Source organism: Mus musculus, chromosome 2, assembly GCF_000001635.26.
Source record: "Mus musculus strain C57BL/6J chromosome 2, GRCm38.p6 C57BL/6J".
Classification (NCBI taxonomy): domain Eukaryota; kingdom Metazoa; phylum Chordata; class Mammalia; order Rodentia; family Muridae; genus Mus; species Mus musculus.
In genome coordinates this window covers 172,548,506-172,619,446 of record NC_000068.7, presented here as the reverse complement: position 1 = coordinate 172,619,446, position 70,941 = coordinate 172,548,506, and the positions used below count along the sequence as shown (strand labels likewise).

Sequence of the window (70,941 nt, the reverse complement as noted above, 5' to 3'; positions counted from 1 at the left end):
TGCCAAGACCGTCAGCACTGCCCAGTGGCACCCAGAATGCTTTGCATCAAAGAATGGCAAGCAGGACAGGGTTCTGAGCAGAACAGTTCTTCACCCTCCAGCCCCCTGTGCTGTCTCCCGGTTCACAATGGGAGCCTACCGCATTTGGGTGGGGGGTGGTCTTGTGCACTGTGTATTCAGATGCTAGTTACTGCACCCCGAGATCTGGGTGCAGTCTGACTTTGAGTCTGACTTTGCTATTGTGATTTGCTATTATTATGAAGCACTTTCTGAATGGGTAGTTTTGTAAAACATTGGTCTCCATTATCTTCTGATTGGGGTGGGGTGTGTGTATGTGTATGTGTGTGTGTGAGAGAGAGAGAGAGAGAGAGAGAGAGAGAGAGGGGGGGGGGAAGAGAGGAAGAGAGAGAGAGGGAGAGACAGAGAGAGACAGAGACAGAGATATTTGCCATGAGAGATTTACCATGAGCCATTCTCCATGAGCAGGTGGCCAGGAAGGTTACCATGAGGACACTGATAGAGCAGGAGCAGCCAGGACAAGACTAAGAAGGCAAGTAATGGGCACATGGCTGGGAAATCGGCCAGGCCAGCATCTTCTCCTTAGAAAATAGCTCAGAATTTTCCCAGCTTAGCACCTGAGGCTTTTAGTAAACATACCAGGCCTCTGTGTTATTAATTGGGGAGACAAAGGGAACAATAGAACAGTTTTCCACATTTACTTTGTAACACTTCTTTTGAAAACTTCAGAAAAATTCTAGTAAAAAACCAACTATCATGGGAGGAAGCTCACTGCCCTCCCAGCCAGGAGGTTGGTAGCACACACCTTTAATCCCAGCACTCAGTAGGCCGAGAGACAGGTAGATCTCCGAGTTCAAGGCCAGCCTGGTCTACAGAGTGAGTTCCAGGACAGCCAGGACTACACAGAGAAATCTGACTCGAAATCATACAAACAAACAAACAAACAACTCAAGCAAGCAAACAACTACAACAACAAAATCACACTGCAGTATTTTTCCACAGGGCTACGATTTAGAGTTCTATTTGTCTAGGCCTGTGAGATGGTAAGGATACTTGGCTGCCAAAGCTGACAGCTCGAGTTTGATCCCTGGGACCCAATGGTTGAAGGAGAGAAGTGACTCCAGCAAGTCCACACACATGTGCCATGGATGCACCTATACATTGTCTGACTGGCTGTCTGTCTGTCTTGAGACAGGGTTTCTTTGTGTAACCCTGGCTGTCCAGGAACTAGCTTTGGAGACCAGGCTGGCCTCAAACTCAAAGGTCTGACTGCCTCCCAAGAGCTGGGATTAAAGGTATACACCACTATAGCCCATCTGTGATTGATGATGTTTGTTTTTGAAGACAGGGTTTCTCTGTGTAGCCTTGGTTGTCCTGGAACTCACTCTGTAGATCAGGCTGGCCTTGAACTCAGAGATCTACCTGTCTCTCGGCCTACTGAGTGCTGGGATTAAAGGTGTGTGCCACCACTGCCCAACTTCTGTGACTGATTTTTTAAAGTCAACTTATTATACTCTGTGTGTGCGTGCACATGTGTGCACGCAGAAAAATCTCTGCACCAGGCATGATGGCAATCCTTTAATCCCAGGATTTAGGAGGCAGAATAGGCTGATTTCTGGGTTCCAGGACTGCCAGTGAAAGAAAACCTGTCTCAAAAGCAAGCAAGCAAAACTGCCCACAGAAGGGAGCCATCTCTGCCACTACGTACATCTGAGCAAAGCGGTGGCACTCTTGCCGACTCTGCATGGTTCTCCCCCCTCTTACAGCTCTGTGCTGTCTGACACTTGCTGCCTTGCTGTTTTGGTGTTGTTTATGATAGTCACGGGTGTCAAGTTATACCTCAGCCCTTGTCGGTTGGAGGGGGTTTTTCATCCCCAGGGGGACTCCTGATGATTCCTGGGATATTTTTCTCAACCTCACCAGGTGGTATCACTAGTGAGACCAGGGGTACAATTTAGCATCCATAGCACCTAGAACCTCCTCCCCACAGCCTGACCATACACAGGCCAGTATAGGTAAGGATAGATGTCCAACCCCCTTACAGAAGAAACAAAAAACAGGACACCATTCCTGTTGCGCGGTCCCTGGCTGCTCTCTGTCCCATCAAACTCATTTCCCCGCCACAGCATCACCTGCTTACAGCTCTCAGGCTGGAGAGATGGCTCAGGAGTTAAGAGCACTTGCTGCTCCTCCGGAGGACCTGGGTTCAATTCCCACCCACACCTGTCTGGATCTCCAGTTCCAGGGAATCCAACAAGAGTACACACAGCACACACTACTAAAGCAAAAACTTGGCATTACTGGGACTATTGATGCTGGTTAGCTGGAGCTAAGAAATTAGCGGTGATTAAGAAGAGACTAGCATCATTGAGGTGACATCTTCTGGGAAGTGTTTTCTGAAAGCACAAAGAGGCTGTGTTCCAGAGATAGCCAAGGTTGTAGTCCTGCTGCAGCGGGACTTGGTAATATGTAAGGGTCACCCAGGTGGTACTGGTTTTGAAGGCATGAAGGGGTCACAAAGAGCAGCTGAAGCTCCACACTGTGAGAGGCCATGGAAGGCCATTGGTGAAGGTGCAGCCGCAGTTGCAATTGAAGGCCCAGGACTGAAGGGGTCATGCAGTGTTTTGGAGATGCCAGTACCATGAGATGACCACCAAGAGCAGCAGCAGCAGTGAAGTACAGGCATCTGGAGCCTAGAGGACGACAAGTGTGCTACAAAGGGCATGGCTGGAGAAGTGACCCAAGCCCTTGGAGGAGCTCATAAGATTGTGAGTTGGATCCCAGACATTGGAAGGTTGGACATTGATTTTTGCTTTTGATTGTGACTGTGCCCTGATATTTTCCCTCTTGAAGGAAGAAACTATTTTAGTGGAGCCCACAGTTAAGAGACTTTTCATTGTAAAAAGACTTTGGATTTTAAAAGAGATGGATATTTTAAAGAGATTGAAATTTTAAGAATATGTAAAGACTGTGGGATGTTTAAAGTTATTTAGACCATGAAGGCAGAACATCCATGCACATCAAAATAAAAGTAATAAATAAATAAAAATACTTAAGTCTAACGACTGGGGATATATATAGCTCAGTTAGTAAAGCGTTTGGCTCACGACTACGAGGCCCTTGGCTTGATCCTCATAGTAGCACACACACCTGCGATCCCAGCATGCTGGCGACAGAGGCAGGACAATCAAAGTTTGAAGTCCCTCTCAGCTACACAGTGAGTCTGAAGCCAACCTGGGCTTCATAAGACCTTGTCTCCAATAAACAACAAAATTAAACTCAGCAATCTCTCAAGAAATATATTCCTGAGCCAGGCGTGGTGGTGCATGCCTTTAATCCCAGCACTCAGGAGACAGAGGCAGAGGCAGGCGGATTTCTAAGTTCAAGGCCAGCCTGGTCTACAAATAAAAAAAGAAAAAAGAAAAAAGAAAGAAAGAGAGAGAGAGAGAGAGAGAGAGAGAGAGAGAGAGAGAGAGAGAAAGAGAAATATATTCCATGGCATCAAGTCCATACTGCATGGCTTTCAATGCCAGCTCCCCCTGTAGATCCATTCACAAAACACAGTGTGGTTTTAGCTAGGAATCCCCACGTGGGGTTTCCTCTCAGAGAGCCCCTGCCAGCTGCCCCTGCCTGGGTGGACCACAGGGTCTTGCACAAGCCCACCTGATTGGCAGGCATGAACAACCCCGCCTGGGGAGCTTTCGGGGATAATAAAAGGAGGGGAAACAGGATGCGACTTCAGTGTCTCTGGGCTCAATGTGGAAATAATCATTTCTAAGAAAAACAACAAATTAAAAAAAATTAAGGAGCTTCCTGCTGCATGATTTAAGATCTGGTTTGGCTGGAATTACATCAAAAGGCATAAAATACAAACATTTCACAGTGTCTCTCCCATCTTTGTCTCTCTCTCTCTCTCTCTCTCTCACACACACACACACACAGTGGGGGAGGGAATCATATCAAAGCTGAAAAAGAATTTCAAAGTCAACAATCCACCCTGGCTCAAGGTGGGACGCTGCAGGTGAGTGAGGGACTCCCCTGTCATCATAGCAGAGGTTGCTGCCTTGAAGGCTGGGTTGGGGCTCTTGCAGGGTGGTCCCTCACGCAGAGGCCCTGAGGCAGTGGGCTGCCCTTGGAAGGGATCCACTCCTCTGCCCCCTCCTTCTGCCCCACAGAGCAGATGTGCATCCTATCCAACCCCATACCATAATCCAAATAAAGAAACTGAGGCACAGACAGGCTAAGTGGCCAGGCTAAACCATTCACCAGGCTAGAGCTAAGACCCCTGCTCTTTCCTAGTCACACAGAGGAAGACAGAATGTGACCCCTCCCCCCAAGATTCCTTTATTTTATTCCCGAAACTTGCTTCACTGGGCCAAAGGGACTTTTCCAAGGGTCTTCAAGTGGGAGGTGACCTTGGGGACCCCAGGAAGCCTAATGTTGTCATAAAGAAGCAAGCTGGGCATGTGGCTTAGTGGTAAAGTACTTGCATATAGCATATGCAAAATCCTGGGTATGATCCACTTGCCTCTCCTCCCTGGGGAGGGCCAGTAAGAGGGGAGATTCTATTACTATGGAAGTTTGAAGGTGACAGAGGGGGCCATAAGCCAAGAGGTCTGGCAGCTTCTAGAAACTAAAAAGACAGAAGTAATATAGCCTTGAAAGGAACGCAGCCCACCATGCCTTGAATTTAGCCCAGGAGGATACATCTCAGCGTCCTGGCCTTCAGAACTGAAAGATACTGTACTTGTATTGTGTGGTGACTTTTATAGCAGGCAGAGGATCCCGGAACACACAACCCAGGGCCCCACCCCAGAGAAAGCTCTTGGCTTCAGGGATGAGTTCGCTAGTTTGAGGCATACACTTAATTAACCCTCTATCCTGAAGAAAGCCCCATCACGTGCGGTGGTGGTGGTGGTGGTGGTGGTGGTGGTGGTGGTGGTGGTGGTGGTGGTGGTTTTAGATCTGTTGACCAAAGCCTACCAGAAAGTTTTAGTTCTTTAAGAAAACTGGTCTGAGCCAGAAAAATCCCAAACTAGACCAACTGGGAAGAACATAAAACCTGGAGCTCAGGATGTCCGGCTGGATCCATTCGTCTCTCCAGCAAGGTAAGAGGTTTACCCGAAAAGCCTTCCCAAGCGTCTCAACTCGGTGGAAAACAAGGGCTACAGTCGCTTGGCGCCACTGCTCAGTCACCCTGTCGCAATCTGAGGTGCTTTACTGTTTCCAAGGCAAAGAGAAAGCCGAGGCACACCGAAGTAAAAACAAACAGAAAAGAACTGACCCTGTCGGGGAGCTATCCCCCCATCCCCAACCTGGTCCCTGATATCCCGGAGGCTGTGCTTTTGGGATTGGCTCTGAAGCAGATACGGAGTTTCCCAAGGGCTGGGGACCATCTACAGCCAGGCTTTAAGCTCAGTTTACTACGTTAAAGAGAGGAACGAAACCTTTCCCCCCAGCCCAATTGGCAGCTCACATGCAGATGAGAGGCGGAGCCGAAGGGATAATGGAACCCCGGGAGGTGATTGTGGCCCTTGATGTCACGCTGACCTTCATTCAGAGAATGATTTAGGGGACCCCCTCTCTGGTGCCAGGCTAGGTAGGAGGGACAGACAGCGGTTTGAGCTTTCAGAGGCTGTGATGGGGGCTTCAGAGCTATCCTTCTTAGGGCAGAGTGAGAGAAGGTTGGGGGCGGACGTGGCACACGGGTGAAATAGGTGGCAGAGGAAATCGTGATAAGAGAACCTGAAATGTCTGGTCTGGGTGTTTAAAGGCACCCACCAACCCTATCGACCCCTGGTGCGTCATTTATTCCAACAAATAAATATACCCTTGAACCTGACATCACCAAGTCAGTACAGTGACCTGTAGCACACCACAGGGGGAAACTCAAAAGTACAGGATCCCGGGACCCCACCCAGACCTGATGAGCTGGGCCCTGATAATAAAAGGATTCCCCCCAGTGACTTATGGGTGGGTCATCAAGCCTTGGGAACAGCAGTAAGACACTGTTCATGACTACCTGAGTCTAGATTTACAAAGCAGTGGCTTGTACCAAGTGAGGAGACACGTGGGTGGGATAGGGGAGAAAGACAGACCTGAGAGCAGGAAACCATAGAGAGGAAGCAAAGAGACCCCGGGTGGCTAGAGAAGAAGGAGGAGTTGATGAACCTTGGAATTGAAAACCAACCCAGATGGGCTGGAGAGATGTCTCAGCGGCTAAGAGCACTGACTGCTCTTCCAGAAGTCCTGAGTTCAATTCCCAGCAGCCACATGGTGGCTTATAACTACCTGTAATGGGATCCGATGCCCTCTTCTGGTGTGTCTGAAGACAGGGACAGTGTACTCACATCCACTAAATAAATAATATTTAAAGAAAAGAAAGCCAACCTAGGCTAACATATTCCAGGTAGTACCTCCTGGCAGGTTGAGAGACAAGAAAAGACGAGGTCTCAGGCACTGATGCACAATGTGGGGAGGCCACAGACAGGGTGATCACCTCTCAGAAGCCCTTTGCTGAAGTCCTTACTGATTCAAATCTCCACAAAAGCCATGCTCTCGGCACCTTCCTCTGAGTTTTTGCCTACACTGTGCTGGAATTTGAGTAATGGCCAGTTTCCTTTAAATACAATACATGTATGTTGCATTTAATCCCTGGTGACCCTGGATGGATACTCAAAAGCCCCCCAATTGCACAAGCTAACTAAGGGCTCTTGTGTACCACCCACTAAGGGGGTGGGTCCCGGGGGTGGGAAGTGTCACCAGCTTCTCCAGCTGTTCACCTGCAAACCTAGCAGCCTGAGCAGCCTCCGACTCTGGACATATTAAATCCACAAAAGAAGGGCACCTTTATAGGCACGGTGGAGGGGGCTTCATAAACACAGTTATCTGAGCTGCCAGCCGCATGCATAATTCACTCCTTTATCTGGATTCTCCTTGCAACACCTCTGTGGCAAGACTCTTGTTCTGCCTATCCACATTCTCTCCCTCGAGTGGTTTACCCCAAACGTAGCAGTACATTTAGCCTTTCTATAAGAATGAGATAGGGAGAGGGAGAGAACAGAAGAATCAAAGTGACAGACCTGGGGAGATGGCTCAGCAGCTAAGAGTGTGTGCTGCTCTTACAAGGGACCTGGGTTCAGTATAAATCACCCATGTAGTGACTTACAGCCATCCACAACTCTAGCTTCAGGATGCAGTTGTACCTCCTTCTGGCACACATGTGGTACACATACAGTGTATACAGGCAAAAAAAAAAAAAAACAAAAAACAACACTCATGCATAAAATTAAATGACTACATCTAAAATCACTTTTAAAAACAAACAGGTGCTGTGTACAATTTCAGTCCATACACACGGCCCCCAGAGTTTTATATTATTGTTCCTATTTTAAAAAGTCAGTATTGCAGGCACAGCTCAGTTTGGCAGAGCAAGCAGACAATCAAAATGTAATACAGCCCAGGTAACAGGGGCTGGAGAGGTGGCTCAGAGGCTGAGAGCATTCACTGTTCTTGCAGAGGACTGAAGTTTGAATCCCAACACCTCTCTCAGGAGACTCACAACCCTGTAACTTCAGCTCCAGAGAATCTGGTGGCTCTAGCCTTCAAGGGCACCTGAACTCATGTGTCCACACAGACACACAGACACACACACAGACACACACACACACACCTAAGTAAACATGAAACAAACCTTTAAATAAACCTCTAAAAGTCAGGCACAGTGTAGCACAGGCCTTTAATTTTAGCACCAGGTAAGTAGAGGCACACTGATCGCTGTGAGTTCGAGCTCGGCCTGGTCTACAGAGAGAGTTCCGGGACATCCAGGACTATGTAATAAGGCCCTTTCTATTAATAAATAAATAGGATTGAGCTGAGCATGAACTAACTCGGCTCTACGTTTGCAACAACAAATAATTCCATTTTTAAGATCTTACGACAGCCGGGCGGTGGTAGCACACGCCTTTAATCCCAGCATTCAGGAGGCAGAGGCAGGTGGATTTCTGAGTTCGAGGCCAGTCTGGTCTACAAAGTGTGTTCCAGGACAGCCAGGGCTACACAGAGAAACCCTGTCTCGAAACAAACAAAACAAACAAATAAACAAAAGGATCTTACGACAAAGTTATTTTGTTTTGTTTTCTTACGACAAAGTCTATGGGCTATTTTTGCCCATACAGAAAGCTGATTTCAGGGCGGCAGATTTCCTACCTATTTTCACCCAAAAGCGATTAAGCTTCTAATTCTGCTGTCTGAAGGGCGGAGAATAAAACTGAACATCTTTTTCTAATGTGGTTCGTGTGTAAGACTTTGGCATGCGTGTGGAGGTCGGAGGGCAGCTTTTCAGATGTCAGTTCTAGCCTCTGTGGTGTCTGAAGTTGGATGTCCTGTCTCTGTGGTTACACCATCGTCCAGGCTAGCGGGCTGGGTGCTGTGGGTCAGTTTCCTGTCCCTGCCTCCCGTGGCCCTGTAGGAGTGTGAGGATTACAGAAATACACCCCACATCCTGCTTTTAATGTGGGTCTGGGGATCAGATCCACGTTGCCTTCAGCCTTGTGTGGTAAATGCTCTTACCGAGCCCCCACCCCCAGTCCCCACTCTTGCTTTGTGTTTTGAAACAATCTTACAGTATAGCTCGAACTGGTCTCAAACCAGTCATCCTCCTGCCTCTACTTGTGAGTGCTAGGATTATGAGTATGCACTGCTATGCCAAAATAACCCCCTGATATTTTAATTCATTTCCTTTTTTATTTTATTTCTTTTTGTGTTTTGAGACAGGATCTATGTAATCCTGGCAGTCCTGGATCTCACTGCTTAGACCAGGCTGGTTCCTAACACACAGAGATCCACCTGCCTCTGCCTCCCGAGTGCTGGCGTTATCAGCAGTACTTATTGTTTTCATATATAATTTATTTATTTTTATTTTATATGCATCGATGCTTTGCTTTCATGTATGTCTGTATGAGGGTGTTGGATCCAGTTATAGACAGATGTGAGCTGCCATGTGGGAACTGAACCCTGGGCCTCTTGGAAGGGCAGTCAGACCTCATAACCACTGAGCCATCTCTCATTTAAGCCCGAATACTTAAATTTTTTTTATTTTATTCTAATATATATATATATATATATATATATATATATTTTTTTTTTTTTTTTTTTTTTTGAGACAGGGTTTCTCTGTATAGCCCTGGCTGTCCTGGAACTCACTTTGTAGACCAGGCTGGCCTTGAATTCAGAAATCCACCTGCCTCTGCCTCCCAAGTGCTGGGACTAAAGGCATGTGCCACCACCGCCCGGCAAATTTTTAAAAACTTACTAAGGACTGGGATATAGTGGCTGTACCTTTAATCCCAGTACTATGAAGGCAGAGGCAGGCAGATCTCTGTGAGTTCAAGCCCAGCTTCATCCACAGGGAGAGTTCCGGGACACTCAGAGCTACATGGAGAGGCCCTGCATCAAAGCAAACAAACAAGGGCTCGCCAAGGGATACCTGTGGTAGTTGCTGACTACAGTCCTACCTAGCACTTGAAAGCCAGAAGCAGGAGAATTGCCGTGTAAGTTCAAAGCCAGCCTGGGCTTAAGAATGAAAACTTTCAGCCTGGTGGTAGTGGCACACCCCTTTAGTCCCAGCACTTGGGAGGCAGAGGCAGGTGGATTTCTGAGTTCGAGGCCAGCCTGGTCTACAAAGTGAGTTCCAGGACAGCCAGGGCTATACAGAGAAACCCTGTCTCAAAAAACAAAAAACAAAAAAAAAAAAAGAATGAAAACTTTCAGGGATATACAGAAAAGCCCTGTCTCGGGTGGGGGTGGGGTGGGGAGTGAAAACTTGTCTTAAAACAATACAAAACAAAAAATTAAATGGTCAAAGTATGATATTGATATTGCAAAAGTATGATATATGATATTGCAAATAATGCTCTTTCTTGACGGTTCCATATGAGTCAACATAACACATGTCTAGGATTTATGAATTATTCATTACTTACCAATAAATACTTTAATTATAAACAAAAATATGCATTGTTAAGTTATGCATGCATGTGAGTGAGATTGGTGAGACATGACTGTGGGTCAGAGGATGGTGAGCTCACACCCATCATACTGGCTTCAGGGATACCTGAGTTCGGTTCCCAGCACCCACATCAGGCAGCTCACACCACCTGTAAGCCCAGCCCCAGGGGATCTGGCACCCTCTTCAGGCCCCCACACTGGCAAACTCACACTCAGGCACACCACACTTAAATGTGATGATAATAATAATAATGATGATAATGATAGTTATCATTATCATCATTATTATTATTATTTTGTTTGTTTGTTTGTTTTTCAAGACAGGTTTTCTCTGTGTACCCCTGGCTGTTCTGGAACTCACTTTGTAGACCAGGTTGGATTTGAACTCAGATATCTGCCTGCCTCTGCCTCTGAAGCACTGGGATTAAAAGTGTGTGCCACCATGCGTGGCTAAAAATAAAATTTTTACATAAAAGATTAGCCAAATTAGTGAGTGAAGGGGGAAAAAAAGACAAAACCAAAAACAACCCTTTTTATTGGGTTCATTGCCAGTGCCGTTTGTCAGGGAGAATGTTCCAAATATACAGGCTTGCAGGCTAACTAAGAACTGAGAATTCATTTCAGCCCAATGCAAGGGAAGCCAGGTATGGTGGGCACTCCTTTAATTCCAGGACAAAGGAGGCAGAGGCAGGTGGGTGGATCTCTGAGTTTGAGACCAGCCTGTTCTACAGAGTGAGTTCCAGGACAGCCAGGGCTACACAGAGGAAACTCTGTGTGTGTGTGGGGGGGGGGGGGGAAGCGCCGGGCATGGTGGCACACGCCTTTAATCCCAGCACTTGGGAGGCAGAGGCAGGTGGATTTCTGAATTCGAGGCCAGCCTGGTCTACAAAGTGAGTTCCAGGATATCCAGGGCTATACAGAGAAACCCTGTCTCAAAAAAAAAAAAAAAGAAGAAGAAGAAGAAGAAGAAGAAGAAGAAGAAGAAGAAGAAGAAGAAGAAGAAGAAAAGAAAACTAAACCAAATACTAACAAAGCAAAAACAAAGGAGGGAGGGAGGGAGGGAGGGAGGAAGGGAGGGAGGGAGGGAGGGAGGGATGAAAGGGCAAAAAGAATATAATGAAAATTGCAACATATTAACATTAGTGACAGGTGAGACGGCAGGAAGACAGTTGGTAACCCGTTTAAACAAAGAAATGTGTTTGATTTTCCTGTCTAGAAAACAAACCAAGAAGAAACAAAACATGTAGCATCTGGGACCTTCTAATCATGTGCTCACAGTACATTAGTAAGCGGTCTTTCTACTGTTTTATGTCACAGGGCCATTTCCTCTCCTAAAGAATGAAGCATCCCTTCTTCGTGCCCCACTCCCTCTGTACCACGTGGCTCTCGTGGGGGAGGGACCCTTGGGTTTGAGATGGCCCAATCGCTTAGCCCAGAAGTGGTCACCTGATCGCAGCTGAGCCAATGGGAACCTCTCTTGAGTCCAGGCTTCCTTGAGCTGCCAGCAGGCCAGAGCTTGGGACTGTTCTAGCCCCAGTGCAGAAAGGTCAGCCTCCTGCAAGCTGTCACTGCTGTTCCTGGCAGGAGAACATCGCTGGCTGACCTCTGTCCCCAGAGGATTCCAGATGCCCCACAGCACTCGCGGCTCGTGGCTTGGCTATCTGGCCCACGTTGGTTTGGGACGCATGAGCAGATGATCACATTTGCCTTTAACGCTGAGTTGCAGTCACCGGGTCTTCTACAAGAACACCACTAAGTAGACAAAGTAGTAGACACCGTTGTGCAAGGACATGACTTGGTCCCCAAATCTTACCGGAGAGCTTCGTGGTACCCAGAGAGGAGAAGTAGATGGTCCACAGGGCTCTGGAACCCCTGACAAGCTTGCAAGGGTGGTTTCCGTTTACAAATCCATCCTTTAAATGGTGTTATCCTGCCTCAGTCTCTTCGCAGGCCTGTGATTCAATGTCACCTTTTTACACGTGTTTATTAAAGGGGACATGTGCCTTGGAGTGCCTGTGGAGGTCAGAGGACAACTTGAAAGAAGTGTTTTCCAAAACCCTTCCTTCCACCATGAGGGCTCTGGGGATCGCACTTAAGACTTGGCAGCAAACACTGACCCATCTCACCAGCCTATAAAGGACCCTTAAAAATCAAGGAATATTTGTCAAACTAAAGTTCCCTTCTAAATCCTCCTTCCCTCACATCTTTCCTCCCTCTCCTCCTCCCCTTCTCTTCTCCTCCTCTTCCCTCCCCCACCTCCAGGACCTCACTTTGCGGTCCTGGCTGACCTGGAACACACAAGTGCTGGAATTAATTGTGTTCTGTCATGCCCAACATCCTACGAGGGTGACAGCACTTGGAACAGGATATTCCCTCCCTTGAAGAAATCACATATTGTGAAAAGAAGATTAAAAATAAATAGGTCTGGAGAGACGGCTCAGAGGTTAGGAGTATTGGCTGCTCCTTCAGAGGATACAGGTTCAATTCCCAGCACCCACAGGGCATCTCCCAACTGTGTATAACTCCAATTCCTAGGGACCTGACACCCTCACACAGACGTTCAGGCAGCCAAAACACCAATGCACATAAAATAAATGAATAGATAAACCATTTTTAAGTCAGTAAACAAAGACACTTGGCTTCAGCTACACTTCAACTGCTAAGTTACATCTTTCTCCTTGCGCCAGACCCAGGCATAAGAGTCGGCTAAATGGCTCCACGGGTAAAGGAGATCACACCCACCAGCACACAAAGAAAACCTACCTTTGTGTAATTTAATTTTTATGTGCCTAAATGCATATCTGTATACCCTATGTGTACAGTACCCTCAGAACTGTGGGATCCCCTGGGGCTGGAGTTATAGACAGTTGTGATCCACTGTGTGGTGCTGGGAACTGAACCTGGATCCTCTGGAAGAACAGGCAGCGCTCTTAACCACTGAGCCATCGCTCCAATCCCTACATATATAATATTTAGATTGTATATTTTATATATTTAATATATTATATTTACATTATATAATATATTAAATGTGTAAACAAAATAGGTTTTTTTTTAGGTGTCAGCAAAGTTTTAGATTTTCAGAAAAATAACTGAGGTAGTCCAGATTTGCCACAAAACCCCAGTTAATCTGGTGATTAACATCTCATGAATATAACATTCCTGAACTAATATTGATTTTGGGGTGGGAGGAGATATCAGGGTCTTACTATATGAACCTGGCCAGCTTTGAACTCATAGAGATCTGCTTGCCTCAACCTCCTGAATGCTGGGATCAAAGGCGTGTGCCACCACATCCCCTGCATACATCATAGCTAAAGTCAACACTTGATGCAATCAGTTTTCCCTGGCTCAGCGTTTCATTTAGAATCCTGAGTTTCTTTTTCTGTGGCTGTGATAGAGTACCCGGGACAGAAGAAACCCAAGGGAGGAAAGGTTTATTAAGGCTCTTGGTCCAGGTGTACAGTCCGTCACTGCAGGAAGTCAGAGCAGTGTGGGTGTGGAGCAGCTGCTCAGAGTGTCGACAGCCAGAAGCAGAGAGTGATGGCTGCCCGCTGCTCAAACATAATCCAGGGTCCCAGCCAGGGAACCGTGCCACACGGTTTGTACGGGTCTTCCTGCAGCAGTGCAAAGCCCCAACCACACAGCTTGTAAGTCAGCTGTTCTGAGTTATCAGCTGGGGGCAGCAGGGGGTGGGGGGATGGGGGGTTTTACCTTGCCTGCCCTGGGGATTTTAAACTCTAATAAAATTGTCTGTGAGCTAAAGATGGGTCTTCTTATGTCAATTATCCCAATCAAGATGACCTCACAGGCATGCCCAGAGGCCCTCCTTCCAGGTGAGTCCAGACCCTGTCAAATTGGCAATTAGCTGTAATAGTGGCGATCCCCTGTGACATCTCCATTGGCTGTGACTGATTCTCAGATTTCCTTGGCTTTGGTGAACGTAAAGGACCTGGCGGGGTGTCTGGAGTCTGCTCTCAGCTCTGAGTTGGGATACTCTTCTCACTTAGAGATGGGGGTGGGGGTCTGGGAAGGCCAGGCTGGACTTTCTCACAGCACAGCTGGGGGACACTGTTTAACCTCCTCTGACTGGGCCAGGCTTCCCCACTGTGCACTTTCTTTTCTGACTCTTTGATTCCTTATAACTCTTCTTAGCTTGAGTCATTTAGCTGGGCGGTGGTGGCACAGCCTTTACTCCCAGCACTTGGGTGGCAGAGGCAGGTGGATCTTTGAATTGGAGGGCCAATCTGGTTCTTCAGAGTGAGTTCCAGGACAGCCAAAACCCAAACCCAGACAAGACAACACAAAACAAGCAAGCAAACAAACAAACCAAGACCACCACTAACAATAACAAACCCCTCCCCCATATATATATTATGTATGGTTCTTCAGGACAGGGTTTCTGTGTAGCTCTGTACACCAGGCTGGACTCAAAGTCACAGAGATGCACCTGTCTATGCCTTCCAGGTGCTGGGATCAAAGGCACGTACCATCACCTCCAGACAGATTTACTTTCATTTTATGTGTATGGATATTTTGCCTGTTGTATTTGCATCATATGTATGCAGTGCCCATGGAAACCAGAAGAGGGCATCAAATCCCCTGGAACTGGAGTTTGTAGCTTTAAGGGTGTGATGGGACTCAACTACAGGAGCTCGCCATTGCTGAGCCATCTCTCCAGCTCCCCAAATGCTATTTTAATGGTCGTGCACACCAGAGAAGTGGAGGCAGGAAGGCAAGGGGTTCAAGGTCCTCCTTGGGAACACACTGGACTGGGAGGAGATCTGGATTCCTTCTCTGGTCTTCAATACGTTGGACTTTGTTCCCTTCCCTCAACTTCCCCAACCAACCTTTAAACCAACCCATCTTCTGGAAGTGTTTTGTAGGCTAGGAGTCCAGCTCATGGGCAGAGCACTTGCCTAGCAAGTGTCAAGCCCTAGGTTCCATCCCTAGAACAAAAACAAACAAACAAAGCTAAAAAGGCTTTTCACACCTAAGCTAGCTGAAGCAGGTGAGTGTGGTTCATATCCTTGACTAAGATTGTGTCTAAAGTTGTAAAGTGGGCCCAGGTGGTGGTTACATGCCTTTGACTCCAGCACTTGGGAGGCAGAGGCAGGCAGATCCTGTGAGTTCGAGACCAGCCCGTTCTGAGTTGTATCTAAAGTTAACAACTGGGACACATAAAGAAAAGTTGAAAGCAGCAGATAATTGCAGGTCCATAGTGCAGGTGGACAGTGATGCCCTTTTCAGCCACATGAGACAGAGAATTATTTTCTTTACCCACGCCCCCGTGGTGCACAGTTTCTGTCGATTTACCATTGAACTTCACACAGCTCCTCTGGTTGGGCAGCTGAGAAATCCTAGCAGAAATCCTTTCAGTACCAAGGCAGGGCTGTGAGAGACTTGAGTTCTGAATGGCAGCTGCTGGCTCTGGCCTCTTTTTGGCTTGTGAGAGGGGGAAGAGCATCTCGAGTTTGCCTGCATTCTGGGGTAGGGAAGAATCTAGGAGGAGAGCTGACCAGGAACACAGGAGAGTCTCTGAAGAACATGCCACGGTTGGCACCAGAAATACCAGGTTACAAAGGGGGGAAATGCTAGCAGAGATTGATTCGCTCTGGGGTTCAGGGTGGCAAGCTGTGCGCGAGAGACTGATGAGGCCTGGGTTGAGAGGGAGCACAGACTTCAACCTGGCCAGCACCAAGCTGGCTCTCTTTGGGCCCTGGGTAGCTTCTGCTTCCAAAAGGAAATGTTTAGGGCAAGCCACTGCATGCTCAATGGACAGCCCTACTTTTGGCTCATCCAGGGAGGATGACTCAGACCCCAGTGGCTCTGATTTATTGCCTACAGAGCAGGGTTCCATGATGATGTGCGGGGCCTCATTGTGGAAAGCAGAATAACGAATTAACCATTCCAAGCGATCAGATCATTTAAACACACCCGGCTTCCCGCATGCAGGTGAAGCTGCCCAGCTTCCCGCATGCAGGCCAAGCTGGTGTCACCTCTGGAGCTCACCCCTGGGACGGTGCACTAGCCAAAGCCCACTCGTTCCCCCTGAGGTGTGGACTGGGGCTGCTCAGGCCATGTGGATCTGCAGGAGCCTCTTCCTCTCTCACTTCACAGCCACTGCCACAGTAACAGTGGACTCCATGTTGTATCTGCCTGTGTCTACAACCTGCACTTCCCAGAGGAAGATTACTGGGCACCCTGAGTACTCAGAGGCCACAGACCGCACATCTCAGAATGAATAGATGTTGACTAGAACACTGATACCCTCCCCTGCTATGGAGAATCAGAAACAGACTTAGCACAGGCTGTCACAATGAGCTAGTCATTAACAACATGGTTTGGGACCGCCACCTTCTCTTTGGGACCTGTATAAAAGGATCTATGCTTAGCCTTGTGGGTCTGAGCTCTTCAAAACCCTTGCTATGTTGCTATCTGTCTCTCTACGGTCTTAATAAATCCCTTACTCAAAAAGGCAGTCCGCCTTGCTGTTCCCTGTTGAACACTGAAATCTAAGGTCTTACATTCTGTCCTACTTAGCTTGAACTGTCAACTTGACTCAGCCTAAAGTCATCCCAGCAGGGAGTCTCAATTTAGGGATTTCCCAGATCAGATTGGCCTGTGGACATATCTGTAGAGTGCTGCCTAGATCTTTATTTTGACACAGGAGGCCCAGCCTACTGTGGGTGACACTATTCCCTAGGCATCTGATAGTAGGCTGTGTAAGAAAGCTAGCCAAGTAGCTAAAGAAATGGCTTAGCAGTTTAGAGCACTGGCCGCTCTGTCAGAGCGGTTCAATTCCTAGCATCCACACCATGGCTTACAACCTTTTGTCAGTCCAGTTTCAGGGAATCCACCGCTCTTTCTTGGCCTTATCAGAAACAAGGCACACTTAGCAGCACACAGACATACAGACACACATAAGGGCAAAGTGCTCACCGTACACACAAAATAAAATAAATACATTTTAAAATTTAATTGTACCTATTGTAATGCACTTGGGTGTTTTGACTGTATGCATGTCTGCACACCTGTGCACTCATGCCTGACACCTGTGGAGGACAGAGGAGGGCATGGGGCCCTCTGGTGCTGGAAATACAAATGGTGTGAACTGTCATGTGGGGTGCTAGGAACTGAGTCTGAGTCCTCCACAAGAGGAGCTAGGGCTCTTAACTGCTGAGCCATCTCTCCTGCCCCAGTAAATGATTTTGGGAAAAAGGAGGTTTCCAAAACTGAGTCAGTGAGCAAGCCAGGAAGCAGCCGTGGCTTCTGCTCTCAAGCTCCTGACTGACTTCCTGTCCTGACCTTCCTCAATGATGAACTATGGCCTAGAAGGGTTAGCCAAGTAAGCCCTTTTCTCCCAAGGCTACTCCCAGCCAGAGTGCTGTATAACAGCTGAGTGAACCTGAGCACACTGCACACCTGGCCTGGGACTCACACAGAGACCAGGCCAGTCTCAAACTTAAATCCCCCTGCCTCAGGTCTCTATTCTCAAAGCCCACACCGGGGGGTTGGAAATGTGACATTATCTCACCAAAGTCCTACTTTCTGCTTTCCCATTCAAGTTACCTCAGCCTCGTAACAAAAAGTCACACTCGCAGGGGTCAATTCACAGCCGAGTCTACTGACATCAGGTGGCTGCTGGCTGTGGTGGCCATTCAGTTGGTAGAGTGCTTGCTTAGCATGCTGGGAACCCTGGGCTTCTACACAGTGGTGTATAAACTGGGCATGGTGGCGCATTCCTGCAACCCTGGAACTCAGGAGGTGGAGGCAAGAGGATGAGGAACTTGAGGCCAACCTGGACCTAATAAGACCCTGTCTCAAAACAACAACAACAACAACAACAACAAAAACCTCCAAACTTACTTAAATCATGATATGATCCCACTTCAGTCTGGAGAAATAACTCATATGGAAGCCATCTGAATACCCCTCAGGGGCCAGCTCAGCCCAAGTCAGGAGAAGGTGTCTCCCATCCACAATGTCCTGTGAGTGGAACGTGACCAGGAGAACCCTGAGGGCAACACTCCTAGACCAGGTAGACCACGTCCATGTCTGTCTTAGAGTGAGCCCTGTGGTCCTCTGGGTCTCAACAGTGTCTAATTCTTGCACACATACACCAGCCGGGAGAGGGATGTTTAGAGTTGTCATAGCTGAGGGAGGAGGGGTGAGTGGTTCCTCATGAATAGTTAGGGATGCTCCACATCCTCACAGGATGGTCCCCACCAAGTTATCTAGACAAACTGATGGTTTATACATGCTCGGCCCAGGGAGTGGCATTATTTGAAAGTGTGGCCTGTTGGAGTAGGTGTGTCATTGTGGGTATGAGCTATAAGACCATCCTTCTAACTACCTAGAAGCCAGTCTTCCACTAGCCACATTCAGATGAAGATGTAGAACTCTCAGCTCCTCCTGTACCATGCCTGCCTAGACGCTGCCACATTCCTGACTTGATGATAATGGACTGAATCTCTGAACCTGTAAGCCAGCCCCAATTAAATGTTGTCATATAGTGGCCTTGGTCATGGTGTCTGTTCACAGCAGTAACACCCTAACAAAGACACAAAGGTCAACAGAACCCCGGGTTAGAAGACCTGCTTTGGTTGTGATAGGTCTCAGAAAGAAGATAATACAACCTGCTGAACAGCCAACTCTCCACAGAGCCAAATCTCAGAGAGCCGCAGCTGGCCACAGGGCAAAGAATTTCCACCCACTATGGCCTTGCCAGAGGACACTGTGAAGTGTTCATTAAGAATGCCTTAGCATGGTTTACGTGACAAGGGCTTTCTCTCTCCCATAAAGGAATCGCTAAGATAAGTGATAGTTTCATTCATTGTTCCTCAACAACAGAGGCTCTTTGCATCTTCCAACTTCTTCCTCCTGTCGCAGGCAGTGGCCTGGCCAGTCGGTGTCTCACTCAACAGTGTCTTAAAAACTGGGTCGGTGAGATGGCTCAGTAGTTAACAGTGTTTTCTCCAAGCCTGATAACCTGAGTCCAATCCCTGGGACCCCATGACCAAAGGAGAAAAATCTCCTGTAAATTGTCTTCTGATCTCCGCATACATACTATAACATATGTATGCCACACACATACATTCAGAGTAAATAAACAAATGCAAAATAAATCAAGAAAATCACAGTAACCCAAGTCAGACACGCTGGACCATGTCTGTAGTCCCGAGACAGGAGGGCTGGAGGCAGGAGGATTCTTATAGAAGACTAGTCTGAGTTACATAGTAAGCCTCAAAAACTCTGAAGCCAACCAGCCAATCTCTGCAGCAGAGGAGATGGGTGACCTTATGAGCCCCTTTCCCATTGCCAGAGAGGAAACTCTCCAGGCCCCACCCTTGGGTCTCTGACCTGTGCAGAGAGAAACTTCTTGGCCCCTGGAATTCTGGAGAAAGTGGATTTTGGCATGTGTCCTTTCTGCTAGAAGAGGAGGCTTTTTTTTTTTTTTGACATGAACTAAGAGGAAGAAGCTCTGGCAGCTTTTGTGAACCGGCCACCTGCTCTTTGTCACCCCTCCCACTGAGAGATGGTATCTCTGTGTCTCTCGTGGAATCCGGGCGCCATGTCGCCGCTCGCAAAGACAGAGGAAGACACAGGTGATGCGGTGATGCTGCACGGCTCAGAATCTAGCTGAAGTGTGTCAGGCCCCAGGCTAGTGCTCTCGAATGTCCATCCTTGGGAAAGGCACTGTCATATGAGGAGTCCCAGCACCCTGAGAGAAGACACCAACATGCAATGCCCACTGCAATCAGCCTTCCAGCCATGCCCACTGAGATTCTGTGTCAAGAGAGTCCCTGGTGCCCTCAGTCTAGCCCACCTGCATAATGATGCTACAAGAAGGGAAGAGTGGCTCAGTAGAGCGTTATTCAAAGTGTTGCCCCAAAGAGTCCATCTAGTGATAGAGCTTTGGTTTTTGGATCCTATATTTTTGGGTCCTACAATTGCTCCAGTAGATATCTGGACCACTGACCAGGAGATACACCTGTTAACGGTGGTCAGTGGGAGCTGACCTCATTCAACGCCAACATGGCAAGCCTAGCAACTCTGAGAGATGGAAGAGAGGTGAAGGGCATTTCAAGGACTTGGCTGATCCTAGTGGGATAGGGACACTCAGATTATGGCTGTCCCTTGTCCTGAGATCCACGAACAAGTTGCACACAGCAGGACAGCCTTGTACTATCAGGAAAATGAGTGAGAAACCATAGAGATGGCCCAGTGGTTAGAGGCTCTGGGGCTGTTCTTATAGAACACCCAGCTTTAGTTCCCAGTACCACACGATGACTCACCACTTTCTGTAACTACAGTTCCAGGGCATTCTATACTCTCTTTTGGCTTCCACAGAAACTGCACACACATGGTAAACAAACACGCATGAAGGCAAAACACCCCCACACATACAATCCTAAAAAACGAACACATTGGCTTTTAAAAGTGACAGAATGCTTTGAGTAGTTTGAGTGACAACTGGGATCGACGATTCATAGTACCTCAAGTTGGGACCCAATCAAGAACGTGCAAAGATAACAGTGGGTCCCTGGGCATCTCTCCACAGGTGAACGAGCTCTTCCGGGGCTCCTGCACTCCCCACATTTTACAGAGTTTTATGTAAGTGATTAAGAGTGAAGCCTTGGGATGAGAGCAGCCTGGATTCAAAGCCTCACCCCTCTGCACTGCCTGGCAGCGCTCGTGTGCAGAGCGACTGCTGCTCTGCTTGCTTGACACTTCTCCCCTTCTAGAAAGGCATCCTGAAAAAAAAAAAATCCAAATCTTCAAGCTTTCCTGGATACCCATCCCTTTGTAGTTTGACTTCACAGCCCACCGTTGAACTAACTTGCAATCCTCCTGCCTCAGTCTCCTGAGTATTAGAATTAGGAGTATGGCCCGCCATGCTCAGCCTACTTATACTTTAAAGAGCTGAGAGAGTATAAACAATTAAGGTGAACTTGCGTAGTAAATGTGAGGCCCTGGGCTTCATCTGAGGGAACAAGGAATAAAAGAAAGGTAGGGCAGGAGGGAGAGAGAAATGGAGGAAATAGGAAGGGAGGGGGTGGGGAGAGGGACACTGGAATGCACGTTTGGACTTGGATGCTCCTCACAGTGCAGACAAAGGTGTGAATCTGTAAATGAGTTTGCACTTTCCTTCCTTGGGCCTGAGAGCCTGTGAGATAGGTAGGCTGGGGACGGTAGCAGCTGTGTCTCCTGCCCACCTATAGGACATCCTTTCAGGTGTGGTGATAAAGGGGACTTTGTCTTCCAGTCAGCCGGGGAACCCACTAAGGTCTGACCCTGAACTTCAGCTTTCAAAGCCACGTTGTCTCATGTGACCCTGGCATGTTACGTAACACGCCGTGACATCGGTGGGAAGTCCACAGCTTCCCAGAGTGTCAGAGCAGGACACACTCTTGTAGAACACAGACAGTTCAAGTAGAAACCCTAATCTTGTGAGACTTCTCTTCCTAAGACCCTCGCCGTAGCTAGCAGAGCCTCCCCACATCTACCAGTTCTCATGGCTGTCCACTTAGAATCTTTGCAACCCGGCTGAGAGAACATAAGACCTGAGTCAGCTCAGCCACAGCTAGCACTCTCACCTCGACCTCAGTAGTTCATACCAGAGCAAGGGTGTCAGACTCCACAGGCTTGAAATTCATCTCCTATGGCCAGAAACTCCTGTCTGTCCCTGAAACAGGCCCACCTGCTCCTCATGGAGGTCCCTTTGTGTGCTGTCCCCAAAGCCTGGACACTGGGCTCCTCTATTCTCCTTGGCTCGCTCCCTTTCTGAGTCACACAGATCTGAGCTCAGGAGGGCACCTCTTTGGGACTTCTTCCTTGATGCCCCCCCCCCAGCACACACCCATTTCTTTTCTGTGAATCTGAGTTCTAACTCAGCTCTGAGAATTTTGATTCCATGAGAGCCAGCAGCTAGCAGCCTAGAGCAGTCAGTCTGGTCCCTGCAGTTTCATGAATGAATAAATGAATGAATTCATGAATGAACCATAGACAGGGACCTAATCCTGCCTTCTCCTAAATCCTAAACTGGAACGGGCTACATTCACAACGGGCGCCCCAACATTTCGCAAATCTGTGTGTGACCTTTGGGAAAATGCAGCGGAGATGAAATTTAATCTCTCTGAGGAGTTGAAAGTCTTGCCCTGGAATTTTTTTAAAATAAATTTGGGTGTTTTGGTTAAAAAAGCGTGACAAAGAATAAGAGCCCAACATCTGTTCCCAACAAGATCAGTTTACTCCCAGTCTCCTTAAAAAGTGACAAGTCAGTAACTAAGATGCCATGACTCATGGGGGAGGGGGGGCGGGGGGGGGAGTTAGTGAGAGACACAGAGATAGAGGGGGAGGGATAAAAGGAAAGGAGGAGGGAGGGAGGGAAGGCAAGAGAGAGGAGAGGGGGAGAGAGAGAGAGAGAAAGAGACAGAGACAAAGAGAAACAGAAACAGGGACACTGAGACCAGAGAGAGGGACAGAGAGACAGAGAGGACAGAGGGACAGATGGAAGAGGAGGAACGAGTGACAAAGCTGGAAAGAGTTAAGACTGAGGAAGGAGAGAGACAGAGAAGGATAGAGAGAAAAAGAACAAAAGTGTCAGAGAGAGAGAACCAGGAGAGACAAAGATATTGAGAGAAACAAAGAAATGAAAGACAGAGATGGGAAGAGGATGGGGCAAAGATGGAGAGAAAAAGAACCAAAGAGACAGACATGAGGTGAAGAGACAAAGGGACAAAGATGGAGAGAGAGAGAGAGAGAGAGAGAGAGAGAGAGAGAGAGAGAGAGAAGCAGGCTCAGACCCTCTGCCCAGCCAGCCGCTGGCCCTGCACCATGCCCCCTCCTAACCAATCTGAGGCGGCGTCTCCAGCCCAATTCTAATGTGCCTTACAGAAGCTGAGGCTTGCCGGGTCCCTGGTCTGGGATATCTATGCCCTACAAGAATGCCAGTCTCTGCCTGGAGATTTATGGGATGCCATTATGCCTAGGTGAAAGGGGATTGCCCATAGAGAAGCCAACCTCTGCCCCAACCGCTGCCGGGCTCTTATATTACAAACAAAAACAGCAAAACCTGTTGTGCTTTTTCAAACCAGCTGCCTTTATAGCACACAGACACCTGGCTGACACACTCCCCTGACCCATTCTGTAACCACACGGGAAAGCATTCAGTAGAACAGGGCTCTGTGCCCTGCATCCCTGGAGCCAGCGTCTGCTCAAGGCCTGCTCCTCTAGAAGGTTCCAGACTGTGCCACACCCAGGCCACTCGCCATTTCAATTATGCAGATGGTTGGAGAGTTATCTACAAGTCTTTGCTGCCATCTTCCTTGGTTAAGGAGGCCACAGCAGGTGACCAGTTGACTCTGATGTCAAATAGAGGTGGATTCTGCCAAGGAAGTTTTGTGTCACTACTGTGTATGGAGAGTGCCCGGGTCCGGTGACCCCAGCTGCTAACAGCTGGATGACCCTAAGCCTCACTATTCTTTTAGGTTTTTCTTCTTCTCCTCTTCATTCACTGGCATGTTTAAAGCTCAGCTTAGTCAGTTCTTTCCCTCTGCACGAGGGGCAGATAGGAGGGCAGACAGGCAAGGACTGCGTACATTCACACGTAATAAACTCCAGCAAGGCAGGCATGCTGGTGAGGAAGATCTCAGAGAGGTTTTAGGGGAGGCCCAAAGGAGCTCAGGGTTAGCTGCGGGCTTGGGAGAGGGGGCAGAGCAGGCTATGATCCTGTAGTCTGAAGGATACCCAGCTAGGATACCATTTCCTCCTGGTCATCAAGACAACAAAGTGTGTGTGTGTGTCTGTGTCTGTGTGTGTGCCTGTGTGTGTGTGTGTCTGTGTGTGTGTGTCTTTGTGTGTGTGTGCCTGTGTGTGTGTCTGTCTGACTGTGTATGTATGTCTGTGTGTCTGTGTGTGTGTGTCTGTGTCTGTGTGTGTGTCTGTGTATGTGTGTGTGTGTGTGTGTGCCTGTGTGCCTGTGTCTCTGTGTGTGTCTGTGTATGTGTGTCTGTGTGTGTGTGCCTGTGTGTGTGTGTGTGCCTGTGTGTGTCTGTGTCTGTGTGTGTGTGTCTGTGTCTGTGTGTCTGTGTGTGTGTCTGTGTGTGTGTGTCTGTGTCTGTGTGTGTGTCTGTCTGTGTATGTACGTCTGTGTGTCTGTGTGTGTGTCTGTGTGTGTGTCTGTGTGTGTGTCTGTGTGTGTGTCTGTGTGTGTGTGTGCCTGTGTATGTGTGTGTCTGTGTCTGTGTGTGTGTCTGTGTATGTGTGTCTGTGTGTGTGTGTCTGTGTGTGTGTGCCTGTGTGTGTGTCTGTGTATGTGTGTCTTTGTGTGTGTATGTCTGTGTCTGTGTGTGTGTGTCTGTCTGTGTATGTACGTCTGTGTGTCTGTGTGTGTGTGTGTGTGTCTGTGTATGTGTGTCTTTGTGTGTATGTGTGTCTGTGGCTATGCGTGAGCGTGCATGTGAGTGTGTGCACGGTGGGGGTGGGGTGTGTGTGTGTCACAAGAACACAGGCAAGTGAGTCAGGAACAAAGAGAGACTGTGTTCCTCCTTCTGTGTGTCGCCGTGTCTGTGACCTATCTGGCCACCCAGGTTCCTGTTGATGTAACTCCCTGTATCATGTTGACCTCTTTAAAGGTGGAAAAGTGGCCCAAAGGCTGCAGGGAGAACAGGGAGAGCAGAGAATGTTCCTTCTCCAGGTCCTCACTGTAGGACGGTCACATGATCCCTCATCCAGCCCAGGATGCCTGGTTCTCCAGGACCACTTCTGTGTCCCACCCCCAGCACCAGCACAGGCACCGGCCAGCACTGGCACCAGACAACCCCTGCTCTAGTTCACTCTAGTTCTCCTGGCAGCCTCCGGACCAAGGTGAGACAAAGGAGACAGGAACTAGGGACACAGAGGCTTCGTGAGTTCAAGGTCAGCCAAGGCTACAAGGTGATCTTAGAGGTGGAGAGAGGCGGGGGAGAGGAGCAGGCGAGCAAGGGTGCAGCTGGAAAGGTAGAAAGTCAGGACACTTGGTGTGATGCAGAACCAGGCACTGCGCCTTTAAGAAGCAAGATCACTGCAAGGAGTGAGCTTTAGAGAGTCAACTTTGGGTCCAGGTTATAATTTAGTGATAGAGAGATTGCCAAGGAGATAGGAAGCCCTACCGTCATCCCTAGTACAGAGGGAGAGAAATGAGTAACTTTCAGTCAGCTTCTAGGGTATTTTCACGACAAAATTCAAACAATAAAACTATTTTCTAAGCTTAATTTCGTGTGTGCGGGATACTTACTACAATAATCTAGAAATAAACTGGGCAGTAGTTGCACATGATTTTAATCCCAGCACTCTTGGTGGCAGAGGCAGGTGGATCTCTGAGTTCAAGGTCAGTCTGGTTTACAGAGTGAATTCCAGGACAGTCAGGGCTACACAGAGAAACCCTGTCTCGAAAAACCAAACCAAACCACAATCATCATCATCGTCATCCAGAAATAGCTATCTGAACCTTCAAAGTACATAGGATGCTTGTTTCTGAAATAATAAGTTTTAGCTTAAAGAAAAATGTTAATAGCACTCGAGGAAGATGAAGGCTGTATACATCTAAGTGTGCATGAGAAGGGTTTGAAGAAGAACACAGAAGTGCCAAGGTGGACAGTTGCCTCTGAGCAGCGATACTTAGCGATAACTTACCAGCCTGGATGCTGGGCAATGGGGGCACATGACACTATCACCTGAATTTATTGCTTGGGAGTTGGCTTGGTCGTGTGTGTGTGTGTGTGTGTGTGTGTGTGTGTGTGTGTGTCTGTCTGTCTGTCTTGTACTTTTCAGGGGAGGTTGTTTGTTGTATTGAGCTGGGTCTCATGTAGGCCAGGCTAGCCTCCAACTCACTAGATAGCCAAGGATGACCTTGAAGTTCGTGTCCCTCACCTCTGCAGCTAGACTACAGGAATTATGGGTGTGTACTACCACACCCGGCCTCTTTTTTTTGTTGTTGTTGTTGTTGTTGTTGTTTAATGCAGAAGAAAAACAAGGACCTAAATCTCTGACCAACCAGAGAAGCACCACTCTGCAGAGATTGAGCCTCACCTCACCTCCACACAAGCTGTCCCTTTCCATCTAACACTCCCAGCCTGGCCGCCATGTTCTGTCTCTACCCCAGCTACTCTTCCTGTCCCTGTGCAAACCTTTCCCCCACTGTGACTGGACCCGATGGCCTCACACCACATCCCTGACAGTCACTAATGAAAAGACAGACAGACCCCTGCAGCTCCTAAATGACTACAAGACAAAGTAGGCACAAACACACAAAGCTGTTGATTCCCAGCTGGCTCTGAGATAGGAACGGGTTCCACCCATGTGTGCCTGGGGCTCCTTAGCTGGACAGGAGAGTCATAGTGGTGACTCTCATGAAGCCCTCCCTGTAGGATGGTGACTTTGGTGTAATAATTGCTGTGGAGCTTGGAAACAAAGTATGTTAAGTGCCCAGCACAGCATCTTACTCAGTAATTGTCTGTTTTTATTCATAACAAAGAATCACTAAAGAAGCAAGCTGGAGGTATAGTGTGTGGGACACACCACTCAAATATCTCTGAGATGTTTGTCACAGTGCCATCCCAATAGGTCCCTTGCCAGGTCATCAAACTCCAAAAAAGAAAAAGGAAAAAGAAAAAAACCCATCATAAGGAGGAGACCGAAGGAGGAAGCCACAGCCATAAATCACACCCTCCAGACGCTGGGATCTCATTGGCTAGGAAACACACCTGTGGTCTGCAACCCCAAGGAAGCATGGAAAATACAGTCTTCAATAAAGACCCTGGATGGCTGGAGAAAGTTTGGCTCCCAGAACCCACATCAGGCAGTTCACACCCATCTGTGACTCCAGTTCCAGGAGATGCCACATACAGGAGCTCTGCCCCCACAGACACCTGCACCCATGCAGTGTGCACACAGAGACACACATAGAACATTTTAAATTAATTAAAAACACCTTTAAATTTTTTCTTTTAAAAGACCAGGGTAGCTAAGATGCCTCTGAGAGTATAGGTACTTGCTATGGTAGTTCATGCCTGTAACCCCGTATCAGAGACAGGAGGGTTACAAGTTCAAGGACACCTTGGTCTTCTGCATATTGACCCATGACCTGAGTTTGATCACCACAACTCTCATGGTAGGAGAGAACTGATTCCAGAAAGTTGTTCTCTGACCTTCACGTGCACTCACATGTGCACTCAAATGCACACACATGCGTGCACACACAAACAAATATATAAAAAAAGGTCTTTGTGCCATGCTTCATTAGAAGCAGAGATCAGAGATGGCAGTGCTCAGCTCTCATGCCAGTTCTGGGAGGTGGAGCCTGGAGGATCAGGAGTTCAAAGTCACCCTCAGCTATGCAGCAAGGACAAGAACAGCTAAAGCTACTTGAGACTCAAGACAGGTCAAAAAAAAGGTAAGGGAACCAAAACCTAGAGCCTGGGAGACGGTTCAGTTGGTAAAGGTGCTTGCTGCCAAGCCTAAAGGCCTGAATTTAATCCCCGAGATCCACGGGGGGAAAGAAAAGAACTGCCCAGGTTCTATACACACATACACATACACACATACACACACATATACACACACAGACACACAGACACATTTACACACACATACACACAGACACATATATACACACAGACACACAGACACATATATACACAGAGGACACACAGACACAGACATACACAGACATACATACACAGATACAGACACACAGACAGATATATACACATATACACACAGAGATACATACACACACATACATATACACACACATACACACAATTTTAAAAGACACTCTGGTGTTCACTTGTGAAGAACCTGAGTGGCAGTGTTGGTTACACCTCCTGTATACAGCCTCTGAGGGTTTTGCTTGGGCAGAATACAGGCCCCATAGACAAACCCGGTCCTACTCCCAAGAACCCAACATCATACTGAAAGGAAGTCAGTCTTCGTCACAGAGTATAAACCAAGAGGTGCAGGCTGCCTTGCACAGATGGGGCCTGCTCTCGAGTTCCCACACTACAATCAGCAACAGGGGCATCCTTAGTAAGACGGAGCTGGTCCTGATAGCACATGTCTGTCACTCCACCTAAGGAAGAATTGCTGCAAGTTCAAGGACAGCCTTGCCTACATCATGAGCTCCATGCTAACCAGTACAACACAGAAAACAAAAAAGATAACACAGACATGAAGGCAGGTATGGTGGTGCCTCCTGCCAACCCCCTGCTCCAGATGATCATGAGTCTGGGACCGGCTTGAGTTATTACGGAAGACTCTGTGCCCAACAGAAAGGAGGGGCGGGAAATGGGAAACTCCTGATTTTATCTGTGTGCCCTCAGTCACAGGTCTGAGCATGTATGATAAGGGGATGACTAAGCATTTTCTATGGTGGGAGTGAAGATGCTGCCTTTGAAGAAGTGGGAAGGGTCATGGAGAGAGATCTCCTAGGGAGAGTGGGGCCCTGTCGACACCCCATTTCAGCGCAGCCACACTGACTTCACATGCCTGGCTTCTGGAACCTTCAATGACTAAAGCTTCTGTTTAATCTCCCAAGGGCGCGTGGGAGTTTTTGGAAGCATGCAGCCCCAGGTTCCTGCTCCTCGTCTGGACAGCACAGGCAATCCAAAGGGCACCACCTCTGAGAGAAGCCGAGGTTCCCCTCCCCCTTAGCATTTCGGGATAGAGACCCCTGTCCTGGGCATCAACAGACCACTGGTGCCTACTAGGCAGCGCCCCAGACAGCAGCAGAGAGTAAGGGACCAGACTGGAGGGAGCAGAGGCCTAATTGAAGTGTGAGCTCACAGGGAGGGGTATTTACTCTAGGTCAGCCATCAGCAATTCTGAGGGGTGCCCACGCGCTGAGCCAGGAGGTTTGGAGTGTCCCTGGTGAGCTCCTGCTGCTGGGGCAAGGTCCTGGCTTGTGTGTACGTTTCAGCCTTCTGCTTTCTTCCCAGAGCCTCCACCTCCCCCACTTGTGTGCGTTCTTTCCATCACATCCTGAGCCTTACAGAACTGTGTCACTGAAGGCTGGGCTCAGAAGCCACCAGCCCCCTAGGGAAGGTTCTAGAATGCACCCCTTACTTAGCTGGAATCCTATTCATCTCCGCGTCCTTTTTGTTTCCCCACATGAACATCTTCAGCCTCCATCCCTGACCTCCCTGCCCCCACATCCTCACCCTCCCTGTTCTCCAGTCTCTCGTCACTTCTGGTGCCCACGTTGGCTCCTCAGCCCTTTCCTTGTGCTGACGTAACCCCTTCCATAGGTGAACAGCATGCCGTGCATGTCTCACCGCTGTCTTGTCTTGAGTTAAAGAACATCCATCCCATCGCCAGCCAGAATCGCTGTCCAGCTAGAGGGTGACCTTGTTTGGAAAGAGCCTTTCTGGATGAAACTAAAGTGAGGTCAGGCGGAACCAGAGCAAAGACCATATGAAATAACCGTTGTCCTTATAGGACAAGACTTCACATGCTGACAGGAGGGGGACAGAGACAGAGGGAGGGCTAAGGTGAGCCAAGGCACACTGAGGATCTCCCAAACCATCAAGAGTTGGAGGAAGCACTAAAGGACCTTCCCCTAGAACCATTAGGGGGTGTGGCTGAACACCCATCTTGGGATATTGTAAGAATGAGCACCTGTTGTTTTAGCGCTGTTTTGGTCAGACCAGCTCCTACCCTGCCAGTAGGGCCCTGGGACACCAGGGATTCAGGGTAAAATAGAGCCAGTCTCCTAGACTGCCACACTCTCTCAAGCTTGGTCACAGCTCCAACTCTAGCTTCATCTCCTGCCTCCTGCCCCCTGTTCAGCTCCATCTCATTGCTGGTCTCTAGTTCTAGCATGTTCGCTGCCTCCACAGACTGATCATTCGCCTCCTCTGTCTGGAACTCTCTGTTGAGAGGCATCTCGGTAGCAGTTAATATAGAGACCCAGTTATAAGTCTCTACATCTCTGTTTCCCTTAGCTCAAAACTAAATGGACCTAGCAGAAAAGAGGTGTGACCCAGCAGGGAATGGGCTCCCATGTTCACTGATCCTTCCAGAACCTTCCATGTGCGTTGTTTCCAAGTATCTAGTCAATGTTATATACTTGAGCACAGTATACCCAAAAGACTGGCCATATATGGGCTTTCTGCACAGCCTACCTGTTTTGGCTCCAACTCTGAACATGGCTTGTTGGGTGTCTCCCATCTGGCACCAACACAGCTGAATTCTGTGACTTCCAGGTTGTGGATCTTTGGCTTGCTTCACTTTCCCTGGTAAAAAGGCTCTTTGTTGTTCTCAGGAAGTGTCACAGGAACAATGGGCAGTTAACTTCATTCCTTTCTTTGGCTGGACTGGGGTGGGGGCCAGAGCGGGGCAAAGAGGGGAGGTTCCCCTCCAGATTTCTAGTGGGGTGGAGGAGAGAGTCATCAGTCAAAGTTCCCTGGGAATGCAAGCTCCTGAGAGCCTAAGGTGGCCTTAGTTGTGCCCTAGATCCCAGACCTGAGGTGCCAAGTGGATTCATTACAGCCGACTCTGGTTCTGAGTCTAGTGTCCACTCAACTCTCTCCCACTTTGCTGTTCCCCTTAATTTCTTGTCTGTTAATCTGCTCTGTGCCCAAGTGCTCTCACACAGTTCATGGAGAACAAGGAGTGCCTGAGCCTGTAAGATCCCTGGCTCCTGGATTCACAAGGAGGCACATGACCTACCTGAGCCAATGACTCACAGGTCAATAGCTCTGGGCCCTGACAGTCCCTTGTGCTGGTGTCAGGAGGCCAGGGTGGCCTCGTAGCTGCTGGCACATTGTCAACAGCTTGAAAAAGGTGAAGAGAGAGAAACCTGGCATCACCGTCATCCCAGCACCCCTAAAGCCAGACTCCAGCCCTCCTGCATCATTGCCTTCTCTCAATCATTCATTTCATTGATCTTTTATCTTTATATAAGCTCTATGGGGGCCTGAGAGGTGGCTCAGTTAAGTCACATAAGCCCACAATCTGAGGTTGAGCCCTGAAATCCACATAAAGTTTGAAGGAAAGAACCAGTTCCTCAAAGTTGTCTCTGATCTGTGACATGCATGTGCTCCCCAGCACAGGTACACACACGAGTGCACACACACACGAGTGCGCACACACACACACACACACTCATACATACATACATATATATATACATACACACACACATACACTCACACACACACTCACACACATACACACACACATACTCTCACACACACACTCATACATACATACATATATACATACACACACACACATACACTCACACACATACACACTCACACACATACTCTCTCTCACACACACACATACATACATACATACATACATATATACATACATACACACACACATACACTCTCATACACATACACTCACACACACACACACATACACTCTCACACACATACACTCACACACACACACACACACATACACTCTCACACACATACACTCACACACACACATACTCACACACATACACACACACACACACACACACACACACACACACAAACACCATACACTCACTCAATAATAATAAAATAACAATAATAGTTTGTCCTGAGACAGGATCTCATTACATAGTTCCTACTGGCTTCAAACTCATAGTCATGTCCTGCCTCTGCCTCCTGAGTGTTGGAACTAAAGGTGTGTACCTCCACGCCTGGCTAAAGCCCAACTTTTAAAATTGTTATTGTTGTTAGTTTTGGGGGGTGTTTGTTTTTGTTGTTGTTGTTGTTACACAGGAATTTTCTGTGTAAAAGCCCTAGCTATCTTGGAATTCATGCTATAGACCAGGCTGGCCTTGAACTCACAGAGATCCACCTGCCTCTTCCTCCTGATTAAAGGCATATGCCACCACGCCCGGTAGCTTTTAAGATTGTTAGTTAGGTTTATAGATGTTTTGAGTTGGCTCTGCCAAGATTATGAATAAATGAATGAGTCAATGAATGAATGAATGATGAGAAAATGGCCAACTCCAGTTCGTTCAAGACAGTGGATGGATATCGTCAACAGCTTTCCACAAAAACAAACCTTTGAGTAGACTGGCAGAATCCGTCCAGAGGGCTCTAGATATCTATAAAAGTCTCCTAAGCCTGGAGTTGCCTTTAGTCCTCTCAATCTCCACGGTCCTTTCCAGGTTGCCTTTTTAGAAAAAATAAAATCTTTGCACATGTCTGTGTGTGTGCATCATGTGCATGTTAGTGTGTGTGTGCAGACACACATGTACCTTGGCATGAGTGTGGAAGTTAGAGGACAGCCTCAGGCGCCAGTCCTCACATACACCTCCTTTGAGATAGTCTCTTACGGTGCCAACTATGTAAGCCAGGGTGGCTGCCCCGCAAGTGGAGGAGGTGTCTCCTGTCTCTCCCTCCCACCTTGCCCATGGAGTTCTGGGATCATGGACGCCTACTGCATCATCTGGCTTCATGCAGGTTCCAGAGGTCCAGACTCAGGTTCTCCAACTTTTGAAGCAAGTGATTTGCCCAGGAAGCCATTTCTGCAGCCTCTAGGGTGGCCCATTCGGTAGTTTCTGCACTTCTGTTCCCTGAATTAACACAGCAGGTCCACCCTCGGCCACCCGAGTGTCTTCTCTCCTCCTTCACTGTGTGTGGTTTCTCCAGCCTCACCAGACTTCAGAGGGGAATAGAATGGAGGGAAAGGGGCTTAGGACAGACTTTCAGCTGTAGCAGCTCCCGAGCTGTGCCCTGGTTACCAACCACTCCATCAGGGAGGTTCCCAGTCTTGTCCTTGCCACCTCCCGACCCATCTTACAGGGGTCTTGGCCTCTAAGACTCCTGCCACACTGTAGGACACTTCCTTTGTGGCCAGTGTGACCAAGCAGCCTCACTTACATACAGCTTGGGCGGCCGCACATCAGTAGCTGTGTGTGGGTCTAAATTAAGACTGAACTCTGGGCTACCTTAGTGTCCTCAGGAAAGGGGCTCACCCCTACCTCCCCCAGCCCTGGTCATGGTGGAGCCACAGTGCTATCTCCAGGGTCTTATATCCCCTCATATCCCCTCCCAGGCCTTAACCCTGTTCCTGGAAGGAGCCAGTTCTATCCTGCCTTGCCCAGAGGCCTCTCTGTCTAGAAACACTGGAGTCCTCCTACAGCAGCCCAGTGACCTACTGGCCCCCACTCACCCTCCAGGTCCTGCCAACTTGTCACTCATGCTACAGATCTGTCCCTGCCCTTGGGCTGGGTCCTCAGAACGCATCACCTTCTCCTTTGTAAGGTGCAACCCATCCACAAAATTGCAGATGAGTGGCTGGTGAGGCAGCCACCCCAGCTTCCCCAGGGGGCGGCCACACATCTGCCTCAGGCACCAGGCTCCCCCTCACCTCCCAGCTCAGTGCTTCCTGCAGAGCAGATGCTCAGGGAACATTTGTCAAGTGAACGGATCTGTCATCAGAGCTCAAGAGTGAAAAGGCCAACCAGGAATGAGTGGCACACACCTGTGATCGGCAGCCCTCGAAACCTAAGGCAGGAGGATTCCAATTCAAGACCAGCTTGGGCTTCACAGAAACTTCTCCATAGCCTGAGCTACATGGAGTCCCTGTGTCACAAACACCGAGAGGGGCTGGTGTGGCTCAGTTGGCAAACTGCTGGCCTGGAATGCATGAGGCTCTAGGTTCAATTCTGAGCTCTGGCTCAGTATAAAATTGGAGGCTAAGCAGGGCTGCAAGAGACCCTGTCTCTAGAACACACAAAAAAACATAAGAGGATATTTTTTTTTTCCCCTTAAAAGGCCAGGGAGCGAGCGGGAGGTGGCGTGAACAGCAGGCGGAGTCCTCACCAAGCAACTGCTACATGTCAGGGCAAAGCCACTATCAGCAATCTCAGGGACAGGGCTTGGCTGTTTTGATAAAACTTTGTTTAGGACAAGTGGTGGGGACAGTCGCTGGCCACTCCCTGCCTTAGTCTGGAGTTGGGGACTAGTACATAAGTGAGACACAGTAGAAGAGAAGGCAGTGACAGAGGCCATGAAAGTCCCAGTCAAGGGAAGATGTCTAAGTGGCAACTCCACCGGGGGCCTCCTGAGGTGACTTCAGAACCTCACAAGGCTGAGGAAGGAACCCAGTGCCCAGGTTCAGACTCTGGCCAGGGCACGGACCCAACCCCTGGAGCCGAGACTCCTCACCTACAATGGAGGCCATTGATGAAAAACAAGAGCGTGTTGAAAGCTGTTGCGTTTGTTGCCCAAGCTCGCCAAGGGGATGTGGTGAGCTGAGCTCTCTCTGCATCCTGAGGTGGCTTAACTCTGGCAAAGAGGGGCCTTCTTGTTTTCTGAGACTCTGTCCCCTGCCTGCCCCTCAGTGAGTGTGCTTCACCCTGGGTTGTGACTGGGACAACCAGGGCTGCAAGCGGGTCCTCTGATGATGATAATGGAAGGAAGCCACCAGGAGCCTCCCTCCATCTGCCTGTCCTCTGAGGCTACGGCTACCTGAGCAAGGGCTGCCTGGCAGACCTTTGAAAGGCTTCCTTGTAATGGCTGTGCTCTACAGCTGTTTGTTGTTTAACTGCCACCTGAGGCCTGGTGTTGGATGAAGGCACTGTCTCTCTTTCATGAAGGGTGTTCATCCAACTAGCTTCCCAGTGGCCCTGGAGCATCTGGCCTGAGGGAGGGAAATTCTGAGTCCTGGTCCCTTCCCTCCCATTGCTTAGCAGGTGACACCAGCTCCTTTCTGAGTGATAACAGATGCCCAGAGGGTACCCTTAACAATTCTGAGGCAAGAAAGCCTAAGGCAGGGGTTCCCCAAGAGGCAGGGAAGCTTTCTCTTGCTCAGGCTCAGGGCAGATGAGCCAGGGTTAGCTGTCATGCCTCTTAACTGAGTGAGAACCTTGGCTTGGCCCTGCTAAGACATTAGCAAGTGCTGCCATACTCTAGGGCATCCTAACCCTACTTACTACAGACCAGGAAGCTGGCATTAAAGACACTTCAGGGGCTGGTGAGATGGCTCAGCGGTTAAGAGCACTGACTGCTCTTCTGGAGGTCATGAGTTCAAATCCCAGCAACCACATGGTGGCTCACAACCATCCATAAGGACAAGCAAAGAACCTATGGGCATGAGTGAACAGGAAACAGAGCAAGTGGAGCCCGGAGCAAGAGGGGAAAAGGGAAGGGAGACAGAGGCAGGTGCACGTCTGTGAGTTAAAGGCCAGCCTATATAGAGAGCAAGTTCCAGGACAGCCAGGGCCACATGGTCTAGGATAAAATTTAAAACATAAATTAATAAAAGAAGCTGTGTCAGGGGCTCTCATGATTGATGGTCCTGAGCCAACCGCCATCTTGGGGGATTCGGCTGTGTCCCCTCACTGTGCTAATGGGCAGTTTAGACTCCAGCAAAGAGTCTAGGGGTTGGATGGAAGCGCTCACCTGAGAACCTATCTGCTTCCGATCGATCACCTGGCGATGCTACCCACAGCTGGGGAAGGGGCTACAGCACACTGGTGAGGGGCTGGGTAAGTCTTTCCAGGTGCGGCTGGCTGGGAGGAGAGTTCCCACACCCCTGTAAATAACCCCTCGCCTAGGCTTTCTGTAAGGGAGCCCCAGAACTCATCGGTTCCCCAGGGTGAACTAGGGCAGAATCCTGTCTTGGTTTGTCACTGGGGCCTGTGAAGCAGGAGAATTTTGCCTTATGTTTCCTCCAGGGAAAGATGTCTCCAGAGAGCATTCACTGAGAGGAGATGTTACCATCCCAGGGGCTCCTATCCTGGATTGAATCAAGACAGGAGGAGAAAGTGAGCAACCCAGCATTCTGTCCCTGCTTCCTGATCTGCCAGGTGTCAGCAAGCAACCTCACACACTGCTGCTGCCACAGCTGAGAGCCTCTCCAGCTGCTACACCAGGCCAGCCCATACCCTTAAACCTCCAGTCAAAAGAAACCCTTCCTCCCTTGAGCTGCCTCCTGTCCCACATTCGGTCAGCAGTGAGGATGGGAGGTAATGCTCAGAGGCCGTGTTTGATTGGCAGTATGAGCGCCTGGTCAGCGAAGTTTGCAGTTCAGCTCCCCCCACGCCCACCCCGCTCCCACCCACCCCTGTCATTCAGATTCTTTACGGTAATTATCTGGCACTGAGAGACACTGTAGTTGATAGAAGGGGCCTTGCTTTGGAGGTGTGGCTGTGTGAGCAGGCAGACACTTTTTGTAAAAGATTGGCTTATTTTAAGTGGGGTGTGTATGTGTGTATGTTTGTTAGTTCTTTTCTTTTTTCCCCCTCTTGGCTCTTTGCAGTTAATTGCACAAATGAGCTACACTCATCTAAGTTAAAAGTGGACCCCAGCTGGGCAGTGGTGGTGCACGCCTTTAATCCCAGCACTTGGGAGGCAGAGGCAGGTGGATTTCTGAGTTAGAGGCCAGCCTGGTCTACAGAGTGAGTTCCAGGACAGCCAGGACTACACAGAGAAACCCTGTCTCAAAAAAGAAAGAGAGAGAGAGAGAGAGAGAGAGAGAGAGAGAGAGAGAGAGAGAGAGAGAGAGAGAGGAAAAGAAAAAAGAGTGGACCCAAAATAATTCCACTGTACAGGCTGTGAGGCCATTAAACTTGTGATAAAGGAAGAATGGAAATTCTACGCATTGTGAGTACATGATCACTTAGGCTTCAGAGAGACACAAGCACTTAGAACCCATGTGCCTTGAGCTGATGGTGCTCAGCCTGCCCAGGCTCCCTTGTGTGGTCACCATGAAGCCGAACAGCTTCTCCATACCCTGGATGCTCCATTACAGTGCGGGCAAATTTGTCCCTAATTGCCTTCGTGCCTTAGCTTTTTGTTTTGAAACAGTGTCTCTCCGAGTAATCCTGGCTCTCCTGGAACTGCCCAACCATGCTTGCTTAGCCTCTCGTCTGTGATTCCTTGACACTGAAAAGGGTCTCCCTGCCTGCTCCTGTTGAGTTACTATATCATTAGACTCTTCAGGGCCAGCACAAGGCACACGGTCACATTTACCAAAGGGATCAAAAGAGAGAGGTTGAAGACATTAGACATCAGTTAGATTCCTTTTCCTTGATGGAAATGCCCTGTAGAAGCTGGCTGTGGTAGAAGTGAGGGGAGGGCTTGGAGGAAATCAAGGGAACTTCCAGGGGAGGCAGCTGGGTCCTGAGAGGTGGCTCAGTGATTGGAATAGAGGGGGTCAGCACCTGTATTCCCTTCTATAATCTTCTGAATGAATGTTTTGCCTGCATGTATGTTTGTGTACCATATGTGTGTAGGGTACCCTGGAACTGGAATTAAAGATGGTTGTGAGCCAGGCACTGTGGCACATGCCTTTAATTCCAGCACTCAGGAGGCAGAGGCAGGCAGATCTTTGACTCAAGGTCTACAAAGTGAGTTCCAGGACAGCCAGGACTGTTACACAGAGAAACCCTGTCTCAAAAAAACAAAAACGAACTAAAGGATGGTTGTGAGCTACCATGTGGGTGCTGGAAATGGAATCTGGTTTTCGCAGCTATGTCCAGTGTTCTGTCCAGCCCTGACAGGAAACTTTAAACACGCGCAGTCTTTGTTGTTGTGGGGTGAAATGGATGCATCTAAGACAGCAAGGGGGGGGCGGGGATAGAACTCAGGCGGAGAGCCTTTCCTAGCACTCCTGAAGCCCTGAGTACAGCAGCAATCCCAGTGTGGTGGGACACATCTACGGTCCCAGCACTGAAGTGGAGGCAGGAGGGTCACAAAGTCAAGATCCTACAATCCTTGGCTACAAATCTAGCTCAACACATATTTGCCCACACAGTACAGACGCACAGTCATACACAACATTCAATCAGAGTTAGGGGAACAGAGATGATCTGAGAACTGAGGTCGACAGTAAGTGGCTAGCTGACACAGGAGGGTAGCATAGCACCCACAGAGTGGATACTCTGGGCTCACTCGGGAGGGATGAAACACACACGTGGCACGGAGTTCCTTTGATTGCTCAGAATGTCATATGATCTAAATTTTGAGAATTGTTTAGCAAGGTGTGGTGAGGCAGCAGGGAGGCAGAGTCAGGAGGAAAGCCAGATTGAAGCTAGCCTGACACACACATACCCCATCAGAGGGAAAGGTGGAGCTAGCCTGAGCTACATATTGAGACCCTGTCAGAGGGAAAAAGGGAAACATAATTTTTAAAATCTTTCATATACTTCCTTTTTATCTTTCCAACTTCAGTTTGCCACTGGAAACTCCAAACTGAAGCATAAGAGGAGAGCTGGTGTTTCCCCAGTGTGCAGAACATGACAAGCCAGCTTGGCTTGGTTCAGCGCTTCTATGTGATGACCTCCGACAGCATTGGCTCTCAAGTCCATTGGTAGCCCAGGTCAGCTCCTATGGTTGGCGGCTGAGCAGAGCCACTTAGAATGACAGCAGGCCAACCAGGGCAAGGGCTGAAAGGAGGCTGGCCAGAATAGTTTCACCTAAGTCAAGTCTCACCGTTCCTGCTTGCTGACTGTGAACAGCAAGGCAAAGAGTGGCCCCTGTGCCCTCGGGAGGTCTTTGCTGTCCGGGGCTGCTCAGCCCTTCCTGTGGCAGGGTCAGGCCGCTGAGTACAAAGCCAAACTTACCCAGCTCAGCTTCTTTGTTTCTTTATAGGCCAAACAACTGACTCCTTTCCAAAGAGGCCATTCACCAGGGTCTGCTCCCTCCAGCCCGGCACGTGGCTCTGCCCAGCCTGGCAGTCTGTGACAGAGGCCACAGATGGCTTTGCCAGCCAGTCCGACCTGAGTGCACAAGGGCCCTGCCTGAGCAGGCTCCTGGCAATTCTGTCAACCCTGCACCTCCATGCCACAGAAGGATTAGGCCACAGCTGCAGAGAAGCCAGGCCCTCTCTTCATCTGGGTAGGGCCTCTGCTGGGTACAGTGGGCGCACGAACTGGATGTGTGATTGGGCTGTGCATTTGGGGAAGAGCATGCAAGGAATTACACCAGCATGTGGAGTTTAACTCACAGCCCGACCAGGGAGCCACCTCACGTAGGCCCATACCCGTTCAGCCATTTGCATCTCTGCATCTTCCTTCCTCAAAAGTTCCTCCTCCTCACATCTCCACCGTCTCCACCGCTGGCTTTCCCAGCTACGCTCTGAACCATTGGCCAGCCTGCTGGAACAGACCTGTCTCCTGACACCTGGGCAGGGGATCTGGGTACTGAACAGGGCTTAGACTTTCATAGAGATAGCCAATAGCACTTGAACACCTCTGTCTACCCTCCCCTGACCCTACCCGCAAAGCCCCACTGAACAAAGAGACTTCAGAGAAGTCAGGCTGTGTGCTCAACTGATCACACAGCTACTGCTGTGGCTGCTAAGATTCCAGATCCATCCTCCAAGGCTGAGTATCATGAGTTTGAGGCCAGCCTGGGCAACTTAGTGAGATCCTATCTCAAAAGTAAAAAGGGCTGGAGGTATAGCTCTTGCTTAGCATGCGGAAGGCTCTGGGTCCAATCCCCAATACCAGAAGGGCTACCCAGTTACCCCAGCTTCTGCTGGGATGCTGACCTGTGTCTGGCTTCTAATTCACCCTGTTGTTGAGAATCCTCCTGCCTCCACCTTTCAAGTGCTAGGACTACAGGTGTGTATCACCATGCTCAGTTTATGCAGTGAGTTGGGTTGACCACAGGGCTTCATGCATCCTAGGCAAGCATTCTACCACCTGAGCTATACTCCTACCTAGTCACCCGTTCTGATCAAGCTGTGATTTATAAGTCTATTCCAACTACACCGAGAGAAGAAAAGACCCTCAGTGGTGTGGGCAGGGGAGTTCTTTGTGGCAAGTGAGCTGAATGAAGGTGACCAGCTCTTGATTCAGGAACTTAGCACCTTCACGTCACTTCTTAGAGCTTCCATACCTAGGAGACGCTGCGCAGCTAAGGGCTTGCCTGGCTCCTGGAAGCCTGCAGAGCATCAGTGAGGCAAACACGTTAAATCTAGGCTCCTGGCACCTACACTGAAATGGGAGCCAGCTGGCATTCTATCCCTGGCTGCAAAGACAGCAGCTGGCCCTGGGCCAGCTGGGACGGGGCCTTTGGACAGACCCTCAACTGGGCAGGAGTAGCTTGCAGCTGTCACTATCACTTGGCAGCCTTCCTGGGTCAATTGCTGCCCAGGAGGCCTGGCCCTCTAGGCTGTCTGGGCCAACAACAGGTACAGTGTCACTACAGCTAGGAGGTTGGCTTTAATGATGTTTTGGGTTTCTGTCTATTTGCTTTGAAATAGGGTCTCACTATGGACCCTAGACTGCCCTTGTGCTGTAAGAAAACCCTCTGCCTCAGCCTTCCTAAGTGATAGGATTACAGGTGTGTACCACCAAGCATAATCTTTTAGCAAAAGAAGCAAGGTCAAGGATTCCATAAATGATACGTATAGTGGAGCAGTACAGAACCATAAACACGACCACACATCTGTAAGCACTCTTAGGGAAAGAAGTTAAAACTATGGTACACTGAAATATGAAACGTAGCTGCCAGGTGAATCTGGCGGCAGGTGCTTGCAGAGCTTAGCGCCGGGAAGGTAGAAGCAGGTGTTGATGCCAGTCCAACCTGGCATACATGAGACCATATTTATTTGTTTTTAAGGGAACAAAAAGGGGGGGTGGGTAAGGCTGAAGATATTCCTTAATGATTAAGAGCACAGGCTCCTCTTGCAGAGGACTAGAGTTCAATTCCCAGCATCCAAATAGCTTGGATTGGGCTCCAGGGTCATCTCTGGCTTCAGAGGGGGACTTGTGCTCACAGACACACAAGAACAATAAAGACAAATCTCTAAGAGATACATGACTCTAGGAGCTTTTAGCAACTTTTGAAATTGCAGAATCATTACAATAAATCAATTTTAAAATGTCCTTCCCCCCCAAGTCGGGTATGGTGGCTTACACCTTTGATACCAGAACTCTGAAGACAGAAGCAGGCAGATCTCTGAGTTCAAGGCCTGCCAAGTCAACATAGTAAATTCCATGACAGCCAGAGCTTTATAGTAAGACCATATCTGAGATAATAACTATAATAATAATAATAATAAAATAAAGATATTTCCACCCACCTGCCTTACAACTCTTCCTCCAAACAAGAATGCCCAAGGCCCGGCACAGCGTAATTATCTTTCCACTCTTGGCTCTCCATAATGGACCTAGGAAGAAGGGCAGTGCTCTTTCTGCTGTGTTCTTGGTACCTAGGTCACTTGTGGCAACAATGGAGACTCGCAGCGACAACATGGCTGGCAGGGCATGAGTGGGAGCCACCAACATTTTGTCATTTTTAATCTATTCATAGCAGGGCCTTTAATTCTAGCACTAGAGAAAGAGACAGGAGTAGCTCTGTGAGCCTGAGGGAAGCCCCTGTCTATATAGTCTACATAGCAAGCTCCAAGCCAGCTGGGGCTACATAGTGAGAACCTGTCTCAGAAAAAGAGTCTTAAGATAAATGAAGGCCACCTTGGCAGGTGGTGGTGGCCACACACCTTTGATCCTAACACTTGAGAGGCAGAGGCAGGCAGATCTGTGTTCAAGACCAGTCTGGTCTACATAGTGAGTTCCAGGTCAGGCTGGGCTACACAGAGAAACCCTGATTTTTTTTTTTGGAGGGGGAGGGGGGCACCTACCTGGTAGCAGCTGGAGACTCTCTTGTGTGGGGACCAGTGGAAATATCTTCCTGGCCAACCTTTCTGGAGGTTGCTGGAGAATTGGGGTGACTGCACCCTCCTAGGCCAGCAGTTGCAATTGATAGCCCCTAACTGCCTTTAGTCTCTCTCTGCTCCAAGGGACTCTCTGTTTGGGGGTCTGACTGGCCCCTAGAGGAGTCAAGCTTACTTTCCAGAAGTTGGGGGCTGGGCGGTACCAACTGTTGAGAGGGGACATTCCCTGAAAGGCGTGGTGAGGAATGGTAGGCAGAATACCTTTGGCCTTTAACTTTTAGCTTTCTACATAATAGTAAGTTCTACAAACTCCCTTTTGTCATTTTAATTCTTTCAAATGACTATTTACAAAACAACAACAAAAGAATTTACCATCTCCCACATTTTCTGCTGTCTCAAAGCTCCCTCTGACCTCAGTCAATAAAATTCTAATGAGCCCTGTCACCTCTGCTGCCACCCCCACCCACCTCCACACCCTAGGTCTCTCCCCTCTCCTACTTCCACAGGGTCAGAATTTCCTTCTATTCCTGGCAAAGACAGCCCCTGTGATGTTTCTCTTTCAACCCCCATCTAAAGGAACCAACTGAGAACTCTTCCTAGAATTTGGCCAGCCTTAAAGGCCTCCTGCTGCCTTAAAGATGTGGCTGCCTCCTCCTCTAAGGCCAGAGCTCCTGAGCTGAGCCTTCCCTTTCTTGGTCAAAGTTTCTGCAGCTGAAGTCTGGACCTCACCAATCTTCCGGGAGCCTCAGCTGCTGGCCAGCCCCTTCTGAGTCACCAGCAGGACACCATCAACTCTGCCTCCAGGTGCTTCTGATGTTTCCCTGGCCTTCCTCAGCTCCCACAGAGGGCCAACTAAAGCTGCCTCCTGCCTCAGCACCCATCCATGGGCTCTGAGACATCAACTAGGGCTGATTTGTCCCTGAACAACTTTGGGTAGTGTGTGTGTGTGTGTGTGTGTGTGTGTGTGATTTTGTTTTGACACAAGGTCTCACAAAGTCTAGGCTGGCCTAGAATTGGAGCTCCTCCTGCCTCAGCCTCCTGAATGCTGGGATGACCCAGGTACCACCATACTCAGCTTACGGAAAGTGACTTTAAAAACCAAAATGGGGCAAGCAAGATGGCTCAGTTGGCTCAGTGAATAAAGGATTGACTGCACAAATCCTACCTTAGTCTGATCCCTGGAATCCATGAAAGGAGAGAACTGGATCCACAAAGTTGTTCTTTGACCTCCACAATCATGCTATGGTGTGTGTGCACTTACACACACACACACACACCAATAAGTAAATACAGTTTAAACCCTAACCATTGAAATGCAACCATGTTCTCACTTATAACGCCCAGTGGCTTCCTGTGGCTCCTTTCAAAGACTGGCTTATCGGGTGCTGTCTCCAGTCCTTCCAGCCCTCAGATCTCATCCTTCCCTGGGTCCCCTCTGGTCTTTCTTCCGGGAGCACCTTGTGCAAGGCTGGCTCCTCTCACCCTCATCATGGGTGTCATTCCTAGAGGGGACTCAGAGTGTCTACAAGAGCTCCAGGCTGCACAGGCTGTCTGTGGTAGGGTCTCCCAGGAAGAAATACAGCTCAGGGGTCAGCCTGGAAATATGGGAGGCCACTGATGGCATTGGAAGATCGAGAAAGGAGACACCTCGCAAAACAAGCTGCTATGTGAGCTGGTCTGGAGCCACCAACAGAGGAACAGGATACATGTGTGATTGCCATGTAGCCCTAACTAGTGAAGACGTATGAGACTCTCACAAGGAGAGGGGTGCCTGAGAGTTAGCGCTGGAGGATCTGTCCAGTCCATGTGCCACCTGTGTCATCTGAGCTTCCTACCATAGACTAGAGGATAGCATAAATATGTCCATGCCTGCTGCCCTCATGTGAGCTTACGCTGCCTTCGAGTGGGGGACCCATCTCTATTAGCATTGACAGTCCATGCCTGCCCCCATGTTAAGGACACAGTGAATAGCTGCTATATCAGTAAAAAGCAAGGGTGTGCTATGTCACAATCTATTTCCTTGGTGTGATGTCAACCCTTGTGACAACTGGGACTTTATCAAAGCATTGATGGCACTCATCCACTCAACTTCCTCCACATGCCCCATCATAACTCTGAAGAACATAGAACCCCCTCCTTCAGCTGAGACTTCCTGCAGCCAGGTATAGATTAGAGTCCACAACAGGTAGGCGAGCTGGGATAGGCCACATTTTAGAAAGTGGGCCCAGGACAAATATCCCTGCAGATTCCCTGGTCCATTTCTCGGAGTTAGCATTACTCCAATACTTCCAAAATGAGCAGGGGAAACCTTACAGGGCAGATGGGGAAACTGAGTCAAGGCAGGCACCTCAGTATCTTCCGGTGTCCTTTCCAAGCTGCCTTGGACATTCCTCTTCCTCCCTGTAACAGGTGTGGTTGGAAAATACTGCCCTGCCGCCATGCATCTCAGACAATCGATAGAGCTGTGCTCGGCATCCCCAAGTGCAGGCAGTTATGACGCCCGTGGAAGGACCCAGCTCGTGGCCGTGATGTCATAGGTGCCAGAAGCTCTGCCCAGGCAGAAATGAACATGAGAAACTGTTTTCCCAGCTACTGGGTATGTCGTCCCGTTCTCTGTTGTGAGATCTAGGGAAGCAGCAGCATTTCTATGGACTCTCTAGTTCTCACATACACAAATCCCATCAGGTAGTTGACTGTGCGTGTGTGGGACATCTGACATCAACAGGCTCCATGGGACAGGACCAGAAAACAGACTTTTGATACATATCATAGGATTAGTAGCATGGTGAGTGAAGAGATAGGGGTGGATGGGTGGATGGATGGATAGATGGATGGATAGATGGATGAATGGGTGGATGGATGGATGGATGGATGGATGGGTGGGTGGGTGGGTGGATGGATGGATGGATGGGTGGGTGGGTGGATGGATGGATAGATGGATGGATGGATGAATGGGTGGATGGATGGATGAATGGGTGGATGGATGGATAGGTGGATGGATGGATGGATGGATGGATAGATGGATGAATGGGTGGATGGATGGATAGATGGATGGATGGATGGGTGGATGGATGGATAGATGGGTGGATGGATGGATAGATGGATGAATGGGTGGATGGATGGATGGATGGGTGGATAGGTGGATGGATGGATGAATGGGTGGATGGATGGATAGATGGATGGACGGGTGGATAGGTGGATGGATGGATGGGTGGATGGGTGGATGGATGGATGGATGGATGGATGGGTGGGTGGGTACATGGTGAATGGATGGATGGATGAATGGTAGATGGGTGATTTGGATGGATGGATGGATGGATGGATGGACAGGTAGGTGAGTAATTTGGATGAATGTATGTATATATGTGTGTGGGGGTGAATGGGATGGATGGATGGATGGATGGATGGATGGAAAATAGGTGGGTTATGGTTAGGTGAGTGAGTAGATAGATAAATGAGGGTATAAATGGATAGATAGGTGGATGGATGGGCATATAAACAGTGGGTGGATAGACAGATAAATCATGGGTAAATGCATAGAGGTATAAATTGACAGATGGTAGAAGGAGGGATAACTGAGGCTTGTGATATGCAATATATTGTCAAAAACGTATAAGGGTCCTAGAGAGATGGCTCCGTGAGTAAGAGCCCTTGGTGCATTTGTAGAAGACCTGAGTTTGACTCCTAGCACCCATGCTGGGTGGTTCATAACCACTTGTATTGTCAGCTCCGAGGGATCCTGGTCCTCTGGCCTCTGAGGGCACCTGCACTCGAATGCCACAACCCTACACAAACACACACATACACACACACACACACACACACACACACACACAAAGATACATAATTAAAAAAACAAAAAATGTAAACCTGGGGTAGTGATGGCATCCTAGCACTCAGGAGGCAGAGGCAGAGGCAGTAGCAGAGGCAGGTGGATCTCTGAGTTTGAGGCTAGCCTGGTCTACAGAGTAGGTTCAGGACATCCCGGAAACCTTATCTTGAATAAATAAATAAGCTAAATAAATAAAATAAAAAGGGAAAGTTAAAAAGGAATTGGCTGTTATACCTTCAGCCTTTCTGTTCCAGCAGAGTTTGGCAGAGCAGTGGACACAGAAAATGGTGACCAAGGAGCGGGGAACATTCTGGCTGTTGGAAGATTTGCTTAACTCCCTGGCAGCTCCTGCCTTAAACTTTTTATTCTTGTGGGAAAGGAACCTTAAGGAGTGAGGACAATGACTCTGCCCATAGGAAATCAGGATTCCTGTGCCTAAATGATGAAGCAACAGAAGGGAAGGAGCCTGCCTCGGGCTCAGGGCCACCTCCCACTCTACCTGGTGTCTCCTAAAGGGCAGAGCAACCAAGAGAGGACTGTCCACCCAGCCCTACGCAAGCCACTAACTCACAAGGCACCCTGATGGAGAAAGGAGGCAGGAAGGAACCACAGCAGTCCACGCAAGCCACAGTCCACCAGTGACGTTGACCTGCAAGCATTCCTGTAAACTTCTGCTCCTCAGTCACATTAGGATGCCCCTGTGGTCAAGGCCAGTCTCCTGCCTCAGCTGGAGCCAGCCATCACCATCACAGGGGACTTCCTTCCTATAAAGGGCTGTCACTCAACATCTCTTACAGACCTAGCTCTACCTCAGAATCCAGCTCTGTCTCTGTGGTTTCTTTATCATTGCATATTAATCATACACGAGGGGCTTCATCATGCCGTTTTCATGCATGCATATAGTGTGTTTGGATTATGTTCACCTACAGTCCTTTCTTGTCCCCTTCTCCTACTCTTCTTCTTCCCAACTAGTCTCTTCTCTCCTACTTCCTTTTTTTTTTTATTTTTTAAATGACCCAGTGAGTTTCCTTAGGGTTCCTACAGGAGCATGGGCAACTTATAAGCAACTATATTACTGAAGAAAAAGGTCTCCTCCAACTTTATTAAGATGGGGCTCCACTCTGCAACCCAGGAAGCCTCAAGCTCAAAGAACTTCCCTTCCCTAGTTTCCTTCCCCAGTGTGAGAACCACGTCTCCTGCAGTCCAGACCAGTATCGAACTGCTGTGTGCACAGGGGAGTCTTTGAGCCTGGTTTGCGAGTTTGGTTTTGATTTTTGAGGCAGTGTTTTTTCTGTGTAGTCCTAGATGTCCTGGAACTCACTTTGTAGACCAGGCTGGGCTCGAACTTGTAGAGATTTGCCTGCCTCTGCCTCCCTCGTGCTGGGATTAAAGGCGTGAACCAGCACAGCTGCCACCCAGCTTGATCTTGATTCTCTGCTTTGATATTTTGAGCCCGAGGATGACAGATGTAGACTCCCTGCACTTGTCTCCAAGTCCTTTTTGAATTATGAGCTAACATATACCAGAGGAAAAATGACAACCACCTGGCCAAGGGTGGCATCGCAACGGTTTGAGTATTGCCTACACACACTCATGGTGATGGAACCTAGGGCTTCAAGCATGCTGGACAAGGGTTCCACCCACCCAGCGGCTACATCCGCAGCCCTCGCAGGTTAATTTTTCTGTATTTTTAGAATTGTTTCTCCCTCTGTAGAGCTTGTGTGATGGCTGGGGGAGGCGGTGGTTGCAGGTGGCCTTCATGTTCTTTGTTAGAACCATGTCCACAGTGGGGTATCTCCACACCTGAGTGAGACGCTCCCTGACACATACCCTGGGCTACAGCAAGCAAAAAGCTCCTGGATGTTCCCAAATATCACCTAGAGATGCACTGTTCTATGTTCCTAAGTCTCTGACTCTGAGTCACTTGGTCACATGACTTTTCCTGGGGTATTGCCTTAGTTTCTTTTCCTGTTGCTGGACATAAAATGTCCAGGCAGAAGTAGCTTAAGGAAGAATAGCCTTACACAGTCCACCTCAGCAAGGAAGCCAAAGCAGCAGCAAGAGCTGGAAGAAGCCGGCCACAGGGTCTCCACAGTCAAGAAACGGATTAAGCTGGGCAGATCTATGAGTTGGAGCACAGCATGGTCTACAGAGTGAGTTCAAGGACAACCAGGGCTATTCAAAGAAATCCTGTCTTGAAAAAAGAAAGGGGGCTAGAGAGGTGGCTCAGCAGTTAAGGGAGCACTGGCTGCTCTTCCAGAGGTCCTGAGTTCGATTCCCAGCAACTACATGGTAGCTCACAACCATCCTTAATGAAATCTGATGCCCTCTTCTGGTGCTGTCTGAGGACAGCTATAGTGTGCTTACATATAATAGATAAATCTTAAAAAAAAAATAAATAAAGGAAGGAAGGAAGGATGGATGGATGGAAGGAAAAAAAGGAAGGAAGGAAGGAAGGGGGATTAATTAATGCCCACTGAGTCAGCTTGCTTTCTCTACTTTATATAGTCCTGAATCCCATTCCTAGGAATGGTCCCATTAAGATTAAGCTTTCCCATTAATTAATCAGGACAGCCACCAGAGGCATGTGCAGAGGTCTCCCAGGTGCTTCTGTCAACACTGGCCAGTAAAGGAATCATCCTACAGGAAGAGGACAATGACAACTCCGAGTCCAGCTCAGGAAGCCAGTTAGCCTACTGGGACTCCTTGCAGGAATCTGATGTCTAGTAGCCATATCACGGAAAAGCCACCAGCATGGGCAGAAACTCACGAGAGCTGCATAGACCAGTGGGTCTCAACCTTGCTAAGGCCGGGACCCCTTAATACAGTTCCTCATGCTGTAGTGGTGGTGATCCCCAACCATAAAATTATTTTTGTAACTGTACTTTTGCTACTGGGATGAATCATAATGTAAGTATCTGGTATGCAGATGGCCTTAGGCCACCCTTGTGAAAGGATTGTTTGACCCCCAAAGGAATGAAGACCCAAAGGTTGAGAACCACTACCATGGATGGACTCTCCCTTTAGGCAGCCTTTCTCCCACCGCTCTAGAGCCTTCTCAAAGCACATACATCCGGGGCAGGATGACAGGGTGGTGGGAGTAAGGGGAGGTGGCTGGAATCTCAGGTGACAGTCTGACAGGACCCCCTCCTCCTTCTGTAAGGGAACAAAGGGAAGGTAGGGTCTGGTGAGTGTCTCTCATGGGTGATCCCAGCTGCTCTGCTCTGATGCCAACATAGGAACAGCCTTGTCCATCCTGAAGGGACAATCCTCTGTAAGTCACTCCCTGAGAGCTCATGGAGAAGGGGCCTTTAGGGCAGGTGTGAGGATGTAAGGCCCCACCTCAGGCCTGACTCCATCCTTGAGGGCACCCCCTGAGGAAAAAGAGGCCTAGCGAATAAGGATTCACTGATATCACCATTTTCTGCATTTTGAAGAAACTGCCCTTCAGCCTGCCACCCCTCCCCCCACCCACACACAAAGTTTTCCATCCTGGAAGTGGGGTGGACATTTTGCTAGAAGGAGCGTAGATCAGGGCGGCCTCCCTCAGTCATCCCTTGGAGCCAAATTCCAGAAGCCAATGTATTTTGTTTACAACTGCTTGGAAGGTGTTAACGGTGTCTCACACCCAACCTGGCAGTGGGACCCTCAACTCTACCAACAAAACACACCAGGCACTATGCTCTCTCCCTACCCCACCCCACCCCACCCCCCATCTCTTCAAATGACTGACAGCTTCCTTGTGGTCAACACAACCCGTTTCCTCCTCAGCAACTGGAATCACCAGCTTAGATGCTAAATTAGGGGCTGGGGTATAGTTCAGTGTTCCGGGTTCGATGGCAGCACAGGGCCTGGGCTCGAGTCTTACTAACAATAAATAAGTGCAAGCTAAGCTTGCTTTGGGCTGAGCTTCACGGTACAGATCGCTCACCCCAGCCATCCTGGAGGCTGAAGCAGGAGGAAGGAAAAGTTCAAGTCTTTCCTAGGCTACAGAGCTAGCCTGGGCTACAGAGCTAGCCTGGGCAACTTAGTGAGATCTTTTCTATAAACAAAGAAGAGGAAAGGAGAAGAAGGAAGAGGAAGAAGAGGAGGAGGAGGAAGAGAAAGAAGGGGAGAGGGGGAGGAGGAGGAGGAGGGAAGAGGAGGGGGAGGAGGAAGAGGAGGAGAACTATGGTTAAAGCTCAATGGGGAAAACTCTTGACTGGTATGTACAAGACAATTAAAACAAGACAATAAGAACTATAACAATGCCAGGCATGGTGGTGCACGCCTTTAATCCCAGCACTTGGAAGGCAGAGGCAGGCAGATTTCTGAGTTTGAGGCCAGTCTGGTCTACAAAGTGAGTTCCAGGACAGCCAGGGCTATACAGAGAAACCCTGTCTTGAAAAACAACGACAACAATAACAACAACAACGAAAAAGAACTATAACAATAACAACAACAACAGCAGCAGCAAAGAACCCTGCTCTACTTAAAGCCATTGCAGGTGGGAAAAAAAAAAATCCAAGCCCTCTACCAAGTCATTAAGCTCTATGAGGGGATGTGGCCTCATGTGTCTTGTCTGTTCCACTCACCAGCTACTTCAGCCCCAGAGCCCTGGATTTTGTACCTGGGTACAATTGCCATTTGGGGCTTGGGGAAATGTCCCTTCTTTCTAGAAGTCTACACTGACCACATCCCCAGAGTCCTGTTGGGCGCTTCCCCTCTAAGTCCTGAACCCCAGCAGCTCTGACTGTCTTGGAGAGTCCTCTGCCACTTAGTGCCCAGCCTGGAAGGCTGATGACCTCAAATAGACCCTGAGCAGCCACGAGTCCCACACCTAACCTGCATCATTTGGTCTTGACTTTGTTTTTTCGTATGTTTGTTTGTTTGTTGAGACAAGGTCTCACATAGCCCAGGCTGATCTTGAACTCCCAATCGTCCTGTTTCTATTTCCAAGTGCTATGATCACAGGTGTGTGTTACTGAATGAGCAAAAGAAAAGAAAAAGGAAGACTTGGTTGCTGGGTGTGGTAGAGGAGAGGCAGGGACATCTGGGAGAGTCCAGCGTGGACATGACCCTGAGCTCTGTGAGGAGAAGGGGAGGGGAAGGGAAGGGAGAGGGGAACCAGGTGTAACAGCCAAGTGGGCAAATGGTTGAAAAAAAAAAAAAAAGATGGCTAACCACAATGGCTGGATGATACAGGAAAGAGCCTCTGGGGAGTGGCAGCAGTACCCTGAGCTGCAGAGTTGGGAGTGGATAGAAGGCAGGGCATTCCAACCATACCCTGTGACTCTTGGGTATGGAGTGGTGCTGGGAAAACCTGGAAGCCAGGTCAGTTTTGATATGTTAAATAGACACCTTAGCTGCTTGTCGCAGGTCTGAAATTTAACAACCACCACACCCAGTTTATTCCACACTGGGGATGGAACCCAGGATTCTCTGCATGCTAACCCAGCACATCCCGAAGCCTCCTACAACCTGGTCTTGGAGAATTTACTGTGGAGTAATGGCTTCCAACCACATCGTCGCTGCAGGGCTAGGGGATGGGCAGCGCAGCTCTGTGAAATTGAGCCGGGACTGCAACTGCCAGAGAGGATGTCAGAACCCTGCCTGAGCACACTCAAAGTTAGCCAGACAGGGGGCATGGCAGCTGGACCCAAACAAGGCCAGCTCCCAGCTAGAGGCCAGCCTCATGTTTCTCCAGCCACAGAAGGCAGCGTAGAAGCTGTCTTTCCACACACCAGCCAGGGGGAAGTCAAACGATTCTACCACCTGCTCCTCACGGAGCCTGGAGCCCGCAGGCAGACCAGGTGATGGTTGCCCTCTTCTAAGAGCCCCATGCTTAGAGGGTGTAGCTCTCAGGAGTGTCCGGATAGTGTGACCTGCAATTCTTAAACTGGGCACAGCGGGACACATCTGTTTGCAGCAGTTCAAGGCTGGCCTGGCTAGCCTGAGCTACACAAGACCGCATCTCAACAAGGCAGCTCATTAACACCACTTTCCTAAGGGAGGCTGCACACCGGCTCACACTGCAGGCCACAGCCAGCAAGTTCAAACTAGTGCAGGCTGTGGGCCAGACTGTGGAACGCACAGGAAGACATCCAGAATTGCCGAGAGAGGAAGGCCAGACCTGTGTTCTCAATAGGTTTCATGACTACACCACTCACAGGCTGGCTGTGCCTGGCCTGGGTTTTGTTCTGTGGAACCACCACGCGTGTCCATTTTATTTTGTCCCTTTGTCTGGCAATTCATCATCCTGCTCTTTGGGTTTTGAGACAGTGTCTCACTAATTACACCAGGCTGACCTGAAACTCTCAGAGATCCACCTGCCTCTGCCTCCGGAGAGCTAGGATTATTGGAGTACCACGCCGCCCCCGAGTACAGCTTGTTCTAATTTAGTCTTCCCCGATCCCAGCCCCCACCTGACCTTGCTTGGGTGTGTTGTTTTGCTTTGTGAAAAGGTCTTGCTATGTAGCCAAGGCTGTCCTGGAACTAACTAGGAAACCCAGGCTATCTTTAAATTCATGGTCATGTCTTTGTGTCTCTTAAACCCTGAAATTATAGGAATATTCCACCATATCTGACTTGTTTGTAGGTTTGGGTTTTTTTGTTTTTTGTTTTTGTTTTTTGTTTTTTTTTTTGAGGCAGGGTTTCTCTGTATAGCCCTGGCTGTCCTGGAACTCACTCTGTAGACCAGGCTGGCCTCGAAGTCAGAAATCCGCCTGCCTCTGCCTCCTGAGTGCTGGGATTAAAGGCGTGCGCCACCACGCCCGGCTTAGGTTTGGGTTTTTTGTTTGTTTGATTAGTTTGGTTTGGTTTGGTTTTGGTTCTGAACCCCCCCCACCCCCCCGTGTGGTCCTGGCCGTCAGGGAATTCACTCTGTAGACCAGGCTGGTCTCAAATTCACGAAGGCCCACCTGCTTCTGACTCTGAATTCTGGGATTAAAGTTGTTCATCGCCACACCAAACTGTGTTTGTCTGGTTCACACACCCCACCCCCACCCCCAACTCCTGGTTCGGTTTTCAGATAGGCTCTCCCAGCTAGCCTGGAATTTGCTATGAAGTCATGGCTGACCTTGAATCTTCCTGCCTTGCATCCTGATTGATTGTTGGGATTAAAAGCATGGGCCACCATTTCTGATTTTCCTCTTTTTTTTTTTTTAGATAAGGGATTATGTTCCCAGGCTGATTTGTAATTTCTGGCTCAAGTAATCATCCTCCTGCCTCAGCCTTCCTGGTAGCTAGCACTGCAGGCATAGGCTTCTAAGCCTGCTTCAGTTTAACTTTTTTTTCCCATGTGTGTGTGGTATGCATGCATATGTATGTGTGCTTTCATGCATGTGGTCATATGTGCAGGCCTGTGCATATAACAGTCACGTATGTGGAGGCCTGAAGTTGATGTCTGGTGTCTTCCTGGATTTTGATTTAAACCTTGAGTCAGGGTGTCTCAACTGAACCTTGCGATTCAGCTATCCTATCTAGACAGATTGTTCAGGGGACCTAAATCTCCACCTCCTGAGCACGAGAACTTTAGTCCATCAGCCACAGGTACCACAGGTGCTGGGATTTGAACTCAGACCCCCATATTTGAGTGGAAATCTTCTTAGTTCCTAGTTTGTATCTTTGTAAAATTTTAAGAATTACTTTATTGCTGGGCACGCCTTTAATCCCAGCACTCGGGAGGCAGAGGCAGGCAGATTTCTGAGTTTGAGGCCAGCCTGGTCTACAAAGTGAGTTCCAGGACAGCCAGGGCTATACAGAGAAACCCTGCCTCGAAAAACAAACAAACAAACAAACAAAAAAAGAATTACTTTATTATTTTCTGTGCATTAATGCTTTGCCTGCATGTATGTCTGTGTACTACCAGCTTCCTGGTAACAGAGGTGGTATGTGGAGAGGGGACCACAAGGCAAAAGATAACACTGGAGAAAGCTGGTTCTCCCCTCCCACCCTGGGATCTGGAGCCACAGCTTTTCACAGCGAGCATTTTTTTTTAAACCTTCTGAGCCATCCCAACACCTGATTTTTACATTATTTAATGGTTGAGAAAACACGGGAGCAAGAATGTTTCCAGACAGCCGAAAATTATGTGAAAGCCAAGTTCTTCCCTGTGAATCCAGTCTTGCCATTGTCATACTGCCACACAGTACGGTGCGGTTTACCAGAGGTCTCAGGAGACCCCCATCCCCACTCTACCCCAGTTAGAGCCGGTTGGCCTTTTACTAGCCTGCCCATTTCAGCTCCAAGCATTGGTGACACAGGTGTCCTCAGAGCTTGCATGGTGGGAGTACAACACAAAAGCAAGATCATTGACTCTGGTGGGCTCTGGTCCACACAGAAGGAGACGACAGGAAGTGGCTTGGGAGATAGCCTGGCCCGTGAGGTCATGATTTTTCCTGAGAGGCAACAGGAGTCTCCAAGATAACAGCAGCAGATGCAAAGGTCCTGGGATGGGATGACCTGGGTTCCAGTCTGGGCCAGGAGTGAGGCTGGCAGGGAGTGAGTGGAAGATGCTTGTAAGCAGATTAGGTAATGAGTCAGTCACATGCACTATCTGATGGGAAAAGCCCATAGTGAGGCAGCCGGTACTCAGTATACCACATATGGACGAGTGGTGCCTATGGGTGGAGACAGAGCAGTACTGGAGACTGTATAACACAGTGGTGCCCCAGCCTGACATCCAAATGGGATGCAGAGGGCAGTGACTGAAAGTGACTGGCACCTCATCATTTTCAAAACGGTGTGTGTGTGATTAAAGGCATGCACTACCGGGCGTGGTGGCACGAGCCTTTAATCCCAGCACTCGGGAGGCAGAGGCAGGTGGATTTCTGAGTTCGAGGCCAGCCTGGTCTACAGAGTGAGTTCCAGGATAGCCAGGGCTACAGGGTTATACAGAGAAACCCTGTCTCAAACAAAACAAAACAAAAACAAAAACAAAAAAAAATAAATAAACAAAAAGTTTGCTTGCTTTCCTTCCTTTCTCTTTCTTTCTTCCCTTTTCTCTTTTCTTTCTTCTCTTCCTCATCTCCTTCTTCCTCTTCCTTCTCCTCCTCTTCCTCTTTTCTCTTTCTCTCTTTCAAGACAAGGTTTCACTATGTAGCCCTGGCTGTCCTGAAACTATGTAGATCAGGCTGGCCTCAAACTCAGAGATTCACCTGCCTCTGCCTCCAAGTGTCAGAATTAAAAGTATGTACTAGTATGCCTGGCTGGAGACAGTCTTAAGTACCTCAGTTTGCCCCCAAAAAAGTAGCTCAGGCTCCCCAAAATTTACTCTGTAGCCTGGGGTAACCTTGAACCTCTAGAGTGCAGGGATTACAGAATGTGCACACACACACACACACACACACACACACACACACACACACACACACACACACACAGTGTATATGGTGCTCCTCTTCTCTTTAGATTGCTTTGTGCCGGTCCCTCATCCTACACTTGGACCAAAATCTGGGTCTGTTCGGCAAGCGCTCTCCTGCGGAGACATACTCCAGCTCAGTCACGTATTTTATTTATCTTTATGAATTTTATTTTATTCTTATGCGTCTGTGGTTTTGCCTGTGTGTATGTGTGTATATTGTGTGCACGCTTGGTTCCTGAAAAGGTGAGAAGAGGGCTTGGGTCTCCTGAACTGGGGCGATAGTTGGTTGTGTACAGCCACGTGGGTGCTAGGAATTAAGCCCGGGTCCTCTGTGAGAGCAGCCATGCTCCCAAGCATCGCCTCTGCTGCCGCTATGTTCTTTTCATTTCATTCTCTGGATGGGTACTAACTATGAGACAGACAAAACCAGACCAGAACCTGGACCTTGCTCTCAGTCAGAGTCAACAGTGACAGACTTGAACCCAGGCCAGGGTGTTGGGATCCACAGAGAGAGCTGGTTCCGAAGGACCGCCATCCAACTAGGGTGGTGAACAGAGGTAAACATAGATAGGAGACTCAGCCGGACCGATGGCTCTGTGGGTAAAGGCTCTTGCTGCCTGCCGAGCTGAGGACCCACATGGTGGAAAGGGTGGAGGACTGAGTCCTACACTCCCCTCCTCAAAGCAATGGCTGGTGCACGAGCGCGCACACACACATACACACGTGCGCGCACCTGGGGCATTAGACAACCAACCATGGTAGATGTACACAGCACAGCAGATGGAAACTGCATGCTCTTGGTTGGCATGGGCAGCAGCCAGGACAGATCACAAGTGCCTTGTACTGAGGGAAAGAATTCAGGCGTTAAAAAAAAATGCCACCATGCGCACGTACTTACATCCTAGAGAGTGACCCCAAGCTGGCGAGCAGATGCGTGCTATAACCTCAGGTTGTTCTCTGGCCACCACAGGCATGCCCTGGTATGCCAGACACACCAAATAAGCTAAAAACGTTGTTTTAAAATAAGATCTCATTATGTAGCCCTGGCTGGCTTAGAACTTGCTACATAGGCCAGTAGTCTATCAAACTCAGGGAGATCCCTCTGTCTCTGAGTATTGGGAGTACAGACATGATCCACTATCTTAGGCTCTCTGTAACCAGCCAGTCATATTGGATGAAGACTCATTCCACTATGATCCATCTTAAGGTCTGCAACAACCCTATGTCCAAAGAGGTATTGGGAATTAGGACTTTAGCATATTCTCTGTGTGTGTGTGTGTGTGTGTGTGTGTGTGTGTGAGTGTATGTGTGTGTTTCATGCACATGTGCGTGCAGGTATTTGAGACTGACACCAGTGTCTTCCTCTCTCCCTAGCTACCGTATTGCCTCGAGATTGAGTATCTCATAGAACAAAAGCAGAGGCTCCCATTTCTGCTAGGCAAGTTGGCCTGAGAGCCCTTAGGATTCACCTATCTTGACACCCCCCCCCCCCCCACACACACACACAATCCTTCCCCGAGTCAGGGCCACAGACAAGTGTGTGACTATTTTACCTGCATTATATGTTTGTGTAACATAGTCATGCCTTGTGCCTTTGGAGGCCAGAAAAGGGCGTGTCAAATCCTTTAGAAGTGATAGTGGTTATGAGCCGCTCTGTGGGTGCTGGGACTGAGCCTGTGTCATCAGAGGGAGCAGCAGCTATTTTTAACTACGGAGCTCTTTCTACAGCCCCCAAGGTTTTTATATGGCTGCTGGGGATTCAGGCTAATTCCTTAGGCTTGAGAGCAAGTGCCCTTACCCTCTGAGCCATCCCCCACAGCCAACACACCTTTCTCTTTTATGTGAAAGTGTGCTGTCTGGAGACAATCGAGGGCAGAGAGCAGCCTCTTGGTTAATGGTTCCCATGTCCTTTGACAGAGGCTTCCATTGGCTTGAGTTAAGTCAGTTAAGTCTGACTGGCCAGCCAGTCAGAGTCCGGGATCGTCTTGTTTCTACTTCCCTAGTGAGAGGAGTACAAACTAGCTGCTATGACTGACTTTTTAAAATGTGGGTTCTGGGAACCTAACTTAGGTTCTCCACTGTACTGGCAGAGCTATCTCCCTTGACCCAACTATAGCATATCTTTTGGGGAACATAAATCACCCCAAGATATTCCAATAGCCTTAGCGCCATGGCGGTCTAGGAGCTATGATATTTGCTTAACTTTTGTCACATGTGAGGGTCATTTGTAAAACCTCTCATTAAAAAATGTTGACAATCCACAAATAACACACATCTGCACAGGCATGCGTGTGCATGCACACACGAGCACACACACACACACACACACACACACACATACATGCACACACCCACTGTTCCAAAACAGCCTTGACCTTGAAAGCATCATTAGCCAAGCTATCCCTTGGAATAGGAAGGTCTCTGGAATCAGGCTTTTCAACCTCAATTTCTACCCTTCCCCTCATTCATTTCACCCATGGGGATGTTACCCAAAGGAATCGAGGAAATTACCCATATTATTGTGTCAAAAACAATGAATGAGCAGGAAAATATGGACTCTAATGTAAGTCATTTTAAAAATCATAATGTCAAGTTCATCTCCGAAGATCACGCTCCCTGTTACCACTAAAGATGTTCTAGGTGCGATTTGCTTCTTGGCATCAGAATGGACATTAGGTGAGATGCCACCCTGAGTGTGCAAAGCCCGGAAAGGGTCAGGTTTGGATGATGCCCAGAACCTCCACCCTTCCTGGGGGCCGGCAACCCCATAGGCTTCAGAGAGGCAAAGGAGGGCTTTGAACAGGAAGAGAAGCCCAAGGCACACAAGCTCTGACAGAGGAAAGTCAATGTATCATTCAAGAGAAACATATCATCCAGAAGAGCGTTTATGTATCACAGCCCCACAGTGTGGAAAACAGGAAGACCTTGCTCCACCTCCAACTGGAAGAAAGTCTTCAGGGCTCAGTGGGCTCAGCTGGATAGAGGTGACCTTGCAGAGGGTCTGTGCCAATACAGGACCCACAGAGAGTCCTGTCATCTGCCTTCAAGAAACCACAGCATCCCTATACCACAGATAACAGCACTTCAAAGTTATTCCCCTGCCTATAAAGGCAGGCAGATTTGACTGCCACTTTGGGACACTGTTCTACCTGCCTGCAGAAAGTGCAGGATGGAGAAGTCCCGAGTCATTAGAAAGCGCTGCAGCTTCTCCAGGAACAGACACTAGCCAGTGTTTCCCCAGGGAAAGCAGGCAGCCAAAGGACTTCAGAGCCCCAGGCTCTGCAGGGCCCTCGGAGAACTAACTCCCTTTGTTTCTCACCCGGCCGTGACCCTACCTTGTTTCCCTCTGGTTTTTAACATTCAAGTCCCGGAAGTTGAGGTCTCAGAAAACAGCCTCACATCAGACCCCCCAAAAGAATGCCCGCCATTGTTGTGGAATCATCTCAAATGAGAAACAGCCGCCCTGTCTCTTGCCTAACCGACAGCTCAAATCACACGCACATGGAAGATAAGACAAGCGTGAACAGCTATGGAAAACACCCTCCCCGGCCTTCCAGAGAACCCACAGGTGTGTTGTATGCAGGGTAGAGGGGTGCCTTGTAGATGCCAGGTACCCGGATGTCAGCTAACAGAAGTACGGTCCTGCAGAGACGTCCCTTATGGGCATGGAATTCTGCAGTGTGGGCCTTCAGACACACTGGTTTTCTTTCCTTCAGCAAGCTGGGACATAGGAACCTCTTAAAGAGTACTTCTCCCAGAGGGCAGGACAACATATGCCTTTAAAAAGACAAGCCCACAGTTGGGCATGGTAGTGCATGCCTCTAATCCCAACCCCTCCCTCCCTCTCCACCCCTCAGAGGTAGAGACAGGAAGATTGCAAGGATGAGGCCAGCCTGGGCTATGCATAGTGTATTTCAGGCCAGTCACAGGTACACAGCAAGATTTGTTTCAAAAAATTAATGAGCCACCAGGGAGATGGCTGTCAGTGTTTGCTCCTCAGGTCTAAGTTTGGATCCCTGGTTCCCCCCTTAAAAACAAAACAAACACCACCACCACCGGGCTTCAGCCCGGAGAGATGCCTCAGTGGTTAAGAGCACTTGCGGTTCTTGCGGGGGACCTGGGCTCAGATCTTTCAACCCAGCTCTGGTGGCTCACAACCACCTGTAATTCTAATTAAATACAGGAAGTACATACATGCAAGCATTCACACAGACACAGAAAGTAAAAACCGTAACTACACGTCTTTTAAAAGGCTAGGCACAGCGGCCCACATCTGGAATGCCAGGGCCGTCCAGGCAGATGGGAGGCTCCCTGGAGCACGGTAGCTCAGTCAGTGAGCTCTGAGTTCAGTGAGTGACGACGCCACCTTAGAAACTGAGGCGGAGAGCCTCAGAGGAAGGAAGACACCTGACGTAAGCTCCACGAGCATGCACACACATGCGCCCACACGCACGCATGCAGACACACACACCAGAAACAAAGAACTAAAGGAAGCAGTGTGTGGACTGGCCAGCATACAGGCAGAGGCTCACTTCTGTAGAAAAGCTTAAAAAGCAAAATACATCCTTTTCAGGAAAGCAAGTGGTCTTGAAGCCATAGCTCAGTCTTTTACCAGTGGGCTGAGCTCCCTGGGAACATTGTCAGCAGGCAAGGTGTCTACAGGTTCCCCTGTAAGGTACCTGGTTCCTATTCACGGGACACCAGCTCAGGGGCTTCCTCGGACGTCAGCTCTGGGGAACTTGTCCCCTGCATTTCCAGGTCCATAAAATAAAAGCACCTAGCCAGGCACAAGAGCCTGTTTGTGGCTTTCTTTGGTTGTTTGACCTTAAGAAGCTCTCAGCACGCTGTCTGCAGTACACTTGAACACAGCCAGAGTCTGGCTTATTGATAAGAAAACCAATCTGATTCTTTTCAGCCCTTTGCCCCGAGACTTCCTTAAGACACCCAGTGTCCCAAGTCTTGATTGAGAAAGAACTGCCAACCTCAGACCTTTCTCTGCGTGAAAGCAAAGCCAGTTGTGATTTTGACTATCAACCAGATAAACCCAACTTAGTGGGGATGTACAGGGACTAAGGATGAGCCGCCAAGAGCAAGTGTGGGGTTGGCAGTGCATACATTACTTGAGAGCATCCTATGCCAGTGCAAAGTCAGGAGCGGCTGTGCACCGAGGCGGGAATTAGGAATTAGGGGTTACAAGAATGGAGCTGAAGCCACGACTTTATCCAAAGTGGAAAATCCTCCTGTCTCCACTTCCCTTTGAAGCCCAGCCATGCATGCCAAACTATTAACCTTTCACTTCCTGGAGGGCATGCCAGGCTACTCGAACCAGAAACCAAGTGCAGGCAGTATGCATCCAAGTTCGGAACACTCAGCAAGCACCCAGCCCCCAGGGCTTCTACACTGCTTCTAACTCACCCCACAGTCAAAACAAGAAGACCTAGTGGAGAGTCCGTGCCTTCGCTGTCTGCAATGCTGGAGAAGCCCGGTTTCAGTGAACTCGCTGATGCCGCAGGCCACCATTCTTGGGGTTGATTGTTTTTCTCTCCTTAAGATCTGCCCAAGGAAAACCTGAGGCCGGCGGCGGCAAGCCCATTCAACAGTCATCCATTGATTCGACACTCCTCAAACTGTGACCTTAGGCTTGGGGTACCCACAGAGCAGCAGAGTACAGGCTCAGCATACCAGACCCATCACCACGAGGAACACAACAGAAGTGAACCCCCTCTCTCAGTGACAAGCCGCTCACCGAGCGCAGCCCCAGTACCCCCAGGTGCTGGTACTCAGCTAATGAGGACGAGATGGAAGCCAGAATGATGTGGGGCAGCTGAGCAGCCTCACTAATGAGGAAAAAGAAGCCTCAAGATCTTTCCACAGCGCCCTGTCTTACTCTTACCTATAAAATTAGCTAAGCCACAGTCAGGCTTCAAGTTAGCCCTGATCAGTCCTACTCAGCACCCCCCCCCCCCCCGCAAAAAAAAAGGGTCAGAACCAGACTTTCAGAGATTCTATCGAGAATATTTTTTATTATACAGGTATCACACACAACAATTATTTAAGGAGCACGGACAGGCTTAGAGGTCCAGTCCCAATCCACACGTCACCCACACAAACTAAACTCCATTCTCTTCCGGTTCAGCCCGCAGAAATGAGATGCCTATTGCTTCCTAAACAGCTCCAATCAAATAATACTTGACCAGCCAAGAGAGAAAAGCCCAGCTTCATCTTCAGTTTCAATACCCTGTGTGCACTCGCATAAAAGCTAGAGGGGCTACATGACCCACCACCATTAAAAGGTAATTTTAAAATCGAATCCCATTTCTCAAAAAGTCATAAGAAGTATTTACAGATCCCATTAAATTATGCATAAATAAAATCTGTACACTCAACAGTTTCTCAGCACGGAGCCTCCTCGGGGACTTAGGGATGGCAGGCGCCGCTGTGTGCCTACCCTCTTCAAGTTTTGTGGAAAAAAAAAAATCAAGATCTGAAATAAATATGCAAATAAAACTTCTCTACCTTAAAGGAACAGATCATTTAAAAATCCTATTATCTAAAGAATTTTAAACTTTCAATATTTTTTTAAAAGAGGAAGGAAACAGGAAAGAAACAGCAGGCTTTGCTTTCAAGTTCCTTAAAAACAGGGGACCCCTTTTTTGAATGAGTAGCTGGAAGCCTGTCACATACCACTGGTAAGTAGCTGCCTGCTAAGAGCATCTCTGACTTCTGCCTCCTACCAGAAGGTGTGATTGACAAGGTGGTGGGGAAAACTAGATAAATACTATTTTTTTTTAGATAAATATTTTAGTGGACATAAAAGCCAGCTATTATCTTAACACTGAAAAAGAAATAAGTTATGATTGATCGATCCCTTTATCTGACGACTCCCATGCACCTGCTGTGTTAGCAGCTAAGCGTGGAGTTTCTTGTCTGCCCAGGGAGTTCTTACAAAGGGTTCTAAAACTCGTAGCACCTTTCAAGAGAGGGAACGGATTTAAAAAAAAAACAAAAAACACACATGTTTAATGAATAAAAGAACCAAACCAAGTGGCTTCAGGATAGCATGTCCAGGGTTAAATGGAAAAGTCACAAAGACTCCAAGAGGGCAGGTCCAGAGTGCGGTGTGGGCGGGCGGGTTGTAACTGCTTCCCTGCTGCTGCTGCTGCTCTGGACACTTCCCGGGCTGCCCCAGTGGAGGGGCCTGGGTCCTCTCCTTCTGCTCTCTGGCCTCCTTGCAGCCATTTTACTTCCTGTGCTTTTCCATTTTCTCCATCGTCTTGCTGGAATCAGCCGGACTCTGGTCCCCCGGGTTCATGTAGGACTTATCGATGGCGATTAGAGCCTCCTTGATATAATTCTGCACTGCGGAGACCGCCGCACAGATGGCCTGGCTGCCAAAGCCATGAGTTATCAGGCTGAAATGAGACAAACAGTTTTGTATGTTCGGCTCCAAGACCTGGGCGGGCCTGTTGTTCCCGTTGGGTGTCCGATCTTGATGGAGAAGGTCAGTGAACTCCTTGCACACCTGCCTGTGAACACAGTTGGTGACTGTTACTCAGCTCTTGACCGAATAAACCCCTACCCCCACCCCCACTCCCACCCCCACCCCCACTCCCACCCCCACCCCCACCCCGGATCCTATTAGGATAGGCAGGCTCAGAAAGGAGAATTTAGCATTCACTTCTGAGACAGTCTCCAAATGGGCCTCAAACCCACTATATACCCAAGAATGACCTTGGTTTTATTACTGCCTCTACCTCCCCAGTACAAGATCACAACAGGTATTCACCTCTACTCTTGATTTATGCAGCACTAAGGACCAAATCTGGTGTTTACATGTATGCCAGGCAAGCATTCTACCAAGCAACTATACCCTTGACTGTCATGCCCCTATGCCAGGCCAGGGATTAAGGGTTCTCCAAACACTATCTCATTTAATCTCTGATGTAATGAGAAAAGACATGTGGGTGAAGCCCGGCTACCTGGCCAAGGTCAAGAGGACCAATCTATGTAGCCCAGGCTGGCCTTGGAACTCACTTTGTAGCTGAGGATGACCCGAACTTCAGCTCCTCTTGCCTCCCTTCCCGAATGCTGGCGTTACAGGCATATACCACCATGCTTGGCTTTTATGTGTAGCTGAGGATGTTGCCTAGTTTCATGCATACTAGGCAAACCCTACTAACTGAGCTACACAAATTCTTACACATACCCAAAGGCAATAAACAGGGGGCTGTGCCTGCTGTGAGTGGTGTTAGCAGGCCCCTCGCCACCTGGGATGGAGCAATGCCCTCCTCTAAACACTACTAGAGGTTGCTGCGAAGGACGAAAGACGCTGCAAAGCTCTGGCCGTCGCCCACCACAGTAGCTTCCGGGTTTGGAGCCCCAGGGACTGTAGAGAGCAAATACTCACTGTGCAGCCAACAACATACTCTTCCGCGTGGCCATCTCATTCCGTCCCCCAAGATGTGGTCTCGTTAAATAGTCAGCCACCGCTTTACTAGGGAACTCAGCTTCGCAGACATAGGCGAAGTCCCGTGCTAGGTGGACGGCTTCACCTGCAATAGCAGCAGGGTTAGTCTCGAGTGGCTGTGGTCAGCAAGGTTACTTTGTTCCTGCGGCGCAGTTTGACTGGTCATTAGGTGTTCGTTCACCTGTCTGTTCTTCTTAATTGTCCACGTATGGACACATGCCTGTGTGAGTCAGGGTGTGCGTGTGCTATGGCACCGGTCAGAGGTCAGCCTTCAGGAAGAGACTCTCTTGCTTTGAGACAGGGTCTTTAGTGCCTGCCATGCTTCACAAAGTGGGGGATCTAACACCTCCCCCCGATACCCGGGCTTTCAAGACAGGGTTTCTCTGGCTGTACTGGGATTTACTGTGTAGACCAGGCTGGCCTTGAACTCACCGAGATCTGCCTGCCTCTGTCTCCTTAATGCTGGGATTAAAGGCGTTCACCAACCCAGCCTAGCTTGGTTATCTAGAATCTTGCTTTCAAGACTGGGCGTCATCTCACATTCACTAAGTAGCCCAGACCAGCCTGTAACTTGCTCTCTAACTCAAAAAATAAGAAAAGAAATTAAATTCTGGGAAGGTGAATTCAGGGGTCTCTGGAGTTGAAGTTCATTCATTCTAGGCTACACAGCCAGCCTAGTGCAAGAGGCTCGGTCTCAAGACAATGAATAGGAAGAAAGCAGTGTAACACGCCTGCAACCCTGGCACTCCGGAGGCTGAGGTTCAAGGCTAAGATGGTACTCGGGTCGAGCTGTTTGAGGTCCTGGGTTTAACCACAATACTAGGAAGAAAGTGGTGCAGGGTGTGGTGGCGCATGCCTTTAATCCCAGCACTCGGGAGGCAGAGACAGGTGGATTTCTGAGTTCGAGGCCAGCCTGGTCTACAGAGTGAGTTCCAGGACAGCCAGGGCTACACAGAGAAACCCTGTTTCGAAAAAACAAAAAAACAAAAAACCAAACAAACAAACAAAAAAGTGGTAGGTGGGGATATCCTAATTGAAAACAAAGCCCAGGTGTATGTGGGGGGGGGGGGGGGGAGACGGAGAGAGACAGAGAGGGAAAAAAAAATAATTTCTTTAAGTAAAAGCAACCTGGCTTCAGGGCTCCAGACTGCGGAGAGGCCTGAGCTGAGTCAGAATCCAGAGTTGGGCCAGCTACTTCTTTCTGTAAACTTCTCAGAGTGGCTAGTAAGGAAGTCTGGAAATGCTTAGCAAGGTACCAACCCTAAACTCCATGCAAGCCAGCTCTTCAGTCAGGCCTTTCTGCCTGCCCTGACTTCCAAAGGCACAGTGCAAAGGCATGGGGGGATCCTGTCAAGTCCCTTTCAGCACAAGTCACGCCATGAGGCAAGGAAAGAAAGTAAAGTGTTCAGAGACAGCTCTGCCCTGGAGAGCCGGCTTCTTGGGGCCATCCTGTCTTAAGTCAGCCAGCACGGGGCTGGCTAACAACAGAGGGGCCCAGGGGCCTGGGCTGAGGCACTTGTGTCCAGGCCCACCTTCCTGGCTTCCTGTCATATGTGCTCCTTGCTTTAGAAAAAGAATTTACTTTCCTTTTCAAAGCTAAAACATGGTCTTCTTGGCCACCTTCCAGACTGGGGCACGGGTCCCCATTCAAAACCTGGACTGACACAGCTACGCCCTCAGGATTGGAGAAGGAGCTCATTTGTGGACCATGGGTTTCATTTCCCCCCACCCACCGCCGGCCTTTGATGGAAGGGAAGAAATGGTGAACTAAGCCAGTGCCCATTGTGTACAACGAACACAACCAGATACCCCACAACCAGAAAAATGGCCATTCTGCCTCCTCATGGGCCGGGCCCATCCTTGATGGACCGAATCTTTCAAAAGCTAGCTCACGTCATGGGAAAGTTTTGCCAACTCCCCCGTGACCTCATAGGTCCTGAATAGTGAAAGCTTTGGTAACATGGCTTTCTGAGTGACAAACCGCACGGACCTTCCACGAGAGACGTGAGGAGAGTGACGTGGGCAGCTTTCCGTCTCCCGGCCGGAAGGTTCAATCCAATTTTGTCCAACTTCTCCCTCAAGGACCGGCCTCCATTTTTGGACTTTGCTCTGCATGGAGAGGGAAAGTTAGCGACTTGCAAAACAATCAAACGAACAAACAAACAAACCAGACCCCCACCCCCACCAATCTCAGAATCCTCTAGTAGGGGTGCAGAAAAATCTTCACTCATGACTGCAGCAGTAAACTCCCTGGGGGGACCAAACACTAGAAGCCCCCCCCCTCCATGCAGCTGCTGCCTCTTAATCCCAACCAAATGATAACCTGTTACTGCTGTTTTAGCACATTCTGCATTTGGCACTTTCAAGAAGAAGATACGCACTAAAAAGCTCTCTTAACACAGATTAGAATTCAGCGTTAAGATATAAAAGTTACATAAATGTTAAAAATACCTCCAGGCCCTCGTACATAGTCACCTTCAACTACCCAACCCCCAGGGGGCCCTGAACAAGTGTCACCTTCTGAGCACACCTCCCAGGAGCGAGGCGTTTAGGCATTCCGGTGGTGACAGTCGCCTCTGTACCTCAGCCACAGTTACTTTGTACTTCGACGTGGAGCTGAGCAGGGACAGTCTTCCAGGGACCGAGCAGAAGACCTCACTGGGGTTCATGACCACTCCCACCAGGTCCTTCTGGCAAGGGAGCCCCAAAGGGTTCTTGGTCATCGAAATGGGTCCTGTAGGGGACAGAATAGGTTCGCCATTAGAAACGGATGGGGCAGAGAGACCTTTACAAAAGGGCAAACCAAAGCTGAGGTCTGCCTCCAGAAAACTCCTTGCTTCTTGCAAGTCCTTTTAAAAGCCGTATCCTTGCTTTAAAGACTGGAGTCTGGAATCATGAGTTAACACCTCCAGACCTTAATTAGTTAAGATTCCATGAAGAGTTGTTTCTCTCTCTCCTCCCTCCCTCTCCCTCTCTCTCTCTCTCTCTCTCTGTTCCAGGCCACCATGGTAATCTGTTTAATTAAAGCATTTGCTTTCAGAAAAACCGCTTCAATACGAAATAAACGGCATCCTCCCCCTCCCCCTCCAAGATGAACTGAAGCCACGGGAGATCATCGCCAGACCCTTCAGTGCAGCTGACACCAGGGAATTCAGAAATACAGATTAGCCAGATCTGCTTAGGTCTACTCAGAAACTGTTTCCTTTCAGGTTTTCCTCTCCAAACCTCTCCCAATCCACTAATAGAGCTCACAGTCTCAAGACCATAACCGCCTGTAATTTAGAACGATTCCATTTCCCCTCAAAAAGACTGGTAACCCTGTCAGTGTAACTTAATCAAGAGCCACCCACTCACTGTAATCCGATTTCCCCAATCCCTCCCTCCTATAAACCCGAGGTCTGTCCTTAATAAGGCAGCATACTAGGAGAAACCTATTAAGTAGTGTCAGAATTAAGAGCCTCTCCTATAACTGTCTTCCACAGAAGAAGTAAAATCTCTTTTATGCCGGCAAGAAGGAAGGCTCAGCAGGGAAAGGTGCTTGCCGCCAAGCCTGACACCCAAGTTCAATCTCTGGAACCCACATAGTGGACAGTGAAAACCGACGTCAGCAGGTTAGATGTTGACCCCCACAATAAATGTACCTCTAAAAAGTAAAATTAGGTCAGTTTGTTGAAGAATAAAAATTGTTACAGAATAAGAAAACTAAGGTACTATTTGTATCTCCCCCCCACCCCCGTTTTTAAGTTAAATTGTATTTCCCACCTGTAATGCCAGCACTAGGGAGGTTGAGCCAGGAGGCTTACAAGGAATTCAAGGCCACTCTGAGTTACAGACTGAAACATTTGATTCAAAAAAATATGGCCACTAACAAAAAAAAAAAAAACCCAAAAAACAACAACAACAAAAAAAAACCCAATCTTTTAAAAATCACAGCTCCTGAGAGTTCTTTTCGTTCAGGCCAGGAACTGACTTTCGTTCAAGCGTGGTCTTCTCCACTACGTGAGCCGTGTTGGCCACTTAATACCCCAGCCTTTGCAGAAAAGGGGCAACTTCACTGGTCAGAGCCACGTGTTAGACACAAGCGGAAAGAGTCAGTGTTTACCTTTGCGAATGACAGTCTGATCGTGTAGGAGCAAGTGCGCGTCGTCCACATTCTGGGGGGGAAATGACAATTTCTTTTAAGTTTGGAGGAAGGTGGAAAGGCTGGAGGGTAAGGTAGAACCCCCACCCCACCCCCAGCCTCCCGCCCCCGCTGCTCACCTGCACCTCCTCTATGGGGTGAGCCATCTCGTGCAGCCCCAGGTTCTCAGCCAGGCCGGCTTCCAGGGCGTGCGCGTGAGGCAGCAGCAGGTCGGACCGGCGGTAGACTTCCCGCCGGGCGCTCACCGAGCCCCCCTCCAGCCCTGAAATATGGGGTATTAGACTTGCAGAGCGGCTGTGGTGCGAGGCCAGGCTAGAGCCCTCCTGACTCTGTCGACCCGGCCAGGCCTGTTGCTGGCTGCCGGTGGCCGCAGGCTGGTGCAGGGGGTTCATGGCGGCAGCGTAAGCCTCTCCCAGATGCGAGTAATGGTCGGCGGACTGCGAGTATGCCAGCTGCTGGTAAGGCGGCGGGAAGTAAGGAGGCGGCTGGTACTCTGCAACCCCGGTGTGCGAGAGAGGCGGCGCGGGACTGTAGAGATGTTGTCCCGGAGAGGAGAGGTGAGGGATGCGAGGGTTGCCATTACTGCTCGAGTCGTGGCGATCCTGGGAGAGAAACAGGAGAGACCCGGTTAGTACGAAACCCTGCTACAGCGAACAAGCAAGCCAGGAGAGGGGCACCTATGCGCCCCACCAAGCTCACACCACCCGTCTCGATCCGCCCCAGAGCCCGAGAGCCCCCGGGGACAATGAGCTCCCCGGACTTCGTTGTGAGCCTATCGGTCTAAGACCTGAGGGGACGAATCCTTCGAGCCCTCTGGCGAAGGTTCCCGCGCTGCGTCGCTTGGAGGTGCCAAGAGCGCGTTCCGCGCCACAGTCCGGTTACCCGTGCCCCAGGGGTTCGGCGTGCGGCGACCTCGGCGCACAGCGCCCTCGTTCAACAACCCTCCTCCCATGTCGCTGCGGCGCGCAAATAGCGCGGATAATGCGCAACGCCGACGAAGGGCGCGTTTCCCCGCCCCAAGGATCATCCCCCTCTCACTCCCTTAAGAGGCGGCCGCGCCGCGGAAGTGACACTCTCAGGTAAGGCCTCATAGTAATGTCGTCCGGAGAGACCGGGAGCCGACACGCGGGATCGGAGCTGTGATCCTTGCTAGCCAAGCCCGTGCCTTCTGCGCCTTAGGAAGTGAGGTCTTCCAGCCCGGCCATGGTCAAGGTTCTCACACATCCCGGTGTAGAGAAGGAATGAAAAGACTCTGCCAAACTGGGCAACCTTTGCCTGCGCACGTCCCCTCGCCCCAAGGCGGTCAGACTTAATTCCTAAAAGATGTGTCTTCATCAGTCCCAGGGGTCAGAAGGGTAGCAGGGACACAGGAGCGGGGCACTGTCGCCCCCTAGCGGAAGCCGCCCGGGCATGCACGCAGGGGCAGCCCCTCGAGGTCGTGCGGGTGCGGTGCGCTCCCGCAGCCTGGCCGCCGGCCTCTCCTCCCCACGTTCCCCGGTGCTCGCCTCGCGCCGCCTGAATCTTCTTCCTCTTCCCGCTCGCCGCCTCCCTCCCTCCTACTCTCCGAAACTCTAGCTCAACCTGTCCGACAGGCTAGAGTACTCGCGAGCGCTCAAGGCCCCATCTGGCTTCACCCCCACCCCACAGTCCCCAACCCCCACTTCTCTTGAAAACCAGGTTGCAGTTGTTTGGACTTTTCTTTTCTTTCTTTCTTTTTTTTTTTTTCTTTCTCGAGGAGGTAGCGGGGCAGGTGACAAGCCTTCCTTGGAGGAGACTCCTCAAAGGTGTCGCTGGCAGGGAAGCTTCCGTGGACACTGGACAGACTTCGTGGGAAAAAAGCCACGTCTGAGACCCGGAGACAGGGCGCTCTTCGGGGAAAATGGAAAGGAGGGCCGTGCGCTTCGTAGGAACCCACAGTTGAGTTCTGCGGGTGGGTTTGCCACGCTCTTGCCAGGCCTTGTCCCCGAGAGACAAGACCAGATTCAACAAGGGGCCCAGGAGATGGCCGAAGACTGGCCCTCATCCCTCCCGAAGGCGAGGGCTCCGCGCAAACGTCCCCAGCCTTGGCCAGCAGCCCTGGGACCCCGCTCGGGCCGGCGGGGCTACGTTCCCTAGCCCCCGCTCACCTCGCAATCCTCTTCATACTTGACATTATCTGTTATTTTCCACAACATGGCGTCCGGCGTCCCCCAAAATAGTCGCCAGTTAAATCCAGGCTCCCCCCACCCCCCGAGCGGTAAATCCACAATCGGGGTCACGGTGGCCAGGCGTCTGCCGCCGCCCCCGCCGCGCGCGCCGGCCTTGCTGTCCCAGTCACTGGACGCGCATCGGTGGCTGTGCACAGAGATGTGGTCGCCGTGGGTGTGTAGAGGCCGCAGCCGTGGACCGGAGAAGCCTCACCCTCACAGTGTGTCCCGGCGATAGCCGGGGGACCCGAACGCCTTAATGGGAAGGAAATTATCATAACTCCTCCCCGGGGGCCGGCGCCGCGCGGAGGCCCAGGCGCCGGGCGGGGCAGCCCCCAGCCAGTCCCTGCCTAGCTCCGCCCCGCACCCTGCCTAGCGTGTTGCAGGACCAGGCGTCGCGAGGGGCTCGCAGGGGCATCAGTGGGCGGTCTCTGACAACCGCAGACCTGCCAAGCTGAGGTGCCCAAACGTGGCTTCCTTTGCCTGCCAGCCCCCTTGCACACCTTAGACTGGCAGAGCTGACAGCTGGGATTTCCCCACCTCAAGAACCGTCCTTCATCCTCCTAAAAAATGGATGTCACTTGAGAGTTGAAGACGCCCCATTCCAGGGTGTCTCAACTCCTGGGGTTCCCTGACACCTCGCCCCAGCTGTTCCGACAGACATTTAAGGATTGGGCTGAGAAATAGCTAAAGTCCCACTGTTCCCTAGTGCCCCCCCCCCCCTTTCCCTCTCCCTGGGTACTTTACTGACCTGCCCACTGAGGGAAGGGAGGGGAAGGATTCCGAGAAGGAGTCCGCTCCCCCAGCTCCAAAGAGGAAACTCACGGTAATACCTGCTGTGAATAAATCGGACAACCGCGTGCTGCAGCTATAGCCCGAAGCTGTATCTGGCTGCGGGCCGTGGCTGGAGGAGACCCGAGCTCCCCCGCCCAGGCCCATCCCTGCTGCGATGCCCAGCCCTGCGGAGCGCCGGTTCTGCAGCTGTCACGGGCGGCTCTTCAGAAGCCTCTACTCGCCCAGGAAAAGAGGTTCCAGGCAGAATAAACCTCCATCGCCACGGGCCGCGTGGAATGAGGTGCTGTAAAGTGGGAGGGGGACTACAGGGAGGTCGCCCTGAGATATGGGCACACCTCGTCCCATGGGAGGCAGAAAGCAAAGCTTCTATCCACAGAATGCTGCTGCACCCCAAGATTTTCCGTCCAAGCCAAAAAGCAATACTCAGTGTTATTTTTTAATTCAACGAAACGAAAATAATTGGCCTAATTGTTATAGTTAATTTTTTTCATCCCAAACAGAAAGTCCACAGTTCTCGAGAGC

At 49.5% G+C, this 70,941-nt stretch overlaps 1 protein-coding gene and 2 long non-coding RNA genes across 8 annotated transcripts in view; 1 reads left to right on the top strand and 2 right to left on the bottom strand.

Annotated features, from left to right (window-relative positions):
- Positions 1 to 11,485: 11,485 nt before the first annotated feature.
- Gm36038 lies at positions 11,486 to 42,331 on the bottom strand. Of its 2 annotated transcripts, none has more exons than XR_867065.1 (3): positions 41,623 to 42,331; positions 30,192 to 30,434; positions 11,486 to 12,039 (listed from the first exon to the last, which is right to left on the bottom strand). It is a non-coding gene; the product is annotated as a predicted gene, 36038 (long non-coding RNA). The 2 variants fall into 2 exon arrangements; XR_375350.2 differs by lacking the exon at positions 11,486 to 12,039 and adding an exon at positions 14,893 to 14,975.
- Positions 42,332 to 43,751: 1,420 nt separating this feature from the next.
- Positions 43,752 to 46,300, top strand: Gm35982. The gene is made up of 3 exons (XR_375347.3): positions 43,752 to 43,817; positions 44,065 to 44,251; positions 45,745 to 46,300. It is a non-coding gene; the product is annotated as a predicted gene, 35982 (long non-coding RNA).
- Positions 46,301 to 60,824: 14,524 nt separating this feature from the next.
- Positions 60,825 to 70,941, bottom strand: part of Tfap2c (transcription factor AP-2, gamma) — a 12,945-nt gene continuing 2,828 nt past the window's right edge. For 2 of the 5 annotated variants that reach the window (XM_006499103.4, XM_017316957.2), the window contains exons 2-7: positions 67,558 to 68,040; positions 67,400 to 67,451; positions 65,815 to 66,031; positions 65,288 to 65,406; positions 63,238 to 63,382; positions 60,830 to 62,356 (exon numbers count right to left, since the gene is read on the bottom strand). In XM_006499103.4, the coding sequence (XP_006499166.1) occupies positions 62,071 to 62,356; positions 63,238 to 63,382; positions 65,288 to 65,406; positions 65,815 to 66,031; positions 67,400 to 67,451; positions 67,558 to 68,040 (1,302 nt within the window). In that variant the 3' untranslated portion in view covers positions 60,830 to 62,070. Of the gene's footprint in view, positions 62,357 to 63,237; positions 63,383 to 65,287; positions 65,407 to 65,814; positions 66,032 to 67,399; positions 67,452 to 67,557; positions 68,041 to 68,225; positions 68,457 to 68,707; positions 69,066 to 69,564; positions 69,855 to 70,941 lie in introns of those variants that run through there. The other 3 variants (NM_009335.2, NM_001159696.1, XM_006499102.4) reach the window with 3 other exon arrangements.